At 39.0% G+C, this 72,089-nt stretch overlaps 3 protein-coding genes across 3 annotated transcripts; 1 reads left to right on the forward strand and 2 right to left on the reverse strand.

The window, feature by feature from the left end:
* The first annotated feature begins 16,973 nt into the window (after window positions 1-16,973).
* On the forward strand, window positions 16,974-18,407 carry LOC112164227 (protein FAR1-RELATED SEQUENCE 5-like). Its single transcript, XM_024300452.2, has 2 exons — window positions 16,974-18,214; window positions 18,302-18,407. The coding sequence occupies exons 1-2, from the start codon at window positions 16,974-16,976 to the stop codon at window positions 18,405-18,407; spliced, it is 1,347 nt and encodes a 448-aa protein (XP_024156220.2).
* An 885-nt stretch (window positions 18,408-19,292) lies between these two features.
* On the reverse strand, window positions 19,293-45,480 carry LOC112164228. Its single transcript, XM_040505469.1, has 14 exons — window positions 45,344-45,480; window positions 45,053-45,232; window positions 44,769-44,835; window positions 44,447-44,523; window positions 44,075-44,193; window positions 43,658-43,983; window positions 42,901-43,425; window positions 41,771-42,634; window positions 38,825-38,980; window positions 25,968-26,072; window positions 25,573-25,620; window positions 25,028-25,467; window positions 22,057-22,185; window positions 19,293-19,389 (listed from the first exon to the last, which is right to left on the reverse strand). Exons 6-14 carry the CDS (start codon window positions 43,968-43,970, stop codon window positions 19,378-19,380), a joined length of 2,592 nt encoding a protein of 863 aa, XP_040361403.1. The 5' UTR covers window positions 43,971-43,983; window positions 44,075-44,193; window positions 44,447-44,523; window positions 44,769-44,835; window positions 45,053-45,232; window positions 45,344-45,480; the 3' UTR covers window positions 19,293-19,377.
* A 12,890-nt stretch (window positions 45,481-58,370) lies between these two features.
* LOC112164229 lies at window positions 58,371-59,279 on the reverse strand. The gene has a single exon (XM_024300454.1). It carries the CDS (start codon window positions 59,277-59,279, stop codon window positions 58,371-58,373), a length of 909 nt encoding a protein of 302 aa, XP_024156222.1.
* Window positions 59,280-72,089: the final 12,810 nt, after the last annotated feature.

Consider the following 72,089-nt stretch of genomic DNA (forward strand, 5'->3'; position numbering starts at 1 on the left):
TTATACCTCTCCGATGCTCAGGTGAGGATCAATATAAATTCTGGCAGAGTAACAGTGGGAAAATGATTAATTACCTCTAGCAGAAGTGGTTGAGTCTGATTAAATACTTGGATATGGGGAATGGTGCACCTTGCCTCCTCGATGTGGGATGCGCTCCATTCCCATGTAGGTTGTTTTGTGTTTCCTTTAGCGTGGGGCCCGGTGCCTATATTACCCCAGGTGCCACCCCTTGTGGGCACCGACCTAGGGGTTAATGATCCTGGCCTCTGGGGGTCATGTAGGGAATCCTTGCGGGGTTCTATGGTGGTAGTCAAATCTAGTGGTGGTCAAGTAACTGCATGTATGTACAAGTCGCCCAAGTTCCCGTTCAAGATATTTCGTGGGTGGGGACTTGATAAGTTTTGGCACAAGATTTGACATCACTGTGCCCGTATGGAGTCCCCCAAGTTCCCGATGAAGGAATATTTTGATCGAGTGGTTTAGGTTAGCCACTGCAGGTAGCAAGGCTGCAGTGGAACCTGATGATAGGCTGAGAGCCTTGTGTACCTTGTGGGGTACATAGGCACGGGGTCTCTTGTACCCAATGAGGCTAATGAGGGTTAGTGCCTCGTGTACCCGGAGGAGTAAGAAAGTCAGTACCTCCTGTTCCCGGAGGAGTAAGACGGTTAGTGCCTTGTGTTCCCGGAGGAATAACAGGGTTAGTGCCTCGTATACCCGGATGAGTAAGAGGGTTAGTGCCTCGTGTATCCGGAGGAGTAAGAGGGTTAGTGTCTCGTGTTCCCGGAGGAGTAAGAGGGACCACAAAATGCTTCTCACTTCACCTAGCAATATTGGACCCTATAACCAATTTTTTTTTTTTTTTTTTGGAAATTAAAATTTGATTCGATATAATACAAACTAAGACATACAAAACCAACAAGACGAACAAAGACAAAGAAGAGAGGCACGCAGGCCAAACAATTATCCAATCAAAGTAAGCTGAAGAAGCAACTGAAGTACTGCAGTCATTCTCTATTACACAAGAGCTTCCATGTTTGTTGAAAAAAAAATTTCAATGTTTCATTAGAATTCTTGTTGCATTATCACTTGAAAATCAATATAACTAACTATCAATAATAGTCGCAATTTGGGTCAATAACTAAAACGAAAGTATGGTTACAAAAGAACCAAATCACTCTGAAACAAAATAACCAAACAAAATTAGTACATGTGTATTGCTAGCTTTCTAGAAATAGGGTTGCATATTCTCAATAGCAAACTCTCAATACGAAAAATGTTACTGACCCGTAGCAACAAAAAATACTACTGACCGTCAATATTGTAGAGTAATTATTGTTGATACCCAAAACCAAACATTTAGAGCAAAAATAGCACTGTGACTAGAAAGAAAGAAAATATCATATAAATTTGAAACAAGATAACTAAGCAAGCTGGAACCCCTATACAAGTATTGCTATCCTAAGATAACTAATGCTACTGATCATCAATAGCAAATAATGTTATTGAGTGTTGTTAATGCTCAAAGTCCGGCGATAGCCGATCTTTCGTTTAACTCGGGTCCGGTGGGCGGACCGCTACTCTGAGGATTTGATGGCCTCCGCTAGCTATCACACGAGAGACAGGGCGTCAGAGGGAGGCCGCGTTGGGCGGTCTTCACTTCTCCGATGCCTATTATAACAATAAATGAGTAGTAAATGCGTAATTAATGAGGAGAGAGAGGAGAGAACCTTTTATAGGTGAGGAGAAGGTTGATCTTCTTCTTGTTTTCGATGTGGGACTGATGTGCTTCGATTCCCAGTGTCTGGAGCTTTTGATGCTACCTTGGCGCGGCGCGTGGCGACACGTTAGCAGTGATCTGGGGGCGATCCTGGGCTCGGGCGGTAGCCCGGCTGGCCATGTCTCCGCAGGTCACCCCCTTGGTGAAAGTCGGCACCTCTGGCGGTACAATGAGCGTGGCTCATTATAGCTAATTATGCTTGCAAACGTACATGTAGGTATAATTGTCAGTAATAAATGTGCAAGTTGCACCCTAAACCAAACAGAGAAAAATGAATGTGACTCAGAAGATCATAAAACCTTGTTAAGAAAAAATAACAAATTAAGATTCTTAAATGAGCTGGAAAGCCCATAACATGTATTGTTGTCCTATAAAAAAAAACTTTAAACTATCAATAGCAATTAATGCCACTGGAGGTTAATTAATAGCAAATAATGCTATCTGATACGCTTAAAGCAAGCGTATAATTTAACCCTATAAGATATCATTGTTAGTACGCAGTAAATAGGGATCGATCTAATCCGGGGATTGAGGGTACACCTGTCATTGTAAGACAAATAAAGAATTAAAATAAAACAAAGTATATTATTTACAAAAATAAAATAAAGTTTATACAAATTTACGAAATAAAGGGGGGATTTAGGATTTGGTTTCCGAAAAGAACTAAAACAAGTAAAACTATACAAACACAAGTACAAGAATGAAACATAAGAAACAAAGATCGAAACAAATTCCATAATCAAATTCGATTCAACTCTACAATTGTTCTTCTAAGTCATGAGAAAGAAGTTGATCATGTAAAACATTTGAAGCAAATGATTTTCCATATTTTACTTTCCTTTACTAATTAACCTAAGTGAAAGCACCTAGATCAATCCTATCAAACATGCAATCAAAGTCTAGAAAGCTAGCTAATCAAGACATGTTCAACGCAATAAACAAGAGAAAGGTTATCAACTTAAGTGCACAACCTAGTATGAAAAAGTTCATCTATTTGCAATCCTTTTCAATTAAATTTGACTTTTGTCTAAAGCCTTTACTACTTTTGATTCAAGTTCACAAAACTATTAGGTGAATCATAAACTTAAATCTAGCATCAATTACATGCATATATCCTAAGTTGGCCACCAAAGAACATAAACATATAAATGTTTTCTGTAAAGCAAATTTAATTGAACAATCTCACAAAAGCAACTTAGAATCACAATTATAGGAATCGAAAATTCATTCAATCATAAGAATTCGGATTTAAACTTTGTTCAAATATTATTGTCAACTAGAAACAATTCCAACGAAATCAAATAAGGTTACAAAGAAAGAGGTTGAATTACACCGTGAGATGGAGATGAGGATGGAGGGTTGACGTTTGGATGCTTGAATCTTGGAAGCAAGTCTTCAAGGTGGAGGATGGATGATGATGCTCACGGCTCCTTCTTCTTCTTCTTCTTCTTCTTCTTCTTCCTTGCTTGAAACGGTAGATTGCACTAGAGGGTGGAGAGAGAGCTTGACGTTATGGAGAGAATTTTCTGAATTATGGGGTGTGTAAAGTGTGGAACCCAAAACGTCAAGAATAGGGGAGTATATATAGGGGACGGCCAAGGCTCTCCAAGCATTCAGAAAACTCCACATAGCTTCGACCAATCATAGAGTGCCATGTCACATTTGGTGTGTCATCCATCCAATCAAAACTCTCCAAAATAAGTTTATAATCCCTTAATATATATTTGCCGAAATATCTATGAATTAAATCTGATTTATTTCCTTATTTTCGGCCAAAATTCCTTTAAGGAATGTAGGGATGAACCTAGACTTGTTTTGAGCATTCACCCTTCCTTAAAACTCTCCAAACCTTATCTCCAACGTCACCCTTGATTTCCTCTTGAGATTTTCACGTTAACTTCCTTATCTCCACGGCAAAATCAGTTTTAATTCTCTAAGAATATCTTTTATTTGTTGCACACACTCCTCCTTTCCTTAAATTTCTCCCTTGAAAGTCTCCAACGAAAATCTTCCTTGTGTGGCGTCAATCCCCTTGCTTTCTCTCTCTCTTTTCACGGCAATCAATCACAATTAATCATCCAAGAATATCTCTTCCCTTAAAAATCTCCCTTGAATCCCTCCAATTGAAATCTCCTTTATATTTTCTGATTTTCACGTTGCCTTCACACATTCTCTCTCCCTTTTCACGGCAAACCACATATACTATCCCAAAAATATCTCACTTGCATCACAAAACCTAATTCCAATGGGCCTTATCCATTTTGCCGAAATCCATAATCTCTTGAGAGTTCTTGGGCCTTTATGCATCACCTTAAAGCCATGTAGTCTCCTAGTGCTTCCAGGAATCTTCCTCCAACGTCAACTCCCTTTATTTTTCTGCTCATGCTTCCTTGTTTTCTCAGGAGTCTTGCTGTGACAAAGTTTCCTTTTCTGGACAGGGTTTCCTGGTTGGACCAGGAAAACTTCATTTCTTCGTTTCAGCTCATTTATGCAGTCCTTGAGCTCCCTCCAAAGTTCTCCAGCTTTTCTTTCTCTTTTGAGCTTATTTCAGCTTGTTTGCTCCAAGGACCTGAAAATAGAAACTATTACTAAAAATGGAAATTTTCTAAAAATGGTAACTTTCCTAAACAAGAAAGATTCATTTAAGAAAATAACTAAGTAAATATGAGGAAATAACAATTAAAACGTCGCATTAAAATGCTCCTATCACTATCGGCGGTCAATTACAAATTTGTACCTTTTACTCACATCCTAGACGAAACAAACATAGCAAATGAAATGTGAAGGAAAAATATCTTGAAAAATATTAAAACAAAAAAGCAAACAAAAAGTACCTAAGCCAAGTCTCAGTTCTCTAAACCAAATATGTTAAAATAATTATTATTTGCAGGTCAATAATAAAGAATCTTAAAGTCAAGCTATAAAATCATGAAGGTATAAAAAGAGCTCTCGAGATGACTCCCTCTTTAGGTGTTAGAGACCAGTAACTCTACTTATTCATAGGAAAATCAATATGCAAAACAAATCGATTCAAAAAGAAAACTTTAAACCTTAGATTCTTACAATTGATCATTGGGTTCTTCAAAAAGTCGAGAAGTTCTCATCTTTATCACAGTGACATTGGTGACCTAGCTCACTTCTATATCTTGATCCCCGATCCTAATCTTCTAGCAGAAACCACAATAGATGAGCAATCTCTCTTTGTCTCTCCCCCCCCCCCCCCAAAAAAATCATATGAAGGTCGGAGGAGGAAAATAAGAAATTAGTGTCATTCTGAATAGCAATTACAGGGGAAATCTTAACCTTATTCCTCACCTAGCATTAATTTGTCAATCGAACAACAGATTCATTAGTCATGTTATATGATTACATCCACTTTCCACCATCATGTCATCGTGATTACTTCCTATCTTTCTTTACTTGATGCTCAGTCTTCCACTTATGACAGCTAAAATCTGACACAAACCGGAAGATCTGCCCACTCCCTGGCTCAGCAAAGACATAAGGATGGGCACCTGTGTGTACACTAATGTGCTCAGTCTGAGCCCATGCCCACTTGAATGTCATCTTGCATCCCTTCCATGTAATCTTAAACTGAAGGATTACTCAACTAAAGACAGTCACACATATATAAACACATTTACTGAAGGCATACTAGAATAAATAGAAAACAAAAGACATACCTGAAGATGTGAACGAGTTGTGTGCCATGATGAATTGGTCCGGTCTTCTACAACTGCTCTAGTTCCAAGTTCTCTGTATATGGGGTTAAGAATGAAAGACTTACGTGTAGAGAGTGCAGGGACCTGAACCTATATATAGAGGATGATATCAGGAGCTTCCCATAACAGTTTTCCTAAATCAATTAGGTTCTCTACATAAAAATCCTGTATCAATACACATTACTTGATTACAAGCACATTAAGTTTCCCAATACAATATGGATTTCAGATACAAATTCCTTATTGTTCCAGGGATAGAATCATCTATGCAATTCTGGTTATTTCATTCAACAGTAATCATATACAATTGTTAAAGTCATAATGTGATTAATGTAAATCCAACTCTTACATTCTCCCACTTGGACTACATTACTCATTCAATTGTACACAATTAGAACAATGTAATAACCACTAAAGTGTGCACATGAAATTGCATAAAATTCTCAAACTTGATCACAAACTTGGTCAAGTTATGAAATCTGGGCTGGGCGTCCGGACTGGAAAAGACAAAGGACCCGACTCGAATGAGGAAAAAAGCCCGATTAGGTTCGGTTTTAATATAGGAATTCTCGGTTCGGTCTAAAGCCCGACCTGAATGCATATAATTGGTTCGGTCTCGGGCTTCAAATTTTGAGGGGCCGAAAGCCCAAACAGACCCGAATCTTACATCAGTTGCCACACACCTCCCTTTCTCTCGATACCATCTCAACCCCAGATTACCAATTTCATGTGCACACTTCAGTGGCTATTACATTGTACACAATTAGAACATTGTAATAACCACTGAAGTGTACACATGAAATTGCATAAAATTCTCAAACTCAATCACAAACTTGGGTAAGACCGCGATATCTTGGAGGGGGGGGGGAATTGTTGTCATGTTCTTCTCTACTGCGCTGCTGGGCTCCGTCTTTTCTATCAGTTGCAGAAGGCATGGAAGGAAAAGAGTTTATTTTTGTTTAATCATGTTGCTTCTATATATGGTCAAAGAAGAAGAATTCGAATGGTTTGGAGTGGTGCCGTGGTTTTTGTGACATAATAGAAACAAAAGTCTTTTTGGTCAAAGGGGGATGTAAGGTGTTGAATTATTAGATAAACCTGCTTCTTGGTTGGAGTTTTGTAAGGCAGGAACAAAGGACAAGTGGGAACAAATTGGAAGCTGGAGTTGGTTCGAATATACAGCTCTGTAGTGGGGCTTCTCCTTTGGTGAAGCTGTGGACCAGGCGGTGGTCTGTTGATTTTCTTTTTGTTTCTGGGTGTTTCTTTATTTTTTCTATCTCCATTCATGGCGTTAGATGGAAGTCTCCTTCCCTCTTAATTGTATCTGGGCCTTGAAGAGAGTAGAAACTAGAAAGTGAAAGAGGATTCTGAACTTCTACGTTCTGTTTTGTTTCGTTTCGTTTCTCCAGCCTAGGATGAAACAAATATAAACTTTGCACAATTTATATTGAGAGCGTCTCGTGCTTCAGTGGTTGGGTGCAAGGCTTTCGTGTAGGAGGTCGGGCAAACCTCGTCTCTCACCCAATTTTGGGTGTATTTTGCATAAAGCTGGGAAACTGGATTTTGGGCCCGAAAAGTCCAAAGACCAAAATGGCCCGTTTAGGGTCGGTTTCTGTCGGTTTCCATTTTAAAAAAAGCCCGAACCGGCCCGGACGGATTGATTCAAGCTCGGTCTCAGTCTCACTAAATTTCGGGCCCGACTCGAGCCGAGCCCAGGCCTGGAATCTAGTAGAGCTAAGGAAAAATAATGCTTTCAAAATCACACCACTCCAAAACTACAAAACCATAACCATAACCCACATAAGTTCAATTGATACAACCAAAGATAAAACATACATATGCAGTATGCATCATCTGCAGTGCATATGTAAATGGTCCAAACTGAAGGATTTTGACTATCAAAATCTCAAACACAACCAAAACTGGAATTAGGCCTGGCAATTCAGCCCATGACCCGTTAACCGCCCATTAACCGCCCGCTAAAAATCCATTTATTTCCGCCCGATAACTTAACTTGTTAATGGGCTGCCAACCCGTTAACAACCCGTTAGTTAACGGGCGGAAACGGGTTGCCCGACGGAACCCATCGAACCCGGTAAGAAGAGGGAAAAAAAAAAAAAAATTTAGAATTGTGAGCCCAATATATATTAACTTTTGATAGTTCGATTTAATGAAAATCAACAATGAAAAAGAGTTTTAATGAGTAATGGATTGGAAGAGGGTTTAAAAAAAATAATAAATAAAAACATTTTTTTTAGAAGGGTTAATAGATAATGGGTGTGAAAAAGAGTTTAAAAAAATGCAAAAAAAAAAATAAATAAATAAATTCATTTTTATGTTAACGGGTCTTAACGGGTTTCAATGGCCAATTTATTGTTAACAGGTATTAACGGGTTTGAGTGGGTAATTGATTAGAAAAGAATTTTAAAATTTTAAAAAAAAAAAAAAAAAACCTTAGCGGTCTTAACGGGTTCCAACGGGTAACCCGCGAACCCATCGGGCTCAACCCGTTAAGATAACGGGTTATAACAGGTTGAGCTCGTTAAGACCGCCAACCAGTTAAGTCCGCCCGTGACCGCACTATTGCCAGGCCTAACTGGAATGGATGATTATTAAATGTGTCTGCACTTTACAAAACTGAAATGTTGATCTTAATCAACTCAATCTATCCAACATAAATCAAATAGCTATTTGCCAAAAAAAAATACAGAAATATTCACAATCACCAAATGCTGCAGCAAAAATAAAAACTTCTGAATAATACCATGGATTTATTACTGAATAATGAAGACAAATTCATTGCAAGACTTCAAATTTTAGAAAAACAAGAACTAAAACTAAACAACACAAAAGATAAAACTTTTAACAAAAAATAATGCTCCCACTAATCCTAAGCATCTAAGGTAGGTAGAACTCCCATATCAACTACATGTTTCTAAAAAGTTGCTAGAGATAATGCCTTAGGCCATCTCCAGTGAGGGGCTATATTGGGTCCAGGGCTATAATTTAGCCCCCAGAAATATTATTGTTTATTCATGAACAAGTGAATCATCTCCAGTAAGGGAGGGCTAAAATTCAAGTATTTTATGATTTTACTTATGTTTTCTAATTTGTATGATTTTATTTTATTTTAATAATATTATAATTTAGACTAAAATTAATTGTTGAGGAAAAAATTAATTTTTAAGATGTATATTTGGATGAGGTATTTATGTTGTATTATTGATAACATTTTTGAATAGATGTTTTAAGTGCCACTTGCCATTTCGGAAGCAAATATGTAGATTCCAGATTGAATGATACAAAATATTACATAAATAAATATTACATAAACTTCATTAACATGATACAAAATAAATAAATTAAAAAATACATGCACTTAAAAGAAACTAATTCATTTAACTAAAATTCATCTTTATAAAATATAAAATATAGATATATATATATATATATATAATATTAAGTTATGCTTAATTACATACCGTTGGATTGCAGATGTTATTAATTATTGGCCATTGGATCAAACCATGCATTGCACCACACCCCTTAATTGGGCTGATTTCTGTGGGTCCCACCAAGGGCTAAAGGGCCACCCCAAGGGCTAAATGTAGCTCTCTCCACCCCCCACCCCCCCCCTCACCTTTGGCCCTTCTCTTGTTGGAGCCCATATTATAACAAAAAGGGCTATAGGTTACCATATAGCCCTCTTATTGGAGATGGTCTTAGTAAATGGATAAGCTAACTGCAATTGTGTATTGATCTAAGCTATCTCGATTTCCTTATGCTTCACCATTTCTCTCACACTATAATATTTCAGGTCTATGTGTTTAGAGTTATTAGACCTCTTATTATTCTTAGTGAAGCAACAGCTGCAGAATTATCACTATAAACCCTTAGTGGACTGGTATTGATGGAATCCAACAACCTACTCTGAATTAGAAAATTTCTAAGCCATAACCCTTGACACACACCATCATATATCGCTATAAATTTTGCCTGCATGGTTGAAGTGGCTGTCAGCGTTTGCTTAATGCTCCTCCAAGATATGGTACCTCCTGCCATCATAAAAATATATCTAGAAGTAGATTTGGTTAGCAAGGTTGAATCTGGATACCTTCCTGCAAAATCTGCATCAGTGTATCCAATTACTTCTAGCTTCTCAACTTTCTTGTACACTAGCATATAGTCTTTAGTTTTCTGTAAATATCTAAGCACCTTCTTTGCAGCAATCCAATGCTCATGTCCAGAGTTTGACTGAAACCTTGATAATATACCAACTGTATATGCTAAATCAGGCCTAGTGCACACTTGTGCATACATCAAGCTGCCAATTAGTCTAGCATGGTCTGCCCTTCATATATTCCCTTTCCAAGCCATTCCTAGGACATTGACCTTTGTTCAGTTTATCTTCTTTTGAGATAGGTGCATCTCCTGGTGCACACTTCTGCATATCAAATCTGCTCAAAACTCTAGAAATATAATTACGCTGACATAGTCCCAGTAACCCTCTTTTCCTATCTCTTTTAATTTGAATTCCCAGCACAAACGAAGCTTCACCAAGATCTTTCATATCAAAGTTCTTAGATAGAAAGTTCTTAGTCGATTTCAACAAGTTCACATCACTGCTGGCAAGTAGTATATCATCTAAATATAGAATCAAGAAAATAAAGTGTTTACCTACAGTCTTTAAATAAACACACTCATCAACTATGTTCTCAGTAAAACCAAAGGTAGTGACAACTGAATCGAATTTCTTATACCACTGTCTAGATGCCTGTTTTAGACCATTAATGGATTTCTTCAGTTTACAGACCATGTGTTCTCTTCCTGGTTTAATGAATCCCTCGGGCTGTTTCATGTAGATATTTTCTTCAAGTTCTCCATTTAGGAATGCAGTCTTCACATCCATTTGGTGTAGCTCTAGATTAAAGTGCGCTACTACAACCATAATCATCCTAAAGGAATCTTTTGTCGAAACTGGAGAGAAGGTTTCACCAAAATCAATGCCTTCTTGCTACGTAAAACCCTTAGCTACTAACCTCGCTTTATACTTCTCTATACTGCCATCAGCAAGTCTTTTGGTTTTGTAAATCCACTTACAACCTACAGGTTTTTGATTTGCTATAGGTTCAACTAACTCCCAAACTCTATTGTCATACATACTTTGTAATTCAGCTTCCATAGCCTCACTCCATTGCTTAGAAATTCACTCTCAGTGGCTTGTTTATAACTAATGGGATCATTGTCTTCCCCAAAATCAGAGTCCGGTTCTTAAAGATATACTTCATACTCAGTTGGGTCAATGGTGGGTTTTCTAACTCTGTTTGATCTTCTTACTGGTTGAGGTACTTCAATGTTTTCGTTTTGAGGCATCACAACATTATCCTGAGTTGTAGATTTTCTGGTGCTTCTTGGACAGCCTCTGCGAGTTCTAAAATTGGCTATTGAGGTACAATGATGGGCAGTGCAGGAGCAAGAGGTAAAACCTGAGCTAGTGTTTCAGTTTCAGGGATTTCTTCAAACTCAAACTGTAAGTCTTCTGGTTCTCTATTGTAAAACACTTCATCTAGAAACTTTGCATTATTTGTCTCGATGATTCTGGTACTATGGTGAGGTGAATAGAACTTGTAGCCCTTGGATTTTTCTAGATACCTATGAAGAATGCACTAACAGTTTTGGGGTCTAATTTCTGAATGTGAGGGTTATAAACTTTAGCCTCAGCCTTACAACCCCAAACATGAACATGGTGTAAGCTTGGCTTTCTGCCATTCCAAAGCCCAAAAGGTGTCTTAGAAACAGCTTTGCTAGGTGCCTTATTGCAGAGATAGTTGGCTGAGCCTCGCCCCATAGATACCTAGGTAGTCCAGAAGTACATATCATACTTCTAACCATGTTCAGTAAAGTCCTATTCTTCCTTTTTGCGACACCATTTTGCTCCGGTGTCCCTGACGTGGTATATTGAGCCTTAATACCATGCTTTTCAAGATACAAAGTAAGAGGGCCTTTGTTTTGTCCAGCCTCCGTATATTTCTCGTAAAACTCTTCCCCTCTATCAGACCTGACCACCTTAATTTGTTTCCCCAATTGTTGTTCTACTTCTGAATGAAAGATCTTAAAGGTTTCGACAGCTTGGGACTTTTCTGAAATGAGAAAAATGTGACAGAACCTAGAAAAGTTATCAATGAAAGTTATAAAGTAGGAGTTTCCACAACTGGTTTGATGTTTAAAAGGTCCACAAATGTCAGTATGGATAAGTTCTAAGAGTCCTAGGCTTCTAGTGGCATTTTTCTTTCTAGAATTAGTCATTTAATTTTCCTTTAATACATTCTACACAGTCCCCTAAATCATCAAAGTTCAGCTCGGGCAGAATGTTTTACTTAGCTAGGATATGTAGTCTTTCTTTTGATATGTGCCCTAATCTCCTATGCCAGAGGGTTGCTGAGTTTTCATTAGAATTGTGTCTTTTAACAGCAATTAATAATGGAATTGTAAATAATCATTTACAATGGCACCAGAAGCAATAGGAAGAAAATTCTTTGAAATTTTTATTCCATTATTGTCAATAAGAAAACTACAACCGTTTTTAACTAAAAGGGAGACACTAATCAAATTCCTTCTCATTGAAGGTACAAAATAGACATTGTCTAAGATAAGAAAATTTCCAGATCCTACTTCTAGCTTAACAGATCCAACTGCCTTCACTGCTAACCTTGATCCATTGCCAACACACACATTTTGTTCCTCACTTCTGGGATTTCTCTTCCTTATGTATCCCTACAGTGAATTAGTTATGTGAATAGGAGACCCTGAATCAATCCACCAGTTGCTAGGACTACTTTGAACTAAATTTATTTCAATGGAAAAACTAGGAATTAAGTCAAGATTACCTTTTTAGTTAACCAAGCTTTGAAACCAGTACAATCTCTCTCAAGGTGGCCAGACTTTCTACAGAAGTAACACTTTGTTTGATAGGGTTTTTGAATTTTAGAATCAGGGGCTAGAGCTAAGGTTGTTGTAGAGCTAAACTTCTTTCCCTTATGATTATTCCCTTTCTGGAATTTTTCCATTTTGGTTTGCCTACCAGATTCACACTTTTCTCATTTTTCTCCCTCTTAATTCTTTCATCTACTTGCACACAGATCGAAATCAGCTCGTTTATGTCTCATTTATCCTTTTGAGCTAGGTAGGTGGCGTTGAGATGTTCAAAGCTCGCCGATAGTGAGTTTAGGGTGTGATGAATAAGCATCTCATAAGAAATAGGGTTCTTCAAGGTTTTCAGCTTAGCGGCATAATCAACAAGCTTTAAGATGGTCTTCTCTAATGGTTTCTGATCCTGTGTATTTGTTGTTCATCAATTTGTTCAACAGGTTTGCAATCTGAGCCTTATCTCCCTGAATCTTTCACCAATTGATTCTAAGAACTCTGTAGCTAACTCCTTTTCTTCTATGTTGCCACTTACAGAATCAGACATGGTTCTTTTCATTACATTCTTGCAAACTCGATTCAGCCTATGCCACTCATCAAAATATTTCTGTTGTTCATTGGTGCTAGCTATAGTCAGGGCTTCTGGAGGTTTCTTGTACAAAGGCAGATCTAAGTGGTTGACACTTAGGTAGATTTCTATGTTTGATCTAGTACGAGGTTCAATGTTCATGAAGTTTAAAGGTACAGAACCTATAGGAAGCATTAAATTTTGTAAGTTTTATGCAATAGAATTTTATTAAAGACTTAAAGGAAGAAAAAAAATATATTTATTTTCTGCTCAATAACTATATTCTATGTTAAGTTTTATGCATACAAAACTTAGTAATCAAACAACCACTGAACATATCAAGAATCCAAAACATAAGGCTGAGCAAAAAATAAAACAATATATAATGCAACAACAAACCAAAAAATTGCATTAAGCCCCAAAACCAATATTTATTGAATTCACGCCAAAACATCACTTGCGAGCATAAGTTAAGGCATCACTTAATCACAAGGCCAAAACAAAAAGACACATTGGTATTTAAAAAACCAATCAACACTTGTATGACAGAAGAAAAGGTCTTTATATCTGAATATGTATCATTTGAATTGCAATGTGCTATTCCTGTATCTTGATAAGCTCATAAATGTACATGATTTTGTGTTGATTTCTTCATGTTTTCTTAGCTAGATTTCCATCTATTTGAGTCATTTATTTTATTTTTATGTTTTGTAGGTGTTATGGAGCAAAGTAGAAGAAATGAAGCTAAATCAGTAAATCTGCCTGTGCAAATCAGTCAACTTCTACATGAAACTGAGAGCAGCTCAGCATGAACCAGACAGTGAACTTTACATGCTTGGAAAGCTTCGGATGTCTAGTTCCAGAACTGTTAACGGTTTGTTCATATCATTTTTCTACAAGAAGTTATGGTCGATTTAGTACAGCAAGGTCGGGCAGTCCGAGAATCTGACACTTTGACGGAAATCCATGATTTGAGGCCCGAATTCCTTTTAGAAGCCCACTGACGAGTATTAACTGAATATCTCTATTTATTAGAGATATATGACATATTTTTATGGGTGAAAATTATTAGGAATCTTAGAGGAGAAGCTATTTGAATCCTAAAAGGAAAAGAAATGAAAATCTCCTAACCTAAGCAATAAAAGAGGGACGTGATCAGTTTGGACGGGAAGCACCGAGATGAAGGTACCCAATACTGGTAGGGCCGCACAAGAGAAAAGAATGAACGATATCTTCTGCCTTCAGCCAGCCGCCATCTCTTCATCTTCCTTTCTTCTAGTTTTTGTTTTGTTCATGACTATGACTAGCTAAATACTTTTGTAACTAGGGGTGATTTCAAAGGCCCAAACATTTTCAATTCATATTGATGATAATTCAGTTTTTGGTTTTCTATATTATCAATTGAGTGTTTGTTTCACTGTGTCTACAAGATGAATCTTTATTTGTTTGTTTAGGTGCGCAACTAAATGAATAGGTTAGGGTTCTAATGCTAGGAGTAACACTAGATTCGTATATGTCGTGTGTTGATTCCAATTGAGTAGCAAAATGTTTTCTTGAATTATATGTGACTCAACCCTAGGTTTAGCAAGACTACTAATGTACTTGTGACCCTAGATTTATCCAAACCCTTTTATTGCTTAATGATTTCGATATGTTAAACTTAGCGAGCCTGTGTCTAGGTTGCATAATCAGAAATTGATTAAGTGGTGAGCTTGTATTCACTTAACGAGGAACTAAGAAAGGGTAATGGGTTAATTCGAGCGTGTGAGTTAACTTCGGGTAAATTCAATTGAGAATTAGGATTCCATAACTGAGCTTTAATATGATTGAGTGTGTTTGGTGGTGGAGAATGAGTCCTTAGCTTTGTTTCTATCAATAGTTTTAAAGTTATAAAATCTGTTTCTGCTTTGTTATCTTACTGTGTTCAGTTTTACGTGAATTATTTCATATATCAAATCAACTCATATTATTCTGAAATTTTGTATGCGTAGTGTTATTAAATGTGTCTTTAGTGTCCTGTAAAATTTATAGAAAATTCCATTGAATCTAGGTTAGTTAATTAATTTATTTCGTTAACTGTTCAGTAGCATGGTTTAGAGTAGTTGTGACATTTGTTTAGCAATTTAGGAACAATCTTCAGCGGGTAATGATCACTATATTACCAACGATGATATTTGAGTGCGAGGTTTAAGTTGTACATCTTTTAGACGTATCATATCTTAAGACTATGTAAAGTTAAAGGACTTTCTGTGGAAGCTACAGTCATAGTCCCAGAATACAGGATACAATATTTTGTCTGTTTAAGCTGAATGGCTTATCAAGAATACCAAGAAAGAGGCTGTTGTGGCTCCATCTCCCTCAATACTACGAATAAGTCACAGACATATTCATATTCACTAGGTAATATATATATATATATATATATATATATATACACACACACACACACATTGATTCTCGGTTACGGACGTCCGTAACTTTCAAAATCTGCGGATTTCCAACGTTAGCCGTTGGATGTACTTAAATGAAGCTCTGCGGCCATGATTAAAAGAAGAAGGCATGGGTCATACGGGTTGGAGATTCAAATGGATCCGACCCGGGTCTTATATAAGACCCACCTGGAACTAAGCTAACTCCCGCTCTTTTGACAATTGATCTCTTTGATCTCCCGCTCTTTCATTCCCTCTACCTCTAAAATATTTTGATTCCCTGTGATGTTTCTGAAGAGGGAGAGAGAAAACTGTTGCTGCACCCTTTGGTTTTAAGGACAAAGGCACTCATAATTCAGGTATAGATTTAACAAAAGCTTGTTCTGTCTTCTTTCTCTGTTGACTTTGGATTTGGTCAGGATGATGGGGCCTTGAATCGATAAAAACTAAAACTGGTTTCTCTGCTGACTTTGGTTTGGGATTCTATGTGTAATTATCAATCTAGTTTAATTGGTTTGCCATTCATTCACTGCCTTGATTATAAAATTGTAAAGTTCATGTAGTTTAATTTTATGTGGTTTCATTGTTTTGCAATGAAAAATTATAGGTCGGGGACTATGTTTCAGGCAATGAATTTAGGGTCAGTTTCATGTTCTGCTGAGACCACCGAAGTGTACACTCCTCAAGTAGCGGATGAGTTGAAGCCTACAAAAAACCGTCAATTTAGGACACTAGATGAGCTTTTTGAATTTTACAACAAGTATGCTTTTGAAGCTGGGTTTAGTGTTCGGAGAAGTTCTACTGCCAAGAGTAAAGATGGTTCTGAAACTATAAGACAAGAACTTTGTTGTCGCAAAGAAGGGCATTCACAGAAACATACGGCTCTGCCAAAAAAGCGGAAAGGGATCATAAGAACTGGTTGTCTAGCAAAGATTGCAGCTGTGAAGAGATGTGGCATATATGTAATCACTCAATTTACGGAGGCTCATAACCATCCTTTGACAACTCCAGAGAGAGTTCATTTGTTACCATCTCATCGTCAAGTTTCAAATGCTACCAAATGCTTAACCATGGAACTTGGACTGGTAAATATTCCAACCCACCAACAAATCAGTTTGCTTGAAGTTCAATCGGGAGGAATTGAGAATATGGGTTGCATAGGGAAAGATATATACAATTATGAAAGAGATAAGCGAGAAGAGTTGAAAGGACATGATGGAGATATGTTGTATGCTCATTTTTTAGCATAGCGGGAGAAGAATTCATTTTTCAATTTCAAGATAGAGGAAGACAATGAAAATAGAATCAAACATTGTTTTTGGGCAGATGCGACCTCTAGGAGGGCTTATAGTTTCTTTGGGGATGTAGTTATCTTTGATACAACATACAACACTAACAAATATCGGCTGATATTTGCACCACTATTAGGGGTTAACCACCATGGTCAGACCATTATGTTTGGTTGTGCATTCTTAGGTGATGAATCCACAGAGTCGTTTGTTTGGCTACTCAATACTTTCTTAGAAGCAATGCTAGGAGGAAGTCCCCCAAAAATGATAATTACTGATCAAGATCCTGCTATGAAGATTGCCATTTCCCAAGTTCTTCCTAACACATTCCATAGGTATTGCAGTTGGCACATATTAAATAAGTTTTCAGAAAAGATAGGTGCAGTGAAATGTAATGAATATTATGATGACTTTAGAAGTTGTGTGTGGAACTCTGAGATGACAGAAGAATTTGATAAGAAGTGGAAGGAAGTTGTTGAGAAGAGTGGTTTAAGTGACAATGGATCGCTTCAATCAATTTATGACATTCGAGCATCATGGGTGCCTGCATACTGTAATCACATTTTCTCGGCCGGAATGTCAAGTAGCCAACGTGCTGAAAGTTGTCATTCATTTTTCAAGAAGTATGTTGACCACAAAAATTCATTACTAGACTTTGTGATTCGCTTTAATAGAGGACTTGTACATCAACATCATCAAGAGTTAGTTTCTACCCATATTGATGCAAATGAAGAGCCTCAGATGAATACCCCTCATCCTATGGAATCTCAATTGTCTAGAATTTATACTCGTGCCTGTTTCCAACAATTTCAAAGTGAGTTCTATATTAGCTTTTTCAATTACAGGTTTCAACTTATGAGAGAGGATGACAATCAAAGATTGTATTTGGTCAAGAAAAGAAGTGATCAGATTCAAAAGGATCGGGAAATTGTTTATGACAAGCATACGGACCTTGCTTCATGTACTTGCAAAAAATTTCAAAGTGAAGGAATCCCCTGTAGGCACATCTTGGGATATTTGCTGAAAGTTCAGGAAGTAGATTACTTGCCTGACCAATATATTTTGAATAGATGGACTAAAGCTGCAAATGCTACTGTAGTTAAGGACCTAGATGGGTTGGAAATAACATATATAAATGCATTGGTGGTGAAGCGTAGTAAATTATTTCATCATGCTTCACTTGTTATTGATAAAGTCCTTACAAGTCCTCATGAAGCTCAGACCATGTTTATCGAGGCTCTTGACAATGTTCTTGATAAGCTTAAACAAATGCAAGTCAATAGTAGTGAAAGTGCAAGTATCGGTAAGAAGTTGCCAAGTGATGTTCAACATAGGTATAATGAGCCAAAGATTATCAAAGCAAAGGGTTCTGGAAAAAGGCTTAAGAAGTCAAAGGAGAAGAAAGAGAGAAAGAGAAGTAGTACAAGGAAATGTCATGGATGTGGTTTGTATGGGCAATTACATGATAAACGGAACTGTCCGGCGCTTAATATGCCTAACGATAGGTAACGTTGTGAAGAACTTTGTTTATTCCTTGTATAATTTCATTTTTTATATGGGGATGTAGTTAATTAGATGTTATTTTCATGTAGTTCTGTTCTTGACAAATATGCGGACAAGGATGAAGATGATCACGAGCCAATATCAACTGATGAAGATGAGGACCCCAGTTCCTTCGATGAAGATGATGACAATTAAGTTCCCCTGCTTTTTGCAGCATAGCAGCAGAGTATAAAGAAGGAAAGAGTTGAGCAGAAAAAGTTTGTCCTTGGTTTTGTAGCATAGCAGCAAAGTATAAGCAGTGATCAGATTGAGCAGAAAAAGTTTGTTCTTTGCTATGTTATATTAACTAGCTATCATTGTCTGCCATTTTGTGAACAATTCAATAGTTTTGGATATTAAGGTAAGATCATCGACTTGGATTCTGAAATAGATGGAGTGCTCTGTTTCGTCAAATTAACCAAGTGCTCTGTTTACAAATGAAAAAAAATGGTGTATATACTGTTACGAATGGTTGTATTGAATTGTGGAGTTCTGGATTGTATTTCTTGTTTGTTTCATTTCGGCACAGTACTTTTTTTTGGTCAATTGGTCGTGTTGGGGACAAATTAACCCAACTGCCTTGGTCCTTGAATCTAAAGTCCTTAGATCTTGAATAAGGAAGAAGTGATGCGATATGCCCCAAAAGAGGGGGAAAAAAGAGCAATTTTTCTTAGAATGCTCCAAAAGAGCAATTTTTCTTCGTATGTTTGTATGAGAACTTGTTTGAGCTAGCGTTCTATTGGGGTTGTAAATGCAGAGTGCAGCATGTGAACAATTGGCAGGTGATGTGTGATGTATTGATTAGAAGGTAGCTTGTGTACCAAGATGACCACCTTATCACTAATTGCTGGAAACTGTGCAAGAGGAAAAGCAGGTGAAGATCGTGGATTTGAATTGCTAACATACATAATACATATTTGTTCTTTCCACAATTGTTCTGATTTATCTAACATACATAATAGTTCTTTCCACAAAAACTACGAATGAGCAATAGTAAGCATAAAAAATCCCAACTCCTCCACATATAACACAACGACCCATCACACTTCTGGCTGAGCGGCCCAATGACAATCCCTAGTTGCTTCCTGCACATGATCAAATCAGGGTGATGCTTGGTCATCGTTCACTAGGCTATAATCTGCATAGATGTAACAAGTATTAGCATTTGTACCTTCAATTAATATAAGACAAATTGATTTAGCTCAGGCACAGAAACATACATAAAGGAAGATATATGGAAGGTGATGTTTTATCACTTTATGTTGAACTATTGAATCCCAAAACTCAAGCTACTAATAAACTTCTAAATCCCATAAGTATTTGCAGCCTTGATAAACACTCAACTTGGCCAAATTGGGAGTGAGTACTTTATATTTCTTCCTAAACAGTTAGCAGAATCTGAACAGCAGTCTAATGCGATCAGAAAAGAACCGAAAGTATTAGATTGTTGTCCAAAAGTACCAGTCTAGTCTCTATTCTCCTAAACCCTATGACTATCCTATCTTCTCAAACCATATTGAATCCATCCTATTGGCAGAATCCCAACAACAATCTAATAGGTACACAAAGAGAGAGAAATATGAAAAGTTTCTCAATTTTAAACATGGATGAAGAGCCATTGCTCGAACTGATGCCAAGTTAACAACTTGTCAACTTCGATGGCAAGAGAACATTACCCACAAAATCTAGAAACAGAGCACGTTAAATTAACATGTCAGAGTGTTGAATTATTGCATCACACAATTTCCAACTATCATCAATTGCAAAACTTGATAACAAATCAAACTAAAAGCCATACCAATAAGAAAATTAAACTAAAACCATACCAATAAATTCGAAACCATTGTTCCCCAGTGGCTCAGCCCTCAGTTGAGTCAGTTCCTCACATCGAATTGGAAGAAAGAGAAGAAACCCACAATAAATTGTAAGCAAGAGAGCACGTTTCAGACTTCCAGTGTTCCAGAGCAAGTCAGCAAAGCCTAAATCAACACCCACGAAATTGAAATCAACATCAATTCTTAACCCTAAAAATTTCCCCAAATTGAATTGAATAAATACAACAAAATTGAATCTTACACTACAGTCAATCGATTGCCCCAAAGAAGAAGAGCAGTAGAAGAGAAGGAGCCTTCAATCTCTGAGACTCTGAGAAGAAGAGAAAGGAATGCAGCCCCTTGCTGCCTTGCTCGACGATCGTGGTTGGCTGGTCGCCTGGATTTGGACTCGAGGTGGTCTTGAAGGATTGAAGGAGTGAAGCTCTCCAGTACGCAGCAACCTTGAAGTAACTGAATTCAGGTCGGGAGTTGGGGAGTTGAGGTGGGCTTGAAGGACTGAAGAAACGGACGAAGTTGTGCTATTCTTTGTTCTAAAGAAGACAACTTGAGAACCATCGAGATTCAACTCAAACCTTTGCAGGTGGGTTTTATATTAAATCCGGGTCGAATCAATTAGCCATTATTTTGCTGCTTTAATCATGGCCGTGGAGCTTCATTTAAGTACATCCACAGGCTAACGTTGGAAATCCGCAGATTTTGAAAGTTACGGACGTCCGTAACCGAGAATCATTGTATATATATATAGAATCATTCTCAGGTGCGGATATCCGCACCTAAGAAAAAAGGTGCGGATTTCCATTTTTTCCCCACTTTCTGATCACATTTTCACATCTTAGCCGTTCAGTTTTTAGGTCCTAATGTATAGATCATCTCTACAAAATTTCAGCCAAATTGGTGATCGTTAAGGCATCCAAAACTGCAATTTACACGAACGGACCGAATCTGCCGAACCGGAACCGTTCGTGTACATTGTTGTAAATTGCAGTTTTGGATGCCTTAACGATCACCAATTTGGCTGAAATTTTGCAGGGGTGATCTATACATTAGGACCTAAAAACTGAACGGTTAAGATCTGAAAATATGATCGGAAAGTGGGTCAAAACTGGAAATCCGCACCAATGAAAAACTGCGGACGTCCGTAGTGGAGAAGGCCTGTATATATATATATATATATATATATATATATATATATATATATATAACACTCAACTAGCTTTAATTCTTTTAAACAACAAGATTCATAGGGAGAAGTTCTGTAACTTGTTGTTTGATAGTAAAAGTAACAATAGGCCAACAATTTTGCAACGAGATATTTATTCACACATGTAGACAACATCCATCACAATTATAAAATAAGTTTCATAATATACTAAAGGACGAAAGCTATCTAATTGTGCAACTCAGATACAGAATTATCAACAATATCTGTTCATTAAGAAGTTTTGAAAATTTACTCTTGCAAAACTTCAATACTGACTGCATAGAAACACAAGGCGGAAGCAATTCTTCTATGCAGCCCCTTTAGCGAGCCTTTTTGACCCCAAAACAAAAAGAAAAATTGCTTCTTACACCCGGAATAAAAAAACCCCAAATTGGGACTACGATGAACTGAAGACGCATATCCGTCAAGGAACAGAAAATACCCGTTACGAGACAACAGTCAAAACATCCTAATATTGTGAATATATCTAATGGGCCGAGTATGGGTCTTAAGTTATATTGGATCAGAAACTGGAGGCAGGCCTTCGGCCTACTTGCTCGATATAATCTGTAGCTCGTTTAATTAATTTTTTTTAATTAATAAAACGTTTCTAGCATGCATGATTTCTGAAGTGGTTTATACAATTGTGATCGTGGCTCTGATACCACATGTAGTCTCAAACTGAGAATTACTCAACTAAAGACAATCAAATATATATAAACACATTTACTAAAGGCATACCGGAATAATTAGAAAACAAAAGACATACCTGAAGATGTGAACAAGTTGTGTGCCATGATGAATTGGTCCGGTCTTCTGCAACTGCTCTAGTTCCAATTTCTCTGTATATGGGGTTGAGATCGAAAGGCTTTCTTGTAGAGAGTGCAGGGACCTGAACCTATATATAGAGGATGATATGAGGAACTTCCCATAACAGTTTCCCTAAATCAATTATGTCCTCTACATATAAATCATGTATCAATATACATTTCCTCAATACAATATGGAATACATATACAATTTCCTTATCATTGCAGAGGTAGAATTAGCTATACAATCTCGGCTATTTCATTTAACAGTAACCATATACAATTGTTTAAATCATAATGTGATTAATGTAAGTCCAATTCCTACAGCTAAGTATGCTTTGGCTTCAGGATTGCATGTTTTTTGGAATGGGCATGTCCCTCCAGAACTTGGTAATTTCTTTTGTAACAATTAGTATCTCTCGATGAAATATGACGTCCTCTCTTTCAAAAAAAAAAAAAATTGTAAAAACCGGTCCTTTATTAATCTCAAGAAATTAATAATGAAAATTCAAGTCATTACAATTACAATGTTGAATGAAAATATAAAAAAAAGACTCATATCATAGATAATATCAGATTTTTAAATCATGATTTTGTTACGTTTTCTTTGGTCAAATATTCCAGGTCCATGTGCAGACTTGAAAATATCTACGAAGAGAGGAAACAACCACCATACGAATGATATCAGTGGAACACTAGCAAACAAAATACTTGGTATAGCAATCCATGCTTCTCCCTCAAGCATAATGACAAGCGCACAAGAAAATGCAATCATCATCGTGGCGATAGAGAAAAAAAGGGTGAATACGCTGATTCTCATCATTGTGGGCAAATATTTGAGAAAATCTTGTTCCGCATAACGTGAGGTAAGTATTCCCAAAAATGTAATCACTGAAGTTGTGGAAGAAAAAAGTGATATAGTATCTGAAACTATAAAAACCTTGAACAAGCTGTTATTTTCTAATAAGGGAAGGCCTGTATTATCATTATTTCCACCGGGAAGTGTGAAAGCTGCAGCGAACGTGATTGTAACAATGAGAGCACCTATAACTGTACAAGAATTTGCTGTTTCTTTCATTGTATTTTTTGCATCCTCTATCAATCTCTTGTGATTCTTGGTAAATAATTCATGTGCTGTCAAATTGTTTGAAGGATTTCGATATTCACGCATTGCAAGAGGTACACATCTCTCCACCTCCTGCATTAGATTAAATAGAAACTTAAACATATAACCACAAATTGGGATCCAAGTGGCCTATATTTGCTTATTTGAACTGGGTCGGGTCTTGATCGGTTTCAGATTTTGATTCATATAGTTGTCATAAGGACAATCTTAAGAAAAGAAAAGTATATTCTCCCCAGAGAAACCCTAGGTTGTGCGAGCTCTCTACACCGACGACGACTGCCGGGGCCTAGGCTAATTTTCACTTGTATGCATCCAATCATGCTATATTTCTTGTAATTTTATATTTTTATTTATACTATTATTAATAGAAGAGATTAAAACTAAAAATGTTGACAAATTTAACTCTGAAAAATTAAAAAAACTTTGATAATAATTAAATTATAAGGATAAATATGACAATTATAAAATAATTTTTTGTTAAGAAAATTAAATAAATGATCCCACAAACCCCGCTTTTCTCTTCCACCGATTTCTCTCTACAATAACTGTTTTATTTATTAATTTTTATATTTTCTTAAAAATAAAAAATTATTACACATGAAGAGCATATATGAAAAAGGCTAGTATTATTTATGTTCTCTTCCACTCAAAAAATATTCCTTGCAGAGCAAATTAATTCTCACACTTGATTTGGCTGCATATTTTTGTCTTTGTCACATTCATGTGTTAGGCATATGGTTTTTTATTTATATTTTTTATTTTTTATGAAAGAGAAGTTTTAAATACACACCCCTAATTACTTAATACACACTCCATACTTAATACACCACCCATTTAATTTCTCATTTTAATATTTTACTAAATACACAACCCAAAGTATCTAAAATACCCTTAATCTCAAAAATCATGAAATATCCTACTTTTTGACTATATTAAGGTTACTATTTAATATGATTAGTATATTGACGTTTTGTAAATGACCATATTGATTACTTGTGTTAGTTGTTGCGAAATCCATAAAGATTTATTATTGTTTCCTTTAAATAGATGCATATAAATAGGTTTTGTATTAATTGAGCTCTCATCCACCAAACACCATGTTAATCAAGTATAAAATTATGAGTTGAACATTCAACCAAAACTATACCAATAGTTTCTCCATCATGGCGGAACTCAAAAGTTGTCATTAGAGGGGCCAAACAAATTAACAATTACAAAATTTTTTCACATGTGATGTTTTAGATTAGAAAATAAATTGATTAATCATAACTCTTAGAATAAAAAAGGAAATTAACTAAAAAAATGGGAGTAAAGCGATATGTTTTAAAAATATTTAATGCCATTGATTTTGAAATTCTAAATATTATGGTTTCAAACCTCATTTAATTACAATTTATTTAAGAAAAAAATTAAGTTAGATAGTTTCTAACTTTTTTTTTTTAAAAGACATAGTTTCTAACTTTATTCTTATATTAAATTGGGAGGCCATGTATAGAAATTTGTTGTGTTTATCTAACTATTTATACATAAATAGAATAATATAAGGAAAATATGACTATTTTTCTTATTCTTCTAATGCATGGATGTCTGTTTTGGTCATTTAACCTACCTACAAAATCTAATTTGAAATATAAAATAATAGGGATGTGTATTAAGTAATTAGGAGTATGTATTTAAAATTTCTCTTTATGAAATGACTGATGAAACATTGTTTTTCTAGGTTTGATGGAACATTACTTAATTAAAAGTTTAATTTGAAAAGTAATAATGTAAATATGTCTGCGCGTTTAATGAGGAATTCTTACCTTAAACCATTGTAGTTCTCTTTGTATTTGCAAACTTGCATCTTGAATATGATCAAAATATGAAACCGAGAATAAATTGGCGGCAAAATGTAGCATACTATTGTCAGAGTTCACTAGATGAGTTGCAATGTCATTTCGCTTTTCTTCTTCAAGCTCATATATAAGACTATAAACCTCTTTTTGACGATTTTCGATGGCAAAATGAAATATGTTCCTCCCCTTTTCATCATGAGTGTCCAAGATTAGTTTTGGATTTGCTACACACAGTTGAGTAACAAACTCATAATGCCCTTGTTCTATAGCTTTGAAGATTGATTTTTGCACCATGTCAAGTTGCTCCGGTGTGAGAATATTAATTCTTCTTGTCGCTTCATCCATACAGTGTAGAAATTGAAAGATCCACTTATGTGTCGATTTCATTTCATATATATGATGGATTCCTAGGTCGAAATTGAAAACAAATTTAAACTTTGTTATTTTCTTTAAAAAAAATTACATTAAAAAGTAGATTAAAAATTAAAATAAGGAATGTGGATGTAGCATACCGCAAATTATATAGAGGCTCTTAGCAAATCTTCTATATAAACTCATAACTGCATTGCAAATTCAGATATGTCGGAGCAAGCTCTTAAAAGTAATATGTCAATTATAATTATGAATGAGTGTGCTCGTATGTGGCATAAAAACATATAATTTAAGACAGAATATGGAAAATATTAAACTTGATTTACTTCATTAACGAATTACTTGCATAAACCAATTTTAATTTATCAAAACAAACAAATATTATATATATATATATATCTTTGTTTACGATTTTGAAGGGATATATAGATGGTAGAACAAGATAAGAGATCTTGGTGCTGCAGAGAAAATTATGGTGCAGATTGAAGATCTCTCATCAGTATGTATTATGATCTTATGTATATGTACAACGTACCTGAGGAAATGAAATCCCTTTTATTGCTATGATCTTCATTTGATTCGGTAACATTTATAGATATATCATGAAGGTTAACATGATCAACTTCTCGTATGTATATACCTATTGCATAAAAAAATAAATAAAAAAAGAATATAGATGTGCAGTGAAATTAAATTGAATCATTAATTTGAAATAAGAATGTTTGATGTACTGTATATTTCAAAGAATCAACATTACAAATACACTTGATAATTGTATCAATTTGTGGATAATCCACGTACTTCTATTTTAAATATTATGAATTGAGATTAAAATATACACAAACTACATTCTTTTAATCTTAAGCTTCATTCTTTTAATCTTAAGCTTCAATATTTGGGTGACCAAGTAATCATAATTGTAAGTATGTAACCATAAGTAATTATGTAGCACCTGTCAAATATATACAAATTTCAGCCCTAAATTTAAACATTTCTTTTTTCTTTTCTTTTTTTTGATCAAATAAGAACTTCATTGAACATGAATCAATTACAATGAGTTGTGGAAAGACTTATAAGCAAACACCAAGATGATGATATGCCCAAAGTATCCCATACTAGACTTCACACTGAAAGTCCATACTGACACACTGATGGAGCCACTCAAAGAAAGAAAAGGCTGACTAATGTGGCAAAGAAAGTGATTTTAACAAAAAAAATAAAAAATCAAAAACTGACTAAAAGAATCGAAGCTAATGAGGATTAGGAAAATTTAAAAAGTGACAAGAAACTATAACTTATAGGTAAGTGGTTTACTCTATATTGCATTGAGACCTTTTGAGTTAAAACTTGTGAGCTCCGGAAAATATTTAAGAAATGGAAGTGAAATTAGTCGAGATTGAGTTATTGGTTTCAATAATTACTATAACGCTTAAGAATAATTTTTGAAAATATCCATAAAGCGAATTCTTCATGTTAATTAGATCCAATAATAAAGTACGCGACATGACGAGTTTGGGGGAATTTTCAGGGAATTTTTCAGATACCTAAACTAATTTTTACCAGTTTCTGAAGTTTATGAAATAAAATTTTCTATTGGAACATCCAAATTTACTCACTTGATCTCTTATGTTTTTTACATCTACTATCAAATTTTCAAATACTAAATTTACTCACTAAACCTCACTCAAGTTCCTCAAATAACCTCACTCATATAATTTGGAAACAAACTATTATCTTAAAAAATTTGGTCATTTCAATAATTTAATAACTCTATAGATCTTAATTACATCTCCATTCCTTAATCAAACAACATAAATCTCTTATCCAATAGAAAGAAAAAAAATCAAACACAAGGTATTGAGTTTCAAAAATTAATTTCTAATAATAAGAAAATATTTTAACATGAACTATTTTGTGTTTTTTTTAAAATTTTTTCTTTTCTCTTTTAGCTATGCAAAAGAAAATGAGGAGTAATCATGTTTTCTTAATTATTTATTTATTTTTCTCTATTTTTTATACCTCATGATTAATTATTTCAAAAGTTTTGGAGTTTTTTTTATTGCAAGTGTTTTTTTATTTTATTTTTTTTTACTATTAAGTTTCTCGTTCTAATATTTTACTAAATACACAACCCAAATTACCTTAAATATCCTTAAACTAAAAAACCATGAACTATTATTTAATCACATTAAGGCTACTATTTAATTTGATTAGTATATATAATTGACCATATTAATTGCTCATGTTAGTTGTTGGGAAATCCATAAGGATTCATTATTGTTCCCTTCAAATAGATGCTTAGAAATAGGTTATTTGAGTTCTCATTTACCAAACACGGAAACATTCTATTGATCAAGTATAAAATTTTGAGTCGAACATTCAATCAAAACTGTATCAGTAGTTTCTCCACAATGACAAAACTACGAAGTTTTCATTGGATGGTCAAACAAATTAACAATTACAAAGTTTTATACCTATGATATTTTATATTTGATAATAAATTAACTAATCATAACTTTTAGGAAAAAAAATGAACTAAAAAGTGGGAGTAAAGCGATATGTTTTAATAACACTTAATTCCATTGATTTTGAAATTCTAAATTATGTGGTCTCTCACCCAATTTAATTACAATTTATTTAAGGAAAATTTAAATTAGATGGTTTCTAACTTTATTCTTGTTTTAAATGAGGATGTCATTTATAGAAGTTCATTGTGTTTATAATTATAGAATAATAAAATGAAGATATGATTATTATTATTCTACTAATACATTATTATTATTATTATTATTATTATTCTACTAATACATGGATGTCTATTTTGGTCATTTAATCTATCTATAAAATCTGATTTGAAATATAAAATAATATGTATGTGTATTAAGTAGTTTGGGGTGTGTATTTAAAATTTCTCTAATGTATAGACTTAGAGTTAGGTCATAATGAGCAGCGGTAAAGAGAGGCTCCTCCTCTGTCTGCTTGGGGTTGGGCCTGGGATCAATCTTGGGCTGATAGGGCAGGGGCCTGGGCTCAATCTTGGGCTGATGGGCCTGTTTGATTTTATTTCTGCTAGACAAGACTGGACTTGGGCTCCGGTCAAGGCAATTGGGGCCCTAATGTATTAGGGTTTGAGCCTGTGTGAGATTGGATTAACTTCTATGAGTCTTTTATGACTTTTCTAGTCTCTTGCTTGTACCACAATTGCGTGATTGGCAAATGAGGGCTAGTTGAATGATTTCTTTCTGTAGGAGGTGAGGGTTTTTTCATTCTTGTATAGGCTCACTTAAATGTGAGTGACCCAGTGATCTTTAAAGGTTTGCTTTAGCTTAGGTAGGTTACTCCAGATTTTCTTGCCGGATTTCTTATGTAAGTTTTGGTAGACTTCAGCCTATTTGCTGTTGATCTAATGAATTCAACTTCTATTTCAAAAAATAATAAGATTTCTTTTGTTCTCCTTCATCAATATCCGTTCAACATGTCTGATGATACATCATAGTCTTAATTCTTATTAAATATATATAAATGCTTTATTGAGTATGTAGTGAAATTGGAAATAGATAAGGAAACTAATAAAGAATGCAATCTACTATTATTGAATTAGAAAGTTTAGAAAAAATAAATATAATATTTTTGGTATAATTATTCTCCTTAATAGTCAATTTATAGAAGGTTATATATATCATTTAATAATTCATAATAAAGTGAGGTCAAGTGAGCAGATTTAAAGGTCCCAAAAGAAACACTCTTATGTAACATATCTCTCGAAGTACTCCGTGTTATTCGGAGAAGACAAAAAACAGTTTCCAAGAAGCGAAGAACCATCGTGTTCCAATGTTCCGTCCGGCAGCACGTCTTTGGGATGTCATCGTCGGACTGGTAGATAAGGTGTCTCAATCCGCAAGTGAAGGTCCGAAGCGGGGGACGGGTCGACGACCAGCCTACAATAGTGGTTTGAATCTGCATCAGACTGCAACTATAGCGATCGACGACTAGCCTGTAACCACCGCCGACTTGGGCCAAGAAATCCGCCTCTGCCCGCGGTCTTTAAAGGCTGGGGGAGAGCGAATTGCTCAGTCGAGGATGGTTTCCGGATCAGGCTGCTCTCCTACTTTGAGGATTTTTGAAATCCGGCGGCAGTTGTCGCACATGCTGCCTTATTCGAGTTATTTTACGACGATACTTGGCCGGCTGTCGGCGGTAGTACAGAACAACTGTGGTGTGGTCCGGCCTCTGGTTCTTGCATAGATTCGACGGAGTTAAGGATCCTTGGATGCTTTGCCTCAATTTCGAACAGAACATGGGCCATGGGCCTGGCATGGTTGGTGGGCTTCTCTAATGCTGTGGGCCTATCCGAAATTGTGGGCTAGTCTTCAGTCCCTGGGCCTCTGCTGGTGGGCTTATAGTAGGTATTATTTAGTTTTCCTTTTAGGTTTTCGGTTAAGGTGTAGTTTTTCTACAATAAATCCCTACCAACTCTTGGTAAGGACATGTGGGCTTTGTCCATGTCTGCATACTCAGTATGCCTTGTCTGTCCAAGCAAAGCGAGGAATCATGCATTGTTTGCAACCTCCTGGTGGCAGGATGAAACGACGTGTCTTCAGTATTCTTTCCGATTGACAGCATGTTGGGAAAGCTACTTATCTATTGATACTATGGCACTGCTTTATCTTTCCGATGTGCCACTATCATTGTAAAGCAAATGGAGTAGTCAGTATGACACTCTTTGCTATCAAGTGCATGTTTGAATACATTGTAATTGTAGAGACTGCTGGTATTATTCCGGAGTTTCTCTTGATATGTATTGTAATGAGGGGTTTAGACATCATGTCCCCCCTATGTATTCATCCGTTTCATTAGTAAAGGCCTGAGGGCAGCCGCATAGCCCTTATTTCAAAAAAAAAAAACACTCTTATGAAATATTAGTTTAAAAAGGGAAATTGAGATCTTTGCGATCTTGGCCGTTCATTCACCCTCACTTGATCGTAGCCGTTAAAAATGATCTAAAGGAGGACTGGGATCGGGTCAAACTTCAGTGACCACGGTAGAAGCTTTGGGGCTTCTGACCCACGAGCGCGACCCGGAAACTAGGGAAGAGGATCCGAGCGGTGCTCCACCTTCCGGCCACCTATCGACGGTGCACCGGCATCCGTTTGTTCCCCTGGATGTCGCCGATATGTCACCGGTCAGGGCTTGACCAATTTTTCCACTGTGGAGAACAAATCGACGGCGACAAGCTTGAAAATTTCCTTGCAAGTCTTCTGCAAATTCCGGCGACTCCAGCCACCAATTGGGATGCATGTGATATGAATCTTACTCCTCTCGTCGTCCTCTACACCCTAGTGTAATTATTTTTTCAATTCGATCGATTTTGATTGATATGGTTTCTACGTTGATTTCAGCTCCGTCGTGGTTGCTGTCGCCGACTGCTTTACTAGCTTTTTTGATGCATCGCTGACATTCTCATGTACGAGCTGGTGTCTAGTCAAGCTTAGACTGCCTTGCTGATTTAAATTGGGAGCTTCAAGTTGCAGAATGGGTTATTTTCCGTGTTCTTCGTCACAAAGGTATTACTCTTTGGTTCGAGCAGCAGCAGAGGAAGTTGCAAACTCAAGAGCTCTACTATCGTGTGGGTTTCAGGCACGCTGCCAATTTCAGCAGAGGTAATTATGGAACTAAACTTGAGGTTCTGGGTTAGTTTTCCCAAATTGGGTTTTTTGCATCATGGACTGTGTGGATTTCATGATTACATCTGCTTGTGCTAGGGCTGGCATTTTGGGCCGAAGCAACCGAACCGGCCGAATTTTGAACTGGCCGAAAACTCTGCCTACGGACTTTCGGCTCGGCTGAGCCGTACCGTATGGCTGCCTTTGGCTCGGCTACAGTACGAGCATCTGCATATCGTCGGTATACCGTACCGACCATATGTGTATGTATTACCGAATAAATCCCAAAACATAGCAAGAGTCAAGGTTTGAAACCCTAACCTCCTGCACAAAAGTTCCGCTCCCAACCACTGAAGCACGAGCTGTCCCTAGTAATATATGTATATATATTATATTTATTATATCTTTAACTCCAACATACCAATAATCCCATGAGGACCTCACGTCCACAACCCCGAGATTCGAACCTCTGACCTCTAACAAAACAACTCAACTCTTCACCACTGGACCACGAGCTCCTTTCGATATAGTATGTACAAACTTTATATTTATAAGTTCATATACAATATAAATAAACCAAAGCAAACAGAGGGGATTCATTAGATTCGTAGTCATCTCTTTCATTCTCATCGCTTTCTTCCTGTCTTTCATCCTCTTCTTTCTTCTATTTCTTCCGTCTCTTATTTTTCTCCTTCACCATCATCATCATCATCATCATCATCATGTCACCAGCAACATAATCAAATCCTTATCAATAATCTCATTAACACAACAATTGGTTGTCTGCGACTGGAATATAATCAAAACAGCAATGGGTTGTCTGCAACTGAAATATATATAATCAATCAGGTTTTTCTCTAATCTATCTATTCCTTGATCTTCATCCTCTAATCAGTCTAAAATATATGGTACCCAACTCCAATTTTAGATTGGCATCCCAATTTTGTCTCGTTTGTTTTCCAGAAATTGATTCTCTCTCCAAGTAGCATTATCAGATCATCCTTGTCTTCTCCTGCAGATTTCTTCTCTGGGTTTTCATGCGGTTACCAAATACCAACCAATAGCAAACCGAGATCTCGGTTACCGACTACTCGGTATACCGATTGTATCGGACGGTAACGGTTTCAAAATTTGGCAACTGACGGAGATCGGTTCGGCAACGGTAGACGAGAAAATGCCTCGATTTAGTACCGAATCCAGCCCTAGCTTGTGCATTAGACTGGACATGCTTTGGATGAACGTAAGAAAGGTAGTCAAGTTGGCAATTCCATGTTCTGTTATGGTCTCTATAATGGTGTTGATTAGTTTAGAACTAAGAAGTGACGTGTGGGTGAGAAAGGAAATATAGTAATGATTGTATTGGGTGCCCTTAGTATTTTACGTGCACCTAATTAACGTGGACAAAGTTTTGTTACTATCAAGAAAATGGTTAAGAAATGGTTTACATTACATTTGGTGTCCATAGTAATTCGACATGGAATTGCTGTGCGAAATGATTACTAAGGAAATTAGAAAAGATGCGTTAAAGGCATGCATTGATTTATATTCCAAGTTCACGAACAGTGTCCAATAATCGGGACTCCATGAGAAGTTGGTTGTGATTGGTCAAATCGGTCAACTCCTGATCAAACCACTAAAACTCCGTTTGACGATTTGTTGATCCTTGAGACTCCAAATATTGCTCGATAAATTACTAACATTAATTATATCGGAAATTAGGATTCTAGTTACGCGAGGAACGGAAGGTTCGGAAATCTTGGACAACATTAAAGGTTAAAGCATCGGAATCCAGGGAGGAGACTCAGGACTCACTCGGTTAGCTATTTTTCTGTGTTTCAATAAACGTTAATGCATATTTGAGTTGCATTGTTTGGTAATTGATGGCCTGAGAGTGAGAGGAGCATAGCAACTTCCTTGGGTTTTGATCTCCTAAACCTCTGGAGGGGCCATATGGATGGAACAGTGTCTAACATCCTCTTAGGTGTGGCACTATTTTTAGGTGATATGACGTGAGTGGATACATTCTCTCTACGCTTACCTGGTTATGAGTTTATTTGAGGTAAGGCTGTGTAGCTGGTATGCAACATTAATCATCCAGTATTTTATATTCATTTGAGTTTCGTGCATTAGATTTTGAGTCCAAAAAGTATTTTAAGTTTGTTGTTCTTTGAAATATTTGGTTTAAGCATATTTTCATACTGGGCAGCTCAATTGTCAATTTTCAAACTTAGTCGGATGAAGCCCCTATTGAGCAGCGAGGACGAAAGCTCACCCCTACAATAGCAGGCATGCAAGTATTGAGCACTGGTAACCGGATTGGAGGGGACAGAGCTGAGTGTGCGGATTTCGATAATGTATCTTTATGTAAACTAGGTTCCCAGTTTCGAAACTTATTCTTGATTCTAAAAGTTGTATTTTCGTAACTTGTTGAAATTTTTTTGTTGCATGCTTAATCCTTTATATCTCGACCGTTTGAAATGTCAAATTCCTGGACGAACATTCGAATTTAAACTTTTAGAAAGGGTTTTCACTTCGAAAGAATTTAAAAGCTTCCGTTGTGTATTTTTATGAAAAAATTATTTTAAACAAATTTGCCTAGCGAATTTCTAGAATGTAAATCGTATTTTAGGTTTATGTTTTAGAAACTCGAGCCACTGTAACGTACTCAAGCTGGTGAGGTGCAGTTTGGGGCGTTACAAAACTCTACACTATTCTATAAAAAATTTGTGGTAATACATCCTTTAGATTTAAGTTACATAAAGTGCAGTCATTTAACCTTTATTTCTAATATTGTGGCAACCAAGTAAATGGCCAAGACATAACTATAGAGCATGCCAATGTTCCCACCTCATATTTTGATGAGAGATCTTTCTCATGTCGGGGTATGACATGTTGGGTTGTGTATTTAGTAAAATATTATAATGAGAAATTAAATGGTAAATGTATAAAATAAGGAATGTGTATTAAGTAATTAGGGGGTATTTAAAACTTCTCTCTGTCCAGTCTTAAACAGCTAGCTTCTTTGATGATTCTGAATAATACCCATCATGCCTAAATTTCACTACGCCCCTCCTTATCATAATTGTGGGTTCCAGATCAACTTAACCAACGTTAGATTCCGGTGAGTCAAACAGCCCTAATGAGATAGAAGATCCATACTTCCTTTGACATGAAAAATGTCATAATCTAGGGTTCGAGCTACATAGTTAGGCAGAAAGATGAGAACTTTGTGGCCACTGGAGCTTTTTTGGGTCTAACTGAAAAGTCGATCGCTGGTGCAGTAACTACTGTGGAATACGATGTCTTAGATGGAGAAGGTGGTGAGGAACCACTTGGAGGCTATCTCCAATTTGGGAACAACGTTGTTGCTTTGTTTGGAGTATAATTGATCAAGATTGGGAATGTGGTCGAAGGTTGAAGCTGTGGGGTGAAATTGAGGAAGAAGAAGATGAGGGGAGTGAACTGGGATTATGGGTTTGTAAACGAGTGGTTAGGAAAATTGGAAGAGCGCTAACCCTAGATTTAGGCGATGGAGGTGAAGAAGATGATGGGGAATTGGTTTCCATCGCTCTACCAGCAATTAAGGAGAGAGCTAAGAGACGAATCCCAGGAAATTGAAGAAGTTCTTAGCTCCATCTTGAGAGAGAGAGAGAGAGAGAGAGAGAGAGAGTATGAAGATATTAAACTACCCTTTGAAAAATGAATAAAGGCATAAGATTAAGGGTCTTATTGACAGCATGTACCAAAGTGTGTCCTGTTTGTTAGTCCAAGTACTAATCTAATTTGCTAATGAAGCTTAATTATTAGTGGCGAGAACTTTATGCACTGTTTGTAAAATATTCATTATTAAAAAATGACATATATTTTGAAAAAACAACCGCTCGTATTTTAGATTGTAAAGAATCGAATAAGGACTTCACTCCAAACATATTCTTCTAGTTAATATTTGTGTGTGGAACCATATCATAGAAGAAGTTATTTGGGAACTTGTAGAAGAAATGAAGAATGTGTATCCACTTCTCTTACAATGTACGTCAAATTAAGAACACCGACTCTTGTGTTTTGGTTGTTGTTGTTGTTTTTTTTTTTGCCGGGAGGGGGGCGGGGTGGGTGGGTTATGTAATACTCCAGATTTTACTAAGATTTATAAGTCCAGGTGACCTGAAATCTAGTGGACTATGACTTCTAGATGTGTACATCGAATCTTGCATAGTGTGCTTTCATTATGGTTGAATTTTGTTAATTTTGGTAAGTTAAGTGCTCATTGCTGAGTTTTCTGACAGCTTTCGATATCTGAGATTAGTTACCTAAAAAATAGCTAAATTGAAAAAATAAAAGTTGTTAAAAATTTCTTAGTAGGTATTATATATTTTTATGCTATTTCTTTTATGTATTTGATCAATTGTTAATATTTATATATTCACTGGGTCCTTAAGAATTTCTATAAAAATTATTATTATATGCATTTAATGAGGTTATTATTTCAGTACACTGACTTGAGTTGGAACATGAGAATTGTTATTATCGAACATTTATTTATCAAAGTTTCACTATATTAACTTCAGTTAATTAGTTACAAAAAAAAAAAAATTGGTCAACTAGTTTTAAGTGCGTAGTGAATTTTTAATTAATAATAAAATTGGTCTATGTTTAGAAAGGTTTTGAGAATTTATGACTTACCACTTGTAGCTGTTGTTGAAGAAGACCTCATCTCTTCATATTGTAATTTGTAGTTCTCTACTTTTATGGGCAAAAGGTTTTTGAATTTGGTGGATTTACAGATTTATAAATATTTTTATTCCTTATGAGAATATTTTTTTTTTCACTTTTTTTTTTTTGAAACAAATGCTACATTGCATTAGATGACCAATTAAAAGAACATAGACTACAAATACTTAAAGGCATAAACAGGCACGGCAACAACCTAAGCACTGCAACTCATTACAAGGAAATTTGAGTTTGCTTTTTATAGCAAACCTATAAACAAAGACCAAACTTTGTGTCTTCTAGGGAAAAATCATCAACTCGCCCTCCATCTGCGGGCATTTAATTGTGGTACGAAACCGAATGCTACTTCCCAGCAAAAATAAGAGTTAAGTCCTCACGCATCAGCTGCTTTCACCAATCCAACTCGAGATAATTACAAATTCCACCAGAATCATAATCTGAATTAAAAAGGAATTTTAGAGACTATAAAATGCGCAATACCGCCTAAGTCGGTCAAATTCTCAGGCCAGACCAGCTCAAAGCACTAATTAATGGATGAGGGTGTCAACGCACCTGCCCACTTGGCCTAATTCGTAGGAGAACCAGACCTACTCTCATGGGCCCAAAGCACCCAAACGGCCCAGGCCCAAATCCTAATGCCCAAGCTTAACTCAGAAGATTATCATCTTGCATAACCTCCTATGCTCGCAGCACCGTCGTCAAGTCCCGAGGATGCCCACCCTAGCCTGCCATCCCCACCACCACTCGAACGCAGCCGAGCACCAATAAGCTAACGACAACACTGATACCCAATCACTAGATTAAACCGATCTCCTCCACTCACAAACACAACTCAACTATGATTAACAGCCCCATTGAATCATAATCAGAAACCGACCTTAAAACTCTCTCTACACAGGAACCAGTGACTCGTGCCGACACCTTCTTTCCAAGGAAATCTGATCACTACTGCTCACTTGATCGACAACGATCACAACCCAAGATCGCAAACTTGACAAATCAAGGTCAGCTTCCTCAACCCCTCTCTCCACTCCGAGAGCGACACTTAGGAGGTGTATTGTATAAGGAATTAGTAGAACTTTTAAAGAAATCTATGGAATTTAAAAGTCTGGGTGTATTCAATAAAGACTTTTAGAAGTCCATGAAAGTATTGAGGTATTCAATTAGGCTTTTTGAAGATTTCATGAATTTCACCAAAATCCAGGGGTATTTAATTAGGACTTTTAAAAATGAATAAAAGTACAGAGGTATTCAAAATATCATTCATACTTATGGAATTAGAAAATCATGGATAATCATGGACTTTGTAGTGTTAACTATATATATCTAACTCCAATAATTTTTCAGTCTCCAGACCACAGATTTGAAAAAGTCTGTCAAAGTTCCCTCTTCAAAAAAAAAAAAAAAATAAATAAATAAATCTATCAAAGTTCTTCTTTCTACTCGCCAAGAGGTTGGTCCTTCATCTTGATTTTTTGTCTTTTCTCTAATCTTTTATGATATCAACGTTTTTTTGATACCCAACATGTTCATTGTAGTTGTTGAACGTGATTATTTCTTTGTTTTTCAATTGTGATACTTCAAACCCTAATAGCAATAAAAATGATTTATGAAACCCTAAAACCGAAATATTGTGGTCTACCCCTAAAACCTTGAACAGTGTTGCTATGACATACTAAATTTTATCTTATTAATTATTTTCATCGATTTGAATTTATATTATGGTTCAAAGAAAGATTGAACAATTGAATTTCAATTGATTATGGATCAAAATATTGACCAATATTATTATGATATATGTTAATTGGCGAAAAAAAAATTGATGAGAATAATTAACCATAAACATCAAGTGATCTATATCGTATCTTTATGTTGTTGGGAGATTAGGAATGAGAACAAACTAGCTAGACAGAGTAACAATCATTCATTTAAGTCAATTTCTATTAGAAGATACTTGAGCATTGAAGAGGCAACGAGTTATTATCTTGTTTTGTGTTTGGGTTGCATTGGTTTTGTTTTTTGTTTTTATATTTTGTATATGCTAGGAAATCTGTAGAAGTCATTCATAATAAAGTATATAGATTTTCATGAATCAATAAAAGTATGTTGCTAAAATCAATGGTTTTAAGAAATCAATAACAATCTATCAACTTTTTAAAGAGTCTATGGACTTTTCAAAAGATCTGACATTTAAAAAAGTTTGTATAAATTCAAATACAATACACCCCCCCTCCTCTTAGAGAATCAAGCTTGGCTGGCCTAAACTGGCGTTGGTTTCAAACGATCAGGCACAACCGATTTACACCAAACTCGAAGGCTAGGGTTTCAACTCGTTCCTCACTTGTTGTATTATGAATTAATGATTTTTTTTTCTTTAGTGTCTTGGGAAATCTACTACTACTAGGAATCTTAAATATAATTTTGTTTGATCAGAAAATATTTTTTATTTGACAAATTAATATAAGATAATGATTGTTTGGCCCAATATCATCTGGTCTAAGAGCAACTCCAACAGTTTCCCTATAATTTTTGTATTATAGAGAAGCAAAAGTCAAACCTTTAGCCTATTTTTCTTCTCCAACTCTAACAGATTCCCTAGTTTACAGTAATCTATAAAATCTCCATATTCTTCTTTAAAATTTTGGAGTTTGCTGTAAATATAGGGAATTTGGTTTTCTCTCTCCTCACTTTCTCTAAAATAGAGATAGTTATAGGGAATCTGTTGGAGCAAAAGAGGCTTATTTTTCCCTAAAGACGAGAAAAATCAAAATATAGGGAATCTGTTGGAGTTGCTCTAATAGCATTATTCTTTCCTTTGTAAGTAGAGGTCTTGAGTTCGACTCATAAATGAGTAATTATTATGTACTCTTGATTGTTAATAAAAGGAGTATTAATTACTTAATATTATGATAAAAGGAATATTAATTACTTAATATTATGATAAAAGGAATATTAATTACTTAATATTAAGACAAAAGAAAATAAAGTGTTTTGTACTCACAATCATAAAGCCATCTTTGCCAACGTGTGAGTCGTGTTCCACTTAAGAATGCAAAACGCATACGAGCCAATTTCAACATAGGAGTGGTTTTAGCAGGCGAACTAGTGATAGTGAAGGCCAAATTCGGGCAACGTTGAAGCAGATCCCATGCCAAATCTAAAGTAGAGTGAAAGCGGAAGAGTTGCACAACAATTAGCATATATCATATCATATAATCATATATCATCATCATCTATACTACATTTAAGAGAACATCTTTTGTCAACCAAAACTACCTTTCTTAACATATATACCCTTTTTATATTAAAATACATTTCAATTTATTCAGAGAAAGCAATAAAGTCAAATAAAAAGTAACAAAATAGAGAAGTGAAATCTACACTCTCCATTTGACAATCCACACTCTATATTTCATTTTTCAGTATCTTAAGTTTTGTTCTTTTGTAGTGTGGATAGTAAACATGCGATGTTAACATACTATAAAAGGAAACGTGGAGTGTGGGGATTGTAAATTGAGGAGTGTGAATTTTACTCCCTACAAAGTAAACCCAAATGTCTCAAACTCCCATGTTTTTCTCCACCTACTTTTTTTTTTTTGAAAGAAATAGGTCAGCCCTTTCATTAGATTTAGTAAGCAGTACAAAAACGAAACACCCCTATGGGGTCGATAGAAAGCAATCGTTCCTTAGAACCTCATGACACCCTATTCTAGAAGAATAAAATCCCAAAAAATCCTGAGTACACCCACCTTTTAGGAAGTCTACGCACCATTATTCTGACAAAAACAAGAAACCTCGAAGCACTCCAAGCATAAATAACAACTAAGGCACTGATTTTTGCGACCCAAAAAGAAATTAAATTAAAATAGCAGTAGAAGGTGGCAGACCACCTTCCACATTATCCTCTGCATCAGGAGACCCAAAATGGGCCCAAAACCCTGTCAAAATTAACCACCTCCAAGGCCCAAGTTGGGTAAACCCTATAGCCCAGCAAGTCAGTTTAGGAGAAACCCTAGCCTCCCTAACAATTTTGCCGTCGCCGTCATCCCAACTGGCCCAGTAGGGCGAAATTGCTAAGGGCACCTCAAGCACTCCATCACAGCCGTGCAAGCTGCCGCCGCCACCGTCGTGGGTCACAACCCCAAGGGGATCAGATTCCAACCAGAAACCGTCGCCGCCTCCAGACAAAGTACCACCTCCACCATCGAAGACTAGATACTCCGCCGTCATGAACCAGAGGCAACCCCCTGCACCACCACCATCGTCTGAATACAACGAGAAGATGGAGCAGAGAACGAAACGATTAGCTCGCCTAGGTTCGTCATTCGGAGGCACACAACCCCGCCACCAAGCCTTACCACCTCCAACAGAATCAATCTGGCCACCGCGTCGGTCGCTACCACCACCATCAATCGATGGATCAAAAGCAGATCCATCATCACTATCAACAGGACTACCAAACCAGATCTGAACGATCACGATTCCAATCCCAATCCCACCAACATCAGCTAAATCGCCTCCCCAAACCGAAGATAGAGGAAGACGAAGAGATTTATCGCCGCTGCCATAAGAAGAGAGAAGCAAGCGAGAAGGTTTGTCGCCGCCGCTCGCCGAAGAGAGGGGACGACGATATTTCTCTTGGGAGAGAGTCAGAGCCATTAGGTCATATTATCTAACGAAAACTTAAGCAAAATTTGATTATGGTGATCTTTTTCTTTCCACCTACTCTTCTTAACTCTACACACAGTGTGTTCCATGTACTATATACTAGACACTATACACACACTCTATGACTCAATCGTTTAGTTAATTGTTGCAATGATGTTGGGGAAGTGTCTTTTTTTTTTTTTTAGAATGATTTTTGAGAAGTCGTGTTTTGTTTTTTTGTTTTTTAAAATTAATTATTGTACAGAGAAAGTGGGAGAAAAATATGGGTCTTAATTATTATTGATATATTTACTTTTCTAATTACTATTATATCCATATTTTATTAATTTTTTTTAATTGAAAATGATGTTATGGGAAGTTTAAGACAACGTGGGGAAACAAATCCACCTCTCTTAATAATTCTATAGATTAAGCAAACTACCTAAGAAGACGATACTAAAAGGAAAACACGCACTATATGTGTGCCTTTTATTTTGAAAATCTTATTATACCCTTTCTTAATTTGATACTAGAAGAAAAACATGCATTTCGTGTGTGCCTTTTATTTTGAAAATTAAAATAAAAAAATAATGTGTATAAAACATGGTGTGAAGGGTTGGAGGGAGAATGAGAGATCCTAGGGAGAAATAAACTAAAACATGATTTTGTTTATTAAAAAGTAATTCAAAATAACTTATAGTCTAAGGGTGTAGTTTTATTTTCACGGTCATTTAACTGACAAATTGAGTTCTCTTTATTATAACTAGCCTCATACACGTGTGATGCACATGTTATTGTTGAAAATATGAGAACATTGGAGTTTTCTTCTCATCCAGCTCCTCCATTTTATGTTATGTTATGTTATTTATTTATTTATTTTTTACTATAATAACATTTTTAGATAATCTCACTATGAGCTTGTACTTTTATTCCAAAGGATATTGTAGGTATTTTAAAATTTGGTGAAACCTTTGACACCAAATTTTAGCTTCCCTTTATAATAGTAGAGATAAGATAAATAATATAAAAAAAGACATAAATAAATAAAGGTGAATGCGTTCACTTGCAATCTTTTTGTTCATTATTTAATTGCATTTTATATTTTGCCAACTTTGAATTGAGAAAAAAAAAAAAGTTAACAATTAGTTTAAAATGAATTTACAGATATACAGAATTAGAAATAATTTAAACATACGTAAGTGTGTGAAAAAGTTAATCATATATTAAGCAACTAGACTTTTCAGATGGTTAAAATTCTATTCATTCAAGTCTTACTTTTAAAAAGTGTAAGCAGTCTTACCAATCGTTTTGATAGAATTGAGACAATAGCAAATAAGTGAACTTCCGTTGGGTCCCTCGAGAGCTTCAAGTGGAGTGATGGAATACATATAGCGAGCCGATTTCCATTTACTCCAACCAAGAGCGTTGACAACTGGAATGTCATCATCGGGAGCCGCGGGTATGCCAAATACTTCAACATTCTTTTCAGCCATGTATTTAGCGATTTCGCAAACGTCTCCATCCTTGAAATAATGAATAGCCGCACTTAAAGTTGTAAACCCTTGACCGTCTTTTTCTTCCAAAGCCTCTGGTCTCATCAATGTCATTAACTCCTTCGCAATATCCACATGCTCTTGTTTGATTGCAATGTTAAGAGCTGTGTCTCCATCAACGTCTTTTATTTCTAAATCTTCTTTTCTCATTAATGGCACCAACTCTTTCACAATATCCACATACCCGTGCAGTACTGCTAGGTGAAGAGCTGTGAAACCTATAGCGTTTTGTATCTCCAAATGGCTGCCAAGTGTTTTCTCATACTGTTCAACCATGTATTTGGCCCTTTCCATGAGGAATTCTTCACTGACCCCTAAAGTTATACCAGAACCGAAAGTCGTGAAATCTTCAACGGTTTTCAATTCTAAATCTTCTCGTCTCATTTTCAGCAACAACACCAATCCTTTGGTAACGTCCAAATGCCCTTGCAGGGCTGCTATGTGAAGAGCAGTATCTCGGTAGTAGTCTCTTGGATCTACTGCTGTTACAGCACCACAGGGATTATCTAGTTCTTGAAGACACTCATTTGTCTTATCCCAATCACCATTTGTCACATAGGTGATAAACGGTATATAACGCTCAAAGTCGTCATCGCCAATATTATTCTCACCTGCAAATGAATAAAATTTGTATTAGTTAGTCATATACTCGATCTAATATAATTGCTAGCAGTCCCACGTACAATTCAAAATTAATTGCTTTGTTTTATCCTTAATTATGTTACTTCATTCATCCGGCCAGCATCTTTTTTTTTTTTTTTTGGGTAATTCACTTAGTTGACATAGATCATGATAAATGTAATAAGTGGAGAAACAAAAATAAACGGAAGACTGTGCAAATGATCGATAAAGTCTTGCTAAGGGCGAGATTCATTACCTTTTTCTTTTCTCACGAACTCTTTGACCATTTGCACATTCCCCTTATTGACTGCCAGGTGAAGAGCTGTGTAACCAGCATCGTTTTTTATTTTAAAGTCTTCTTGTCTCATCAACTGCACCAACTCTTTAACAATGTCAATCTTCCCTTCCTGGACTGCTATATGAAGAGCCGTGTCACCATCACTGTCTTGTACTTCTCCCATCAATGGCACCGGTAACTCTTTCGCAACATGCACATGCCCCTCCCCTGCTGCTAGGTGAAGAGCTGTGTGACCATAAGTGGTTTTCGTTTTCAAATCTTCTTGTGTCATCAAATGCACCAACTCTTTCACGATATGCGCATGCCCGTTCCTGGCCGCTACATGAAGAGCTATTTCTCCATCTCCATCTACTGCCCTTACTACTACACTGCGCATATCAACTCCTCCAAGACACTTCTTTGCCTTATCCCAATCACCAATGAGTACAGACTCAATGAACGATTTATAGCACATCAAGTGACTGGTATTGTTCTCATCATATCCTGCATGCCAAGTATTTGCCATAACATAGTTAACTTGATAAATTTTTATTTTTTTTCTCCCACCCCAATTCTTTTCTGGCTAGGTTTACCACAATTCTATCCATTTTTTATTGTTTAAAAAGATGAAGAAGAGTACAAGAAGCAAAACGGCACATAATTTGAGTTTGAGAAGTGAAATCCAATTAATAACAAATTATTACAAATGAAAAGTTGTAATTGATGAATAGCATACCTTGTACAACTTTGCACTCTTGTTCCAAAGCCTCCCAGGCACTTTTGGCCGTCTCAATTTCACTTATAAAAGAGAACAGATCTCTTCCGCATGTATTTTGGATTGCGTACAAAGCCTTGGCATTCTTTTTGGTCCAGGCCTTATAATCAGTTTGATCATCTTCAAGTTTTGGAGGTTTCACGATTGCTTCGACAGCCTCCCAAAGATCTTCAGCCAACAAATATGTTTTCAATCGCGATCTCCAATGTTTATAGTTACTACGGTCAAGAACTTCCAGAATAAGTGCATTAGAGCCAACTGGAGTGCTTGCCATGCTAGCTATCAATCTGTAGAATTATCCGGCCAAGAGGATAATCATATCTATGTCCAGCACATGTGACAAAAAGAAAAACATCGAAAGAAGGCAATTGCACTCACAGTTTGAATGAAGAAATCTTCAGAAATGCTGCTGCTTCTTCTTGTAGATTCCAATATGTCTTGTTAAGATTTTAGTACGCTGACGGAATGACAGGTGAAGGTAGTTGTATTGATCCCTTCTAATTTGAAATACGTAGAAATGGAATCATTAAAACAAAAGGAAGATCTTTTACTCAAATTGATTAAATTGACTTGATTATCAGATTAAAAATATGACTTGATTGATAATTAATATCAGACTAAAATATGACTTAATTTAACTTGCCATGCTATGTAGCTCAATCTGTCACATCCGGCTAAGAATGTGATTAAATATGAACAAGAAAAATTAATAATAATAATAATAACAGTGATGAAACCAAAATACCCAACTGCATAAAAGAAACCACCAAAATGCTCACAGACGATGAATTGGAGAAATCTTCAGAAACGCTTGTGACTTCCGATATCTGAAGTTGGGGATAGCAGGCAAATTTCAAATCCAAGTAATGTGATCTTTCTTTTTCTCCAAAAAAGAAAAGAAAAAAGAAAGGAAAAAGAAAAGAGTAATGAATCTTTCTTTTTCTTTATGTTCGTTACTTCGATTATAATGCAGAATAAAAAAAAAAACTTGGACGATACAATTGGTGCTCAAGTTTTGCATAGGATTCCAAAGAAAATAAAAAACATGGAGGATACAATTGGAAGTGAGAACCTGTAGGGTACATCGATCCAGAAGAAATTATACACAACTCTTAATCGAAGCGTCTGCTAAATCACCCCTGCAATTGCAATGGTGTCAAGGCTTAAGGCAAAGTGCTAGCTGGACATACTTTCTAGTTGTCATAACAATCAAAAGGGAAAAGATTTAACAATGGATTTCACTCAGCAGCACTCAAAGAATATTGTAACTTAAGCAGCCCAAAAGGACCCTATTGCTTGTGTCGCTTTGTCAATACATATATTTTCAGGAAAATTTAGCTATGTGATCTATATTACCCTTGTGATATCAGTCGAGAAATTTTCTATGCAAATCCCTCTTCATGAATACATATTCCTTTAAGAAGGAAAAAACAAAAGATTGCTACTTTTTCCCTCATCTCTCCTCCTTTACCGTTCCTATCTCTTCCTCCTCTTTTTGTTTGATTGCTAGGCTAGTAGGCTTGCTGCGCAAACTGTCTGGGCATGATCTTGGCAAAGGTAGGCCCAATATATCAGTTATTAACATAATTCATTGGGAAAAAACTCAAAAAAAAAAAAAAAATGAAAAGTCAGTTGCAAGGATCGAACCTGGGTTGCTGGAGAAACACAGTGCCACGCGCTTTTTTCAGCAAAAACAATATATATCCGAAGTTTAATGTATACAGAACCCAATCTCCGTAAAGTTTTCGGCCCCAAGTTCAGGAGCTTGGTGTCAGCTACATTTGGTAGAAACGAGAGCCTCTCTCTCTAAGTTTAGAGAGAGAAAACAGATCTAGAACCACAGCTCTCTCCCTCTTCTCTCTTCCCCAGATTGTGATCCTCCGGATCTCGATCGGTAGCTTGAGAGTTGGGGGGGTGGTTGGGTGACTCTCTGCTCTGTCTTGCACTCAGTCACTCTTCTTAATTTTTAGGTTACTTTCTTTTACCCTATCTATGTGAATTTGAATTTGGGTTGAGTACTAATTTTCCTTATTAAGTTCACTTGTAATTCGGCCTTGTTTGGGCTCTTTCCATTGGGTTCTTCCATTTGGTTTTTTAATGAATGTTTTAATTGACCAAAAATGAAAAAAAAGAACCCAATCTCCGTAGGCCCCCGGAATCCGGTGGCCTGAGCCCGCTGCCTCAGGCAGCCCCTCGGGCCGTCACCCCCTCTTTCTTCCACTGTTAATCAAATTCATATATCTAGTGATAGAACATTCAATTCTAATATGAAGATTGTTAAGGGATTGTAGAGTTCTGCTGGTTCATTCTGTAGAAGCTATGATGGATCTGGTGGCCTTAATTAGATATCAAACTCTACCAGAAATATATATCAATGACCACAATCTGGAATTACAAAAAGATCAATAAAAGAATAATAAATTTCAATTTAAGAGATAAGAGTTCATTGTTTTCTTTTGTTCGGTTGTTCTAATAAACATCGATTGTTCATTTGATCACTGAATGTTGGATTTTAGCCTCTTATCTAGTTTTGGATTTATAGGTATAGATACTTTCAATCCTTTTATTGGTTATTATCGTCTGTTTGTGATATCCTAGGGAAGAAAATAATGGATAGAGATCAGATTTGCCCGGCCCAGCAGTGCACTGTAAACTGAAGCAAGCGCTCAACCCTGCCACCTAGAGCAACAGTCCTACCAAGCTCCACTTGTTTGCGCAGTCCCCCCAGCCAGACAGTTGATATATCAACTCCACCCATCTAATTTTTCGATACTGAATGGCGGCTAGAGGCAGTTCCGTCGCGCCGCATTATCCATATATCACGGCAATTCGCCAATTTGCATTCTATTCTAGTGTGAGGGTAAAAAAAGAACTATCACAATAAAGTTTCAATTGTAGTGTGGCTAGACCTGTAAATAGACTGGATTTAGAGCGGATCAATCTAAATTCAAATTCGTTTACTGATAAAAAATTCAATCTGAACTGGCTCTGTTAACCCAGCGGGTAGTTGATAGCTTGATCCAAATCCGTATTCGCCGGATTAACGGATATTCGATCCGCTAATCCGATCCGTTTATAATTTTAAATATTTTTAAAATTTAAATAATAATATTAACTTTATATCATGATACCTAAAAAAATATTAATAAAACATCAAAACAACATGAAGGGTATCACCGAAAGTAGAATTACATTATCAAATATTCCCTAAACTGCTACACCCGATAAATTAAGAGAAAGATGTTTAGAGATGTGTATGAGATTAATTGTGCTTCTACAACCTTCTTAGCTTTTTGGTAAACTAAACAAAACCTTTATCAAGAATGCTTCTTGGGTGATGGACTTATGGACTCTGTTTACGAAGACCGTCCTTAGATTTTTGCAAAGGATTTGTATTAGAAATTCTTTATATTTTACATTTTTCAAAAACTAATAATGTATTAATAAGAAATAATATTTTATCATTACGAAAACGAATCGGTTCATTAACGGATCGGATCGACCTAAATCCGTATTTGATCCGTTAAATAAATGGGTTAACGAATTTGGATTATTAACGGATCAACATATCAAAATTTTCAATCCAAAACCGGCCGTCTAATAGCCACGGATCCGGAGCGGGTCCGAATCAAAATCCGATCCATTTATAGGTCTAAGTGTGGATGTGTATTGAGAAGGCCCCTAAGGGTTAGTTTTTAAGGGACCGTGAAGGACAAGTGAATCTGACGGCTGAAAATAAATATACAGTTTTAAATTATTATATTTTCTGCTTTTATATTTAATACGTGTGGTTGAGATGCATTTATCCCTCATAGTCTCTAAGGTGAGCAAATCTGGTGTATTAAGTAATTAAAAAAAAATTCCTCAAAAAAAAAAAAAGTAATTAAAAAAATAAAAATAGAATGCGACTTGGGTGAGTTTTAGAATCATTTGCCAAGTGATTTCTCATCTAATATTGTTCTCGCTAAATTTGAAAAGCGGTTTAGACTTTTAAAAAACAATCTCAAATAATCTCTTAATCACATGCTTCTTGTAACTTCATTGTTGAAAATATCCGCAAAGCTAGACAAATACTTAATAGATCATTTCAAATGTACCACAGAGTGACTCATCTGTATTGTCAACTATATGGTCTTTAAAAGATGCCCTTTGTGTCATATTCTTCTTACGGGTGACTTGTCTTTCGACATTGCTAACTTTTGAGACAAGCGCTTCGAATGTTTGAGATTCTGCGGTGCTGACAAAACTTGCTATCTCTGGTATAAGAGATTGTTTAAGCACATTTGTACTGCCGAAAGCTTTGTTAATTTTGTCACGCCCCGAATTTCAAATAAAGATATTCGAATTTGAAACGCGATAACTTAACAAGCACAAGAAAAACACATAGAAAATTTTTCATTTAAATTAAGCAACTAAACAAACTGAGCTCACAATGTCAATACCGACTCATTCTTTAGAGTCACATATTACATTACAGATAGTTTACAAATTAAACTGAATGACAATTCAATAAGTACACACACCCACCACAACTCACTACGCAGCGGAAGACTTAAAACTAAGATTACCCTTTGACGTCCACGCTACCGAACGTACCCCTCAGCTTCGACGACGATCACTCAATATTCTAACCTGCACAATAAACCATACACCATAGAATAGTGCACCGGGTTGAACAAAACAAACCCGGTAAGCTTTTTAAGCTCGTATGAGTAAACTCAATTAAAATGACTCACGTCACTCATACTTATAATTTCTCAATTCGTGAGATAAATTAAAGCAACAACGTTTAACTCCACAAAACACAACCACGAAATCACACTTCTTTCCTCTCAACATAAAGCATTTATCACCACAATGACGTGATAAAACATTTCTTAACTCTCTATGAGTCTCAACCACAACTGCACTCACATCAATAAAGTAAATAAAACCAGTAATTCCCTGCTTAGACAATTAGTTCAGGAGATCACTAAAAGCACACAATTTAAATCATAGCAACTCCTGCATATAACTTAGTTCAGGAGATTACATTAAAACAAACAATACAAAAGGCAGTAATCCCTGCATATAACTTAGTTCAGGAGATTACATTAAAACAAACAATTCAAAAGGCAGTAATCTCTGCATATAACTTAGTTAAGGAGATTACTTAAAATTCAACAATTAGAAAGAAAAGGAAAATCAATGAAGAAGTCAAACAACTCACACTAAAGTCAATGATCACCCATAAACTCCAAACTAAAGTCGATAGTCGATGATCACCCATCAACTTCGACTAGAGTAGATGATCACCCATCAACTCCCAATAAACACCAAATCCGAAGATCAGAAAACGGTCACCACTGTGACTCCAGATCCGAAGATCAGAAAACGGTCAGCACTGTGACTCCAGATCCGAAGATCAGAAAACATTTACAAAGAATCCCACATGACTCAAAATGTTACCCCAACTCAATTACTCTTTCAACACGACAAATCAACAAGCCCCTGATATAACGAATTTTCCACAAAGAGTAAACGCACAAAACCACATTCTGAATAATTCACATTTCATACGCACATCACAATGTCACGCCATCCATATATATATATATATATATATATATATATATATATTTCACGTAAATATATATATTCGTAGTCATTCACGCAGGAATGACCACTAATACCAACTATAGTTTTATAAATTATACTTCTCGAAAATCATTTTATATCAAAACATTGTTTTAACTTACCCATGAACCGTTGTCGATCAAGTTCATATATTTTAAAACAAACAATTTGTTTCGATAAATACGCTTTTTCTTGCTAACAATTAAATATACTAAATTAAAACATAACTACTTCATCAACCGAAACACCGTGAGATTTACTTACCTCCAAATCCTACTGCGTCTTCACACAAACCAAGACAAGTACAAAATCATCCATACTCCACTCACACAATTTCGTCAATCACCTAATCACATCAAGGTCACATTCAATACAACACAAATCACACAATTCACAAAACACAATTATACGACGATCCAACAGTCGGATCGTCATTCGAGACCATCGAACTACCTCGGAACACTTCTACGATCGATAAAAAAAAACTACAAGTCGATTGAACGGCCGAATCCTCACGGATCGAACATCGATCGAACTGAAAACCCTAAACTTTGAAAATTCATAACTTGCTCATACGATTTCCAAAAATTACAAACCATATATTGAAATGCTCATATGGACGAGTAGATCGAAATTAGGAACAGAAATTGTCCCTAAGGTGGCTGGAAACTGCCGGTAAACACCACCACAGTGCCAGCACCGCCACCGGCCCAAAGTCAGAATTTGGCAAAACTTCCAACACCAAAGTTCTTCATCTCAACTCCAATTGAAACATTCATAACTAGCACAATGTCTGAATCGAAGCCATATGGCCGGAATTTATCTCGCAATCTTTGAAACTCGATAAACCCTAGAATCACAATCTTCAAAATTCGACCTCTATAGGTTGAATCGTTGCAAGCCGTTTTGTGGAGAGTATCTACGTCCTCTGGGATTCAAAAGCCCCCAAGGATCACCGGCTATGGTGGCCGGAAACGTGATCTCCGATCTAGGCGATCTACAGCTCCACCGTGAGACTTCTCGGCCTTGTAGCGTTGTGCACGGTGCTTCCCACGACGAATCACCACCACAGACGTGTAGAGGGGACTGAGGAGAGCAGGATTCCCTTTGGAATCGAAGAAAAAGGTGGCCGGAGGAGGAAGAACGACGCCGGCGAAGGTGAGGGGGCGAACCGGAGTCGAGACTGAAGAGAGAGAAAAAGTTTCCCTTTTCGGAAACTTCAGATTTTTCTGATATTTTTGGGTTTTTTTGCTATTTAACCAAAATGGAAACTTTTTCCAATGACCATAACTTTTTCATACGAACTCCGATTTTCACGTTCCACATGTCCACGAACTTGTATCCACGCGCTCTACAACTTTCGTGAAGGAAGTTTTTGGAGAAAACTAACGTATAAAAAGTCAACCTTTGCAACCCCCCTAAAACCATACCTTTCGAATAAAAATTCATCTGAAACACTTCCGTTCCGTCCACGAGCCACGAAACCGTCCAATAAACATAAAATTAATTCCAGAAAATCCTCGAAAAATAAATACGAATTTCCGGGGCATTACAAATTTTTCCCGAGCAATGGAGGTTTAAGCTCCTCCATCTGGAAATGAATTCATTTGTGCTTGCATCAGACTTCTGTTTAGTCTCAGCCAAGTCAATAATTGAGATTTTTTTTTTAAGCATAAAATCGTGTCAGAAACGCTCTTTGCATATAGTCCCATGTGAGGACAGAACTTGGTTGTTGTTGACTGTACCAAGTAAAAGCTGCTCCTTTGAGGGATTGAACAAACTGCCTTACTAACAATGATCTGATTGTGATGTTTCCCCATAGGTTGAGAAGAAATGAGCCAAATATTCATGTGGAGAGATATTTACTCCATTGAACTTGTCAAAAGTTGGCTTCTGATATCCCTTAGGGAATGGTAGTGTATCGTTATGAGCAAGTTAGGGTTTCAAGTACCCCGGAGAATTGTGGATTTGGGGGACGTGTATACTTCACGGATTCCTTTTGCAATTAGTGTCTTTATCTCTTCTAGACTTGTGATTGGGGGACGTGTATACTTCACGGATTCCCAAAGGTCCTCCTATTTTCTTTTCACGATCATTTTTGTGATCGCCTATGTTAGCCTCAATGGCTAATTGAGTAATTAAAGTTGCAATTTGAGTATCTTTTTCAACTAGCATTCTCTTCATTTCTTCGAGCTTCTCTTCTATTGTTGATGTGTTTGTGACCATAGCTGACATGGCCTCAGGCTTTGTGTCGTTATTCGTCTTGAACATTGCTCGAGTACCTTGACTAACAATTAACAACATGGACCATGTATGGTCTTGACTCCGTTGAAGAGTCTGGCAATGCCCTCTATGATACATTAGCTTGAAATGCCCCTCGTGATTTATGAGCTTGGAATGCCCCCACTGGTACATGAGATGGGAGTCTCATTACTTGTTGCTTAAAATTGCCAGTTGTAAAAGCTGCTTTATTGACCACTGCTTGACTTCGTTGGTGGTGGTGATGGACCTTAACAACTTTGTCCTTCCGGCCATATGAGCTGTCAAAGGTTGAGGTGAACTTGACTATCTAAGGTTTGGAAGCTATATTAGCTATCGCTGATTACAGATGTCCTTGTTGTGAGGACTTGAGGGACCGACCTTTGGGCCTTTTTGTAACCTCATGTGGTATAACGATCAAATTGATTAGAATAGAACCAATCATTATCTGACTTGTAATGAGGGCATGTGTATCATGGTTGAGCTTTGGGATATCGCTTGTGATTAGAGCTTGATCAATGATGCAGCGAACCCACCCCCAGGATGGGTGGCGCTGCACGAGAATCAACTTTGCCAAGGGCTATCGTTACTGCTGCCTCGGTGCGTGCAGTACCTACTGAGGATGTTGAACCTATCACCGAGGTAGTTGACACCGAACGCATGGCGGCAAATTATGAGCATGATAGCTATGTGGGATATGTGTGTGCAAGGATGGCCCAGCATTAATGAATTTAGGGCTTTGCACCGGATTTCCTACTTGAGGAAGCAATCGTGTGGGGGCACCGTGGCGTTCGCGGCTCGGGACTATGAGCCCCTTGTTACCGATCTACCTTCCTCAATGAGCAAGAGGTGGAGGAATAAGGTTTTTCTTGCTGGAGGAGGATGGCAAATTAAGAATAGGAAATGGAGAGTAACCGGTATGTTTCAGGCTATCGATAATCAGGAGTACACCCTGTCTGAAGTGGAAAAGAAACGAATAGCCCGGGTGTACGCTGTGTGGAGCGTCCCCGAAGAGAGGAGTTCCTACAGGTTCATCCGGTACTCCATACTTGATAGATTAGGAATTGGGAAATTGCCCGGTGAGATATCCTTTCGGTACTTCAAATTTTGGAATGCTTCCGATACTCTGTTGTTTTTGACTTTGGTTTTGTGCCTGCTTGCAGTGAAAGAGCCGAAGAGGAAGTCGCGGAAAGGTAAGCAAGAGGATAAGATGAATGACAACAAGCTTATGAATATTCTTATGGGCCAAGGAGAGGATGCTCTCCATATCGACGTGGACCTGGCCACCAAGAAGACCGGACGGTCCATCGAGGAGATCCTGTTGGAGATACTGGACGAGGGGTACGGGGACCCTGATCCTGATGCCCCTATTGTTCAGAATGAAGAGCCCGGGGTTGGTAACATTGTTACCGTTGCTGAGACCGGGAAAGAGAAAGCTCCGAGATCTGGTTCGCACTCTTCCAGATCGACCGGTTCCCATGGCAGTGAGGAGGCTATGCCGCCCGAGGGAGAAGAAAAAGCAACATAAGCGCCGGCACGGTGGTGCAGATACGGAAGTCACTTACACCGGCCTGGATGTTCGGGGGTCAGAATCGAAGAGGCAGAAAAGCAGTCACTCGGTGGGTACCGGCTCCTCCCCCTCGTTAGCCCTCTTATCCCTGGCCATCCCCTTAGTGCCCAAGAAGTCCATCAAGCAGCTACTAGATGAATACGGGGCAGCTGATGAGAAATTCGTCCGGTCTATACTAGCCGATCTGAGGGACATAGACCTTGATCGGGTACGAGCAAAGGATAACACGCCACATGAGAACCGGCGAGTTGCCCGGTAGTCAATGATGCGGGTATGTGCTATACTTTGCCTATGAAATACTTGCAATATGTCTGTGTTAACTTATCGTGATCATGTAGGCCCTGTTCAACATCTATGCAATCGATGCCTGCGAAGAGGATACGAAGCTGAAGGAGGAGGTAAGCAACTTGAGCGGGCAAGTGAAGTACCTCCACGGAGAGAAGGCCAAGTTGGAGAAGGAGCGGGACTTTCTGACACAGAAGGTGGAATCAATGAGCATAAGGATAAGTGGACTCGAGGCTGAGGAGAAAAGGATCCGGGGTCTTGAAAATGAAGTTGAAGGGCTGAAAGCGGAGGTTGAGACTCTACAAGAGTCCCTGACAGCGGCTGAAGATATTGGTCGGGCTTGGAAGGAGAAAGCCGAGCAGCTGGAGGAGCAGATTCCCGTTCGGAAGCAAGAAGCCATGGAAAAGTTCAAAAGTTCGCAAGAGCTAATTGACATGCTTCTTGGGGCTCAAGATAAAGCAGTGATCATGAAGTACCGGGAGTGGGTAGCAGCCGGGTACATTGATGAGCAGAAGTTCAAGCAAGACCTTATGGAAAAGAAGAAGAAATAACAAATGGAGGAGAGGAAGGCCGGGGCTAAGGGTGATGCCTTTGGGAGCCAGCCCGGGGTCTCTGATAAGTAGATAACGGTCATGCACCAGTCCCCCCATTTTTGTAATGGTCCGTGAATTCATTGATTATGTTAAGGAGAACCATGGCTTTGAGCCAGTAATTGGGGTACGCCCCCTTTTTATGTTCCAATTACTTGGTAGTCCAAGTTTATTTTGTAAATGACCGGTGTTTTCGTTCAAATGGAAATGTTGAAAGGGATTAAGATTGCTTTCATTACTATTTTGTTTATACCGCGTGTTTACTTATTACCAGAATAGAGTAAGTACCACATTCAAGGTAGTACTAAGCGACTTGTGTTAAATGAAAGCAATGGTTTGAATAATGCCTTTTTCCATTTGAATGCCACGTGGTGGCTTTACAAAAGAAGTACCAGTTGGGTAGCTTGCCCTAGCTTGAGTGCGTAACAAAATAAGCTAGGGTAAGATGCTTTGGGAGCTACTTGTAATAGTACCGGAGACGTTGTGTGTTCTATGGATGTCGAGAAATGACTCCGTCTTTATCTCTGAAGAAGAAAGTTGCAGGTCTTACCTCCTCGACTATCTCGTAAGGACCCGTCCAAGAAGGGTCTAGCCCTCTTGGTTCCGGGTACACCTGTTTCATGACCCAGTCGCCCATCTTCAGTGTCTGTGATTGGACCTTGGCATTTTAGTAGCAGGCTATCCTCCTCTTGTTTGCGAGGTTACGCATATGTGCTACGTCCCGCCTTTCCTCCAGTAGATCGGCATCGAGTTGAAGGCCTTCAGCATTGGTACCTGTGTCGAAGTATCCGACCCGGGCACTTGCGATTTTTGTCTCTATTAGCAGGACTGCCTCTGTTCCGAAGGCGATGCAGAAAGGAGTCTCACCGGTAGCCTCTGTTGCTGTAGTTCTAATAGCCCATAAGACTTCCGGGAGTTTGGAAGCCCAATTTCCCTTGGCATCATCTAGCTTCTTCTTAAGGATTTTCTTGATGATCTTGTTAACTGCTTCCACCTGGCCATTCATTTGTTAAGGCGTACAAAATTTTGGTACCTATGTTCTCGGTATATGCCCGTAACTCATCGTTGTCAAATTGAGCCCCGTTGTCAGTGACAATTGTATCAGGTACTCCGAACCTGCAATAAATGCTTCGCCATAAGAAATTTTTCACCTTCTCTGTTGTTATGGCCACTAGAGGTTCTGCCTCCACCCATTTTGTCTGATAGTCCACTGCTACAATAGCGTACTTAAACTGTTCTGTGGTAGTAGGGAGTTTGCCGATCAGATCCAGGCCCCATTGGCAGAATGGCCAAGGTGCGGGGAGGATGGACAGAGCAATAGGTGGTATCCTTGGTCTGTTGGCGTACATTTGGCATTTGTGGCAGGAGCTGGCAATTGTTTCAGCCAAAGCTACCATGGTTGGCTAAAAGTATCTGGTTCGCAGAGTCTTATGTGCCAGGGATCGGGCCCCTACGTGGTTACCACAGATACCCTCGTGGATATCTTTCATGATCCGGTGACCTTCTTCCGATGTAACGCACTTGAGGTTGGGGAAGCTGTGGCCCCGCCTGTGGAGTTTGCCATTCATAATCGTGTACCTGGTTGACCTCAGCTGCAATCTTCTTGCCTCCACCCTGTCTTTCGGTGCTAGGCCATCGACCATGTACTTCATTATTGGATCCATCCAAGAGGCAGTGTTGTCAACGGCAAAAATCTCGGATACCGTTTTAGAAGTGTTGGGCTTATCTAGTGTTTCCACCTTAGTGTCCCGTAAACAGTTCCTGTGCAGGACGTTGCTACAATCTTTGCAAGTGCATATGCCTTGTCGTTCTTGGCCCTCGGTATCTGAGTAATGGTGAAGGTAGAGAATCGTTATACTAGTGCTTTGGCGAGGGCCTAGTAAGATGACTTCTGGGGCTCCTTAGCCTCGAAATCACTGTTGACCTGATTTACCACCAGTTGGGAATCGCTGAAGATTTGGAGGTGTTAGACACCTAGTTCCCGGGTGAGATGTAGACCTGCAATGAGGGCTTCATACTCGGCGGCGTTATTGGATGCTTTGAAAGTGAACTTCAAGGCATACTCGTACACTTGTTGCTCCGGGCTCACGAGAAGAATACTGGCCCCACTAGTTTTCTTGTTTGAGGATCCGTCGACATATAATTGCCAAGCACTTGGTGGCTGAGGGTGCGGGGTTGGTGTTTCTTCTGCCCCTCCACCCTTGACTTGGGATGGGATGAGCTCTGAAATGAAATTTGCTAATGCCTGTCCCTTTATAGCGTTCCGGGGCTTGTAGTGGATATCGAATTCTCCAAGCTCGATTGCCCATTTGATTAGTCTACCCGAAGTTTCTGGCTTCTGGAGTACCTATCGCAATGGGTGGTTTGTAAAAACAATTATCGAGTGTGCTTGAAAGTAGTGCCAAAGCTTTCTTGTTGATACCAGGAGCGCCAGAGCCATCTTTTCTATGTCAGGGTAGCGTGACTCTGCAACAGTGTAACCCTTGCCTACGTAGTACACCGGGTACTCGTATTCATGGTCACGTCTGATTAGTGCCGAGCTTACAGCGGTTGCTGATGCCGCTAGGTATATGTACAATGTCTCTCTAGGAATTGGTTTTGCCAGTAACGGTACTACAGCCAGATAAGCCTTTATGGACAGGAACGTTGCCTCATGCTCAGACGTCCAGGTGATGTTTTCAATGTGCTGGGTCTTTAGCAATTTGAAGAAAGGGGTGCATTTGTCTGTAAGCCTAGACACGAATCTTGAAAGGGCGACCACCTTGCCAGTAAGGGATTGAGCCTCGTTTTGATAAGTGAGTGACGCCATGTCCAAAATAGCCTGCACCTTCTCGGAGTTTGCCTCTATTCCCCGGTGACTGATGATGTATCCGAGGAACTTACCTATCTCAACCCCGAAGATGCACTTCTGTGGGTTCAATCGCATGCTATTGAGCAAAATGATGGCAAAGACTACCGCAAGGTTTGCAACGTGGTCGTCAGCAGTTGGGCTTTTGACCAGCATGTCGTCCACGTATACTTCCATGACGGTACAAATGATGACTACAAACATAGAATTGACTAGCTTCTGATAAGTGGCTCTTGCGTTCTTTAATCCAAAGGGCATGACTTGATAACAGTAGAGACCCTTGTATGTGGTGAAGGCCGTGTGCTCCTCATCTGCGGGGTTCATTCTTATCTGATTATAACCGCTGAATGCATCCATGAAGCTGAGTAACCGGTACCTAGCTGTAGAATCTATTAGTTGGTCTATCCTTGGGAGGGGGAAGTTGTCCTTTGGGCATGCCTTGTTGAGGTTTGTGTAGTCGACACACATGCGCCAAGATCCCGCGGTCTCCTTGGGTACCATCACTACATTAGCTAACCAACGCGGGTATGTTACCTCTCTGATGAACTTGAAAGCCTGAAGCCTCTTCACTTCAGCCTGAATGGCCTTGTACTTGTCATGGTTGAAAACCCTACGCTTCTGTCTTACGGGGTCTGAGGAAGGGGTGATGCTGAGGCTGTGCATAGCTATGTTTGTTGGTATGCCGGGCATGTCCTCATAAGACCAAGCGAAAACAGAGGCGTTGGTGCGTAGAAAGGATATCAAGCTTTCCCGCACCGAAGGTGTCAACTTGGTACAGATCTGCACCGTTCTGTCCAGGAAATTGTCAGAAAGGTCGACTTCTTCAATATCCTCCATGGCTCCAGGCCGTTCATCAAGTTCTTTCTCGTCCCTTGGGTCATTGTACCAGTCAGATGGCGAAGGCTCAGCGGTTACTGATAACATTTCTGATCTGCCCTTACCTTGGGACACCGTCAAAGAATAGCAGTGCCTTGCCGTGGCCTAATCTCCTCGGATTGTTAGCACACCTGTGGGGGTTGGAACTTTCATCATGAGCATGTGCTTGGCTACAAACGTCTTCAGGCGCCAGAGTGCTGGTCGTCCTAAGATTGCATTGTATGAGGACACACAATCAACCACGATGGATTCTGTTTTGATGGTAGAGTAATTTGGGCCGTCTCCTAAGGTGATGGGCAGGTAGTTTGATCCTAACGGCTGACCAATATCCCCGGAGAAGTTGATCAGGGGCCCGTTGTCCTGTGTCAACTTGTCCCGACCCCGGTTCAGTATTCTGTACGTATCACGGAATAGTACACTAACCGAAGCGCCGGTATTGATAAGTACCCGGGAAGTGATGTAGTGATCAATCTGTAGCGTGATGAGGAAAGGATCATCATGAGGTACCTTTAGGTTCCCCTCCTCCTCCTCGAGGAAAGTGATGGATTTCCATCCGGTTATACTTCCAACGCAGGAGGTACTGTGAAAATTGAATACCTCGGGGTGACCATAACTCGTCCTCCTTTTCCTCTAGGGCTGTTTATCCTTGGGACCCCCACCATGGATGGTAAGGATCCGACCATAAACACCGATAGCTCCTACTTCCTTGGCGGGTAAATACTGTTGGAGTTTGCCCTTCTGCACGAGGGACTCAATCATGTTCTTCAAAGCCACGCAAAGGTTAGTATTGTGTCCTGCGTCTTCATGATAGGTGCAGAACCTACCGGTATCCTGATGTGTGAGCTTACTCTTTGGGAATTTTTGGGGTTGTGGACCGGGTATTTCATCTCTGTTCTCATTCCATATAATCTCATATGAGGTTGTAAGCAGCGTGTACACCTCATAGCGGGGAGGCGGTGTTCTGGGGTATTGCTGCGTTCTGTCGTCCCAGTAAGATTGAGTCCCCGCATATTCCCTAGATCTAGATGGGACCTCCTTGCTTCTCTTGCTTGCAGAGTAGGGTGATTTCTTGGCATCTTGGTTCCATTCCTGCTTCATTGGTTCATCCCTGACCACCAGGGTCGGGTTGGCCTTCTTCTTCTTTGGTTTGATGTTATCCTCGTATGTTTCAAACTCGGCTTGGGCATGTCTGATGGTCGTGGCCATCAGCTCGTCGTAACTGGAAGGGGGTTGGTGATTGATTGAGTAGAGGAAATCCCCGGGCCTCAGACCTTGCCTGAAAGCCAACTCCGCAAGTTCCTTATTAAGGTCCCGGCACTTGGCAGTAGTAGCCGCCTGCCACCTGTTGACAAAAGATTTTAGAGTCTCTTTCTCCCCCTGCTGTACTTTCAGTAGTCCTTTCGGGGTGTTTATCCCATCAATACATAGGATGAAGCGAGCTACAAATTTGTCTGCGAGCTCCTTGAAGTTTCCTACAGAACCAGTCGGTAGTTCGTAGAACCAACTGAAAGCTTCGCCAGACAATGTTTCCTGGAACATGTTGCAACAAACCTTATTCGTGTACCCCTTGGTGCTAGTCTGTGAACGGAAGACTTGTAAATGTTGATATGGGTCCCCGATCCCTGTATAATCGATCTTTAGCGGTTTCGCCGTGTTTGTACGTACTGCGCCTCTGACCTCCTGGGTGAAAGGACCCGGGCGGTCTTCGAAGGTCGTCAGGGGTCTCCATGTATCCCGGTTCTCTGCGACCTCCACCTAGCTTGAAGGGCCGCTAGCGTATTCCCCATCTACATGAGCAATGCCGTGTTCGGGTCAGTTACCGGTGGCTCAACTTGTCTCAGTAAGGGTGGTGGGGGCACATGTCTTAAGCTTTCAGGGTACAGATCGACGGGTATATGAACAACCTATCGGACTCTATCACCGGTCGCTGAGGGCCCTGAACCTGTCTGTCCCTGCACCTCAACTGCCCTGGCGACCGTCACTTCTGACGTCGTTGCCTGTGTAACCTTGGTGAGAGCTTCGTTATGTTGGTGTCGCCTGTCCAGGGCCCGAGCGAGTGCGGTGTTCTCGTCTTCCAGCTCTTGCAGTTCCTGCTGTGAGAGGAGAGAGGTTTCTCTGTTGATACTTTGTTATTCGCGGTCGATGCTGCTTTGTTCACGGAGTGCCATTATTTCCGCTCGCATAGCCTCCAGTTCCGAAACTAGGGCCAAAGGGTCTGGGACTATCGGCGCTTTGTTCGCTGCTACCGGCTCCAGAGATCCCAATTCGTGGGCACTAATCCCCGTATTAGGTGTCTCAAATGATGGAGTACAAGGAGTGAATACCAGTGACCAAGCGGCACCCCTACCCAAAACTGCCGTGTCTTCTGGTTCCACCATGATACGAACCTGTATAGGCCACCAATGTTTCTGGTGGATTTCTCCGGGTACGTCACACTTCTATACACGGGCGGGTATCAAATGACCTCAAGTCCCTGCGAGAACAATAAACAGCATTAAAGGAATAAACCGTACCAGACGGTTTATACCTCTCCGATGCTCAGGCGAGGATCAATATAAATTCTGTCAGAGTAACAGTGGGAAAAGGATTAATTACCTCTAGCAGAAGTGGTTGAGTCTGAGTAAATACTTGGATATGGGGAATGGTGCACCTTGCTTCCTCGATGTGGGATGCGCTCCATTCCCATAATCCCATGTAGGTTGTTTTGTTTTTCCATTAGCGTGGGGTCCGGTGCCTATATTGCCCCAGGTGTCGCCCCTTGTGGGCACCGACCTGAGGGTTAATGATCCCGACCTCTGGGGGTCAATGATCCTGGCCTCTGGGGTCATGTTAAACATGCATGTGCAGACCATAGAATGATTGATTTTTTTTTTTCCTTCACATCGTAGAAGCCAAAGCATGGTTACTCAATCATCCACTTGCACACATGCCCCACGCCCTCTCTGTCTCGCTGACGTCTCTATCTTTTTTTTTATATTTTTTTATCCGAATTCAATGCAATGATGCATGACTCCCCTTTTTTTTTATCCGAATTCAATGCAATGATGCATGACTCCCCTTTTTTTTTTTGTCTGAGTGTAAGGGAAAGCGTGATTCCCTTTTCCTACTACCTTGTCATGTGGCCTCACATTTGCTTTTCTCATGATGCCGCAGTTTTTTTTTTTTTCCAGGGATTTGGTGATAGACTTGCTGCTACTAAGGTAAGCTGATTTGGCGCAAGCTTTTGGTAGCTGTAAGGTAAGCTGCTTTTTAACCTTTATTTATTATTTCTTTCACACATCTTGTGTACCTTCTGACATAGTACATATGGAATTATAATTATATGCATGTGCAACACTGCAGCCCATAGCATGATTTTTTTTTTTTATCACAACAAAAGCATGATTTATCCATATGTTCTTCTAATCGTTCTCTTCGCATGCCATGGCGTCGTTACTTTTTTTTTTGAACATATATATATTTTTCTCTTTCTTTTTCAGGATTTTTGGTGACAATTAAAGAACGCAGACGACCTAAGTGCTTGGATTCCTCCACTTTTGTGCGTGGCAAGGTTCACCAAAAGCAGTTAGGCTTTGCGTGTTTATCGGCGTCAAGGAAAAGAAGAACGCGGACGTCCTAAACGCTTGGTGTTGATGCTCAAAGTCAGGCGGTAGCCGAAACTTCATTCAACGCGGGTCCGGTGGGCGGACCGCTACTCTGAGGACTTGGTGATCTTCGCTAGCTGTCAAATGAAAGGCAAGGCGTCATAGGGAGACCGCGTTGGGCAGTCTTCACTTCTCCGATGCCTAAGTCAGTCGATGCATACAGGTAGCATAACAATAAATTAGTAAAAATGCGTCCTTAATGAGGAGAGAGGAGAGAACCTTTTATAGATGAGGAGAAGGCTGATCTTCTCCTTGTTTTCGATGCGGGACTGATGTGCTTCAATTCCCAGCATCAGGAGCTTCTGATGCTATCTTGGCACGGCGCGTGGCAGCTCGTTGGCGGTGATCTGGGGGCAATCCGAGGCTCAGGCGGTAGCTCGCCTGGCTGTGTATCCGTAGGTCACTCCTTTGGTGGGAGTCTGTACCTCTGGCGGTACCATGAGCGTAGCTCACTATAGCTAATTATGCTTGCAAATGCGCATATAGGTACACTTGGATTCCTCCACATTTGTGCCTGGTAGGGTCCACTGAAAGCGGTTAGGCTTCGCGTATTTGGTGTCAAGGAAAAGAAGAACGCGGAAGTCCTAAACGCTTGGATTCCTCCACATTTGTGTGTGGTAGGGTCCACTGAAAGCGGTTAGGCTTCGCATACATCGTCAGGCACTTGCGATTGCATTTTCCGTCCTTTTGTGGCCATGGCCTTCTTCAAATGCTTCAAGAAAGGGACAGTCACCATCCTCGAGGATCCGGAGCACGCTCAAAGTGATGGAACTACTCTGCAAGTGCACCCATCGTTGACTGGGCCTCAAGCAATTGATGTCCCTCCTTATGACCCTTCAGCTCACATCCTCCAGTGGACTCATGTGGTACCTCGCCAGCTAGCTATGTTTCGACAACCGAGATCTGGAAGAGACCAACAAAACTCACATGTACTGTTGTTGAAGTCTTCGCATCATGATCAGAACACTCCTTAGACCCCATTCAAGCTTCTCAATGATCGTGTACGCAACGGTTCAGTGAAGTGGAGCAATGCATTTCGTGCAAACGGGGCCTTCTCTTACACAGAATTCTAATGGGAATGGGTAGAAGATATCTTAAGCAGGAATGGCAAGCTTACTCGGGAAGCCGGTCTCTATCGAGCAATATTCACCTCACTATTCAGCTATGACCGTGTTGCATCTGTCATACGGGCTTTCTGCGAGTACTGGTGCCCCGCGACGAATACTCTCCACACATCTAGTGGAGAAATGTCCATCTCCCTCTGGGATTTGGACCAACTCGGAGGTTTGCCCATTGCTGGATGGTTTTATGATGAGGTGGTTCCAGCTGCTGAAGAGCTTACTTGACAGGACCCGCCCCGGATTCCACCCTGGAACCCGAGGTGGCCCTGCGGGGCCCACCTTAGTGATAACTCTACCGAGAACTGGTCGAGTCACCCCTAAAGTGGACTACCCAAAACAGTAACCCACAATAGATCAGAGCCAAACAAAGAAGTGCGGAAGCTATTCGTCAACTATGCCTCGAACCACGTACGCCCGACCTCAACTAATAACGCCTGCAAACTGGGCATTTGAAAACGAAGGGCCCAGGGGAAAGTACATAAAAACGTTAGCGTGAGTGGACAAAAATAAACAAATATAAACCAAATGGATTTTATACTTTCCCACATTTATTTCTTTTAGAAATTCCCGATGCATGCAATGATTAACGAAAACAAAACAAGAGAAATTCCACTCATAAAAACCGACTAGCCCCGCTAGTCCCATATGATTTAAAAGAAAAAGTTGGAACTTCGATACTCAAGGAAAACAAGACCAGCCCCGCTGGTTAAATGAAAATCGAGCTAGCCCCGCTAGCTAAGAACAACAATCAAAGAACATAGGGGAAATGGGTTCACCATACGGGAATGGAGCCCCTCAGGCTCTACCTACCCTCGACTGCCATTCGCACATAGATTGTGCGAGGAGGAGAACTAATAACCTCAACTACCATTCGCACATAGATTGTGCGAGGAGGAGAATATAACCTCGACTACCACCCACGTGAGGAGGAGAAAGCTACCTCACTGCCACCCACAAACACAAAGTAAGTGAGGAGGAGACCTAAACACATGACCCGCGTATGGTGAAAAAGAAGATAGTCGAAAGCCAAGCAAAACTGTATAATTTCCCCACTTATTTCACAAAGTAAAAATCCAAATGTATAAAGACGTGACCCCGCACGCCAAGCTCAACTCAGGTTCAAATATAAGTAAGGTATAAATAAGTATAAAATTATACTTCCTCGAAACTCATTAATAATCTCAAATCGTCGAGTAGAAATAAATAAATAGTATAAATTGATCCGCATGAGTCAAAGTCCTCAAATCGAGCATAACGAAATTTAATTCAAATGTTCAAACCAATAAATCAATCATAAACCAAACAAAATAAAATGCTCGATAAATAAGTTGATAAATCAATATCTTAAAACATGCGGAATTTAATTTGCATGCATAAATTAAAATCAAAGGTCCACTCACAGTACTATTGGGTGACCACACAAACGAGTTCCTTTATCTAGCCGTAGCTCGCAACATTGCCCTGTACACAATTAAATTTCCGTAAACGGCAATTCGATAAAATAATTACGAACCTAAACGAAACCTGAAAATCTCTATCTCCAATACTTCTCAAATTCACCCCAAATCTCTTCCACAATTCCAATTCCTCAATTTACATATTCCAATAATGAAAACGAGGGAAATCCGACGGCCGGATGTCCCATGATTCCACCACAAAACTCCAAACTTCGAAAATTCACAAACAATTCCAAACTCCTCCAAAATTCACCAAACTTCACATATATGCCCTATGATAATTATAGAATTTAACTAGCCAGAAAATGAAATTAAAAAGCTTCCCTAGCCGCCGCTACCGCCGCCCACAGTGGCGGCACCGCCGCCACCGCCACCAGCTCCGATGGCCACCAAACTTTGGCAGCAGCACCTACTCAACACACTGATTCAACTTCTCAACTACAACATTCCCAAATAACAACTAGAAACAGTCGAAATCAATCCAAGAACACAAACCCAGAAAATTTCAAGAACCCTAATTCGATCCGGCCTCTACACTTCAAATCGCGTTACAAGACCATAGGGGAAATGATCAGTGGTAAAAACCAAACCTTCGACGAAGAAATGGGGACCGGAGGTGGCCGGAATCGCCGGGAATCGGCAAAAGTCCCAAACTGCAGCCGGAGTGGTTTAGGCTTCGATCCGTGGTTTTCCGGCCAAATCGTGGAAAACCAAGGCTGCTGGGGTGCTCGGAGGGAGGAAGCGCTCCTCTGGTGACCGGTGGCACGCCGGTTGGTGGCCGGAATCGCCGGAAATCGGAGGGAGGAAGGAAAGGGTCGAACCGGAGAAGAGAGAGCTCGGGGGGGGGGGGGAGGAGAGAGAAAGGGGAAGGGTGGGTTTCCGGAAATGGAAACCTACCCTAGGTAACTTTCTATTTTAATCAAAAATTACCATGAACAGTAACTTCACATTTTTGGCCATAACTCTCGCATACTAAGTCCGATTTTTACGCACCACATATGCACGCGCTCGGTTTAACGTCCTCTACAACTTCCATGAAGAACCTTTCCTCAAATTTTGACCCGAACAAAAGGTCAACTTTTAGGGCCACAAAAAGTACTAAACCGAAAGTAAAAGTGAAAGTAAAGGCTGTTTACCGTCCAAATGACTAGTAAACCGGTAAATTCAGGTTCGGGACGTTACAATCTCCCCTCCTTAAAAAAAATTTCGCCCTCGAAATTAACACGGACAAGTAACAACTATACACGTCCCCGAATGTCACTTACATAGCCGATCACGTCATGTAACACATCTTTCGAAACTCGTTTCATCGTCAGAACAAATATCTCAATAACTTAACTATTACCACCAGTAATGGCACCAAAATAGTAAGATTACTCAATTCCTCCAAAGCAATCCTCTACACGTATTAAACTCAAACAACAACCAGTTTTCTAGGACGACAAAACACCATTCACCAGGGTATCCATGATGGAGAACAAATAGCACTCGTCCAATATCTTGTATCAAACCACACAACACACGGATCAGAAAGTGATCCCGCCACGTAACAATCCAATTTCCGAAGCAATTATAGTACGCAGAGACAACCCAAAAATATTGTCACTCATCACAGACACTCAAACACAAACTCGAACTCTGGTTTCCGCACCCTAATCCATGCCCCAACAAAATTGTTGACATCGAGGAAAAGACAACCATAACATTTTCCTCAAATCACATTTCGTAGCACAACTCGAAACTGTAGAGTAGTTTTACTCTACCATCACCGGGGATAGGCGCAAGGTAATTAACCAATCGAATACGCAAAGAAAACCCTAGGAGGTCGGCGTACAAGAGGCATAGCACCAGAAGAGAACCAACTAACTTTGTACCTTACACACTTGATGAATACCACAGCACCGAAGAGTACACGATGGGGAACCGCTGCAGTCGGGCCATCACTCGAGAGGTACTAGGCAACACCAAGCATATAAGGTAACAGAATAGAAACGAGTCTACAGAACCTAACAACCTAATGCTCTGATACCAACTGACAGGACCCGCCCCGGATTCCACCCTGGAACCCGAGGTGGCCCTGCGGGGCCCACCTTAGTGATAACTCTACCGAGAACTGGTCGAGTCACCCCTAAAGTGGACTACCCAAAACAGTAACCCACAATAGATCAGAGCCAAACAAAGAAGTGCGGAAGCTATTCGTCAACTATGCCTCGAACCACGTACGCCCGACCTCAACTAATAACGCCTGCAAACTGGGCATTTGAAAACGAAGGGCCCAGGGGAAAGTACATAAAAACGTTAGCGTGAGTGGACAAAAATAAACAAATATAAACCAAATGGATTTTATACTTTCCCACATTTATTTCTTTTAGAAATTCCCGATGCATGCAATGATTAACGAAAACAAAACAAGAGAAATTCCACTCATAAAAACCGACTAGCCCCGCTAGTCCCATATGATTTAAAAGAAAAAGTTGGAACTTCGATACTCAAGGAAAACAAGACCAGCCCCGCTGGTTAAATGAAAATCGAGCTAGCCCCGCTAGCTAAGAACAACAATCAAAGAACATAGGGGAAATGGGTTCACCATACGGGAATGGAGCCCCTCAGGCTCTACCTACCCTCGACTGCCATTCGCACATAGATTGTGCGAGGAGGAGAACTAATAACCTCAACTACCATTCGCACATAGATTGTGCGAGGAGGAGAATATAACCTCGACTACCACCCACGTGAGGAGGAGAAAGCTACCTCACTGCCACCCACAAACACAAAGTAAGTGAGGAGGAGACCTAAACACATGACCCGCGTATGGTGAAAAAGAAGATAGTCGAAAGCCAAGCAAAACTGTATAATTTCCCCACTTATTTCACAAAGTAAAAATCCAAATGTATAAAGACGTGACCCCGCACGCCAAGCTCAACTCAGGTTCAAATATAAGTAAGGTATAAATAAGTATAAAATTATACTTCCTCGAAACTCATTAATAATCTCAAATCGTCGAGTAGAAATAAATAAATAGTATAAATTGATCCGCATGAGTCAAAGTCCTCAAATCGAGCATAACGAAATTTAATTCAAATGTTCAAACCAATAAATCAATCATAAACCAAACAAAATAAAATGCTCGATAAATAAGTTGATAAATCAATATCTTAAAACATGCGGAATTTAATTTGCATGCATAAATTAAAATCAAAGGTCCACTCACAGTACTATTGGGTGACCACACAAACGAGTTCCTTTATCTAGCCGTAGCTCGCAACATTGCCCTGTACACAATTAAATTTCCGTAAACGGCAATTCGATAAAATAATTACGAACCTAAACGAAACCTGAAAATCTCTATCTCCAATACTTCTCAAATTCACCCCAAATCTCTTCCACAATTCCAATTCCTCAATTTACATATTCCAATAATGAAAACGAGGGAAATCCGACGGCCGGATGTCCCATGATTCCACCACAAAACTCCAAACTTCGAAAATTCACAAACAATTCCAAACTCCTCCAAAATTCACCAAACTTCACATATATGCCCTATGATAATTATAGAATTTAACTAGCCAGAAAATGAAATTAAAAAGCTTCCCTAGCCGCCGCTACCGCCGCCCACAGTGGCGGCACCGCCGCCACCGCCACCAGCTCCGATGGCCACCAAACTTTGGCAGCAGCACCTACTCAACACACTGATTCAACTTCTCAACTACAACATTCCCAAATAACAACTAGAAACAGTCGAAATCAATCCAAGAACACAAACCCAGAAAATTTCAAGAACCCTAATTCGATCCGGCCTCTACACTTCAAATCGCGTTACAAGACCATAGGGGAAATGATCAGTGGTAAAAACCAAACCTTCGACGAAGAAATGGGGACCGGAGGTGGCCGGAATCGCCGGGAATCGGCAAAAGTCCCAAACTGCAGCCGGAGTGGTTTAGGCTTCGATCCGTGGTTTTCCGGCCAAATCGTGGAAAACCAAGGCTGCTGGGGTGCTCGGAGGGAGGAAGCGCTCCTCTGGTGACCGGTGGCACGCCGGTTGGTGGCCGGAATCGCCGGAAATCGGAGGGAGGAAGGAAAGGGTCGAACCGGAGAAGAGAGAGCTCGGGGGGGGGGGGGGGGAGGAGAGAGAAAGGGGAAGGGTGGGTTTCCGGAAATGGAAACCTACCCTAGGTAACTTTCTATTTTAATCAAAAATTACCATGAACAGTAACTTCACATTTTTGGCCATAACTCTCGCATACTAAGTCCGATTTTTACGCACCACATATGCACGCGCTCGGTTTAACGTCCTCTACAACTTCCATGAAGAACCTTTCCTCAAATTTTGACCCGAACAAAAGGTCAACTTTTAGGGCCACAAAAAGTACTAAACCGAAAGTAAAAGTGAAAGTAAAGGCTGTTTACCGTCCAAATGACTAGTAAACCGGTAAATTCAGGTTCGGGACGTTACAATCTCCCCTCCTTAAAAAAAATTTCGCCCTCGAAATTAACACGGACAAGTAACAACTATACACGTCCCCGAATGTCACTTACATAGCCGATCACGTCATGTAACACATCTTTCGAAACTCGTTTCATCGTCAGAACAAATATCTCAATAACTTAACTATTACCACCAGTAATGGCACCAAAATAGTAAGATTACTCAATTCCTCCAAAGCAATCCTCTACACGTATTAAACTCAAACAACAACCAGTTTTCTAGGACGACAAAACACCATTCACCAGGGTATCCATGATGGAGAACAAATAGCACTCGTCCAATATCTTGTATCAAACCACACAACACACGGATCAGAAAGTGATCCCGCCACGTAACAATCCAATTTCCGAAGCAATTATAGTACGCAGAGACAACCCAAAAATATTGTCACTCATCACAGACACTCAAACACAAACTCGAACTCTGGTTTCCGCACCCTAATCCATGCCCCAACAAAATTGTTGACATCGAGGAAAAGACAACCATAACATTTTCCTCAAATCACATTTCGTAGCACAACTCGAAACTGTAGAGTAGTTTTACTCTACCATCACCGGGGATAGGCGCAAGGTAATTAACCAATCGAATACGCAAAGAAAACCCTAGGAGGTCGGCGTACAAGAGGCATAGCACCAGAAGAGAACCAACTAACTTTGTACCTTACACACTTGATGAATACCACAGCACCGAAGAGTACACGATGGGGAACCGCTGCAGTCGGGCCATCACTCGAGAGGTACTAGGCAACACCAAGCATATAAGGTAACAGAATAGAAACGAGTCTACAGAACCTAACAACCTAATGCTCTGATACCAACTGACAGGACCCGCCCCGGATTCCACCCTGGAACCCGAGGTGGCCCTGCGGGGCCCACCTTAGTGATAACTCTACCGAGAACTGGTCGAGTCACCCCTAAAGTGGACTACCCAAAACAGTAACCCACAATAGATCAGAGCCAAACAAAGAAGTGCGGAAGCTATTCGTCAACTATGCCTCGAACCACGTACGCCCGACCTCAACTAATAACGCCTGCAAACTGGGCATTTGAAAACGAAGGGCCCAGGGGAAAGTACATAAAAACGTTAGCGTGAGTGGACAAAAATAAACAAATATAAACCAAATGGATTTTATACTTTCCCACATTTATTTCTTTTAGAAATTCCCGATGCATGCAATGATTAACGAAAACAAAACAAGAGAAATTCCACTCATAAAAACCGACTAGCCCCGCTAGTCCCATATGATTTAAAAGAAAAAGTTGGAACTTCGATACTCAAGGAAAACAAGACCAGCCCCGCTGGTTAAATGAAAATCGAGCTAGCCCCGCTAGCTAAGAACAACAATCAAAGAACATAGGGGAAATGGGTTCACCATACGGGAATGGAGCCCCTCAGGCTCTACCTACCCTCGACTGCCATTCGCACATAGATTGTGCGAGGAGGAGAACTAATAACCTCAACTACCATTCGCACATAGATTGTGCGAGGAGGAGAATATAACCTCGACTACCACCCACGTGAGGAGGAGAAAGCTACCTCACTGCCACCCACAAACACAAAGTAAGTGAGGAGGAGACCTAAACACATGACCCGCGTATGGTGAAAAAGAAGATAGTCGAAAGCCAAGCAAAACTGTATAATTTCCCCACTTATTTCACAAAGTAAAAATCCAAATGTATAAAGACGTGACCCCGCACGCCAAGCTCAACTCAGGTTCAAATATAAGTAAGGTATAAATAAGTATAAAATTATACTTCCTCGAAACTCATTAATAATCTCAAATCGTCGAGTAGAAATAAATAAATAGTATAAATTGATCCGCATGAGTCAAAGTCCTCAAATCGAGCATAACGAAATTTAATTCAAATGTTCAAACCAATAAATCAATCATAAACCAAACAAAATAAAATGCTCGATAAATAAGTTGATAAATCAATATCTTAAAACATGCGGAATTTAATTTGCATGCATAAATTAAAATCAAAGGTCCACTCACAGTACTATTGGGTGACCACACAAACGAGTTCCTTTATCTAGCCGTAGCTCGCAACATTGCCCTGTACACAATTAAATTTCCGTAAACGGCAATTCGATAAAATAATTACGAACCTAAACGAAACCTGAAAATCTCTATCTCCAATACTTCTCAAATTCACCCCAAATCTCTTCCACAATTCCAATTCCTCAATTTACATATTCCAATAATGAAAACGAGGGAAATCCGACGGCCGGATGTCCCATGATTCCACCACAAAACTCCAAACTTCGAAAATTCACAAACAATTCCAAACTCCTCCAAAATTCACCAAACTTCACATATATGCCCTATGATAATTATAGAATTTAACTAGCCAGAAAATGAAATTAAAAAGCTTCCCTAGCCGCCGCTACCGCCGCCCACAGTGGCGGCACCGCCGCCACCGCCACCAGCTCCGATGGCCACCAAACTTTGGCAGCAGCACCTACTCAACACACTGATTCAACTTCTCAACTACAACATTCCCAAATAACAACTAGAAACAGTCGAAATCAATCCAAGAACACAAACCCAGAAAATTTCAAGAACCCTAATTCGATCCGGCCTCTACACTTCAAATCGCGTTACAAGACCATAGGGGAAATGATCAGTGGTAAAAACCAAACCTTCGACGAAGAAATGGGGACCGGAGGTGGCCGGAATCGCCGGGAATCGGCAAAAGTCCCAAACTGCAGCCGGAGTGGTTTAGGCTTCGATCCGTGGTTTTCCGGCCAAATCGTGGAAAACCAAGGCTGCTGGGGTGCTCGGAGGGAGGAAGCGCTCCTCTGGTGACCGGTGGCACGCCGGTTGGTGGCCGGAATCGCCGGAAATCGGAGGGAGGAAGGAAAGGGTCGAACCGGAGAAGAGAGAGCTCGGGGGGGGGGGAGGAGAGAGAAAGGGGAAGGGTGGGTTTCCGGAAATGGAAACCTACCCTAGGTAACTTTCTATTTTAATCAAAAATTACCATGAACAGTAACTTCACATTTTTGGCCATAACTCTCGCATACTAAGTCCGATTTTTACGCACCACATATGCACGCGCTCGGTTTAACGTCCTCTACAACTTCCATGAAGAACCTTTCCTCAAATTTTGACCCGAACAAAAGGTCAACTTTTAGGGCCACAAAAAGTACTAAACCGAAAGTAAAAGTGAAAGTAAAGGCTGTTTACCGTCCAAATGACTAGTAAACCGGTAAATTCAGGTTCGGGACGTTACATTACTGTAGCAAGCAAAGGGAGTCAACAGAGCTGCCGCTATTTGTTTCTCGCCTACCATAAGCTTTGCAAAGAAGGCCAAGGGCAGAAAGTGAAGATAACTTCATAGATACGATATTGCTATAGAGGAGCTTTGCGCTATAAGAGGCCTCCAAACAAAAGCACCAGGAACAAAAGAGATCCGCCCCAGAATGTGTTTAATCCATCTGGCAGGATCCATGAGATCCGACAACGTACTTCTGCAGACCTCGCAGTATTTGATGACTTAGGCATTGAGAGTGAAGATGTAGAGCCCACCTATTTGGCTGCCTTTCTTGCTTGTTGGTTGTGTCTGTTTGTTTTACCCAAAGACGACACTGGTTTGATTCATCCGGGAGTATTCAAAGTTGCCAGTAAAATGTCACAGGGT

This window comes from Rosa chinensis, chromosome 5 (assembly GCF_002994745.2).
Source record: "Rosa chinensis cultivar Old Blush chromosome 5, RchiOBHm-V2, whole genome shotgun sequence".
Lineage (NCBI taxonomy): Eukaryota > Viridiplantae > Streptophyta > Magnoliopsida > Rosales > Rosaceae > Rosa > Rosa chinensis.

What these genes read in the sequence shown, in the direction of transcription:
- LOC112164227 (XM_024300452.2), top strand. Translation starts at nt 16,974, where the DNA reads ATGATAATTACTGATCAAGATCCTGCTATGAAGATTGCCATTTCCCAA. An exon ending in CTTAATATGCCTAACGATAG is followed by an intron (nt 18,215 to 18,301) that starts GTAACGTTGTGA and finishes ATTTTCATGTAG; the next exon opens with TTCTGTTCTTGACAAATATG.
- LOC112164229 (XM_024300454.1), bottom strand. Translation starts at nt 59,279, where the DNA reads ATGTTCCAGGAAACATTGTCTGGCGAAGCTTTCAGTTGGTTCTACGAA.
- LOC112164228 (XM_040505469.1), bottom strand. Translation starts at nt 43,970, where the DNA reads ATGGCAAGCACTCCAGTTGGCTCTAATGCACTTATTCTGGAAGTTCTT. An exon ending in AGAGTGCAAAGTTGTACAAG is followed by an intron (nt 43,426 to 43,657) that starts GTATGCTATTCA and finishes CTTGGCATGCAG; the next exon opens with GATATGATGAGAACAATACC. An exon ending in GCAAAGATGGCTTTATGATT is followed by an intron (nt 26,073 to 38,824) that starts GTGAGTACAAAA and finishes TTTATGCAATAG; the next exon opens with GTATATACATACGAGAAGTT.